Raw genomic sequence first — 72089 nt, 5'->3', positions numbered from 1 at the left:
CTGTGGGAGGGTGGCAGCAAGGGGGAGGGGGTTTGCACGGTGGTAACTAGGGTGGGACAGCAAGGGGAGTGGGTGGGAGGAGTGGGGCAACAAGGGGAGGGTGGTCTGCAGGGGAGGGGTCTGTGGGAGGTGGCAGCAAGGGGAGGGGTTTGCGGGTGGCATGTAGGTTGGGACAGCAAGGGGAGGGGGTGGCTGGGGTGGGGCAGCAAAGGGAGGTTGGTCTGCAGGGGGAGGCGAGGGGGAGGGGGTCTGTGTGAGGGTGACAGCAAGGGGGAGGGGGGTCCGTGGGAGGGTGGCAGCAAGGGGGAGGGGGTTTGCAGGGTGGCAGGTGGGGTGGGGCAGCAAGGGGAGGAGGGTGGCAGAAGGTGGGCAGCAAGGGGAGGGAGGGTCTGCAGGGGTGGGGCAGAAAGGGGAGGGGAAGAGAAAAAAAACGGGGGAAGGGAAAAAAACCGGGAAAGCAACAAAAAAAAGTGGTGGAGCAAAAATAAAACAAGGGGAGCTAAAAAGTAACCAGGGAGCAAAAACAAACCGGAGGAGCAAAAAAAAAAAAAAAAACCGGGGGAAGCAATTTAAAGGGAGCGAAGGTACTTACAACGACATTGTCTATCTTCAAGGTCCCCGAATCTGAAATGTTCATTTTATTTTCCAAATCACGCCTATGCATGGAGCGCCACCAATCAGCGTCACGGTCAACTTTGATAGATGCGGCGTTGGAGGTAGAAGATGTTGTCGTCAAAGGGTAGAATATGTCGTCAATCCACATCTGCCTCGCCCTCGCATAGTGTAGGAACCCGTATGATGGTAGTGGTTCCTCTATCTTGCACTATGTGCAAGTTTCTCACGCTTAGCCTATAAGATAACATGGTTAGTTTGAAAACACATCTAATTGTACTAAAAGTAAATATGCAAACTCTAATATAGCTTAAAGCATAATACTTACCACCATCTCCGCATAGTATTTTGGGCAACAAATGCCTCCCAATCTTCTCGTTTTATATGTGTCCAAATCTCAACAGGCATGCTATCCGGTTGTCGTGAATCTTCATCTCCCCCGTCCTTTTCAATTTTCCTTCTCTTTTCATTCCGCTTTCTCTTTTTGGTGATCAATCCACTAACTAGTTTGCTTTTGAAAGTTCTAAATCTTTCAGCGACCGCGGATAGGAACAACACCTTTTTAGCTTCATTAAGAGTAATACGAAACAAATTCTATAGAAACAAGAAATAAACAAGTAGTTAATTTCCATATACATATACATCAATGAAAACATGTGGCTAAATACAAAAACAAAGTACATGGAATGTGAAAAGCAAAAATCGGCTCGAAATGACGTTTACTTACCCAATATGGGTTTCATCTTCCCAAAATGGGTTTATAAGTATATGAATGGCTTTTAGTTGACTCTAATGGTTGTATATGTTGTTATAAGAGCTAAATATGTCCTAACATGTTGCCAAATGCGTGAAACTAAGTACATGGAACATGAAAAGCATAAATCGGCCTATATTGGCTTTCATTTACCCAAAATGGGTTTCAAAGCATGTGAATTGACTTTTCTTGACTCTAATGGTTTTATATGTCGTAGTTATAGTTATATATATCCTAACATCTGGCAAAATACAAAAAAATAAAGTACATGGAACATGAAAAGCAAAAATCGACCCAAAATGATGTTTACTTAACCAAAATGGGTTTCTAAGTATATGAATGGCTTTTAATTGACTTTAATGGTTGTATATGCTGTTATAAGAGATAAATATGTCCTAACATTTTGCTAAATGTGTGAAACTAAGTACATGGAACATGGAAAGTATAAGTCGGCCCCAAAATGACCTTTACTTATCCAAAATGGGTTTCATCTTCTCATGATGGGTTTATAAGCATATGAATGGCTTTTAGTTGACTCTAATGGTTGTATATGTTGTTATAAGAGTTAAATATGTCCTAACATGATACTAAATGCGTGAAATTAAGTGCATGGAACATGAAAAGCATAAATCAGCCTGATATGACCTTACTTATCCAAAATGGGTTTCTAAGTATATGGATGACATATATGGTTAAATATATTCTTATTACAACTATTCATGACCTACCATCGCCTAAATTCCAAAAAAAAAAGTATTTATGTTAAAAAGTAAACTTACACAAGTGTCTTCCTATAATGATTTCTTCATTGCCTCGGGCACATCTTTCCACTTAACCAAAATGTTGAGTTTACGCATACGAACCCCAATATGCTGCCTATACTTTGCATGTCACTGACCTAAAGGCTGACCCAAATCATCATACTCGAGGGTCATTTGGGTCGTAACATTCAAACCCTTAGTAGCACCCCTTCCTTTCCGCTTCTTTATTGCAACACTCCTTGGAGTTTTGGTTGAGACTTGCAATTCTTTCCCGGCATTTTTGGGTGGCACAATGAGCGATGAGACAGGTGGATAATCTTCCCGGGCATTGTTGTCAATAGGGGGGAGCATTATCGCCTTGGTCCTCAAGGAGCTAAATTTTGCGCATTTCCTCATCATGCGCTATGTCTTCCGGTTCACCTTTATCCTCCTTCTCCACATCATACTCATCTTCATCCAATGACTTATCATATTCATCATCATTTTCTTCCTCCACAATCACATTATCTTGGACCATGTTTGAAAATCCGGAAATATTTAAAATAAGGCATTAGAAACGCGCAACATCAAACAAAAACATCAAAAAAAATTAGAAACGCGCAAGATTTAACAAGAACATGAAAGAAATTAGAAACACGCATACTCAAACAAAAAAAAAATTAATGAATTTAGACATTTACATGCCACTGCCCCCTCCCTGCACTGGCATTTCCCCCTCCCCCTGCACTGCCACCCCTCGCCCTGCATTAAGCCCCCTCCTTCCACTGCCACTTCCCCTCCTAATGCACTACCACTCCCCCCCTGCACTGCCTCCCCTTCACTGCCTCCCTGCACTGATTGCACCCGCTCCCTCAACTGTCAACACTCCCCCACCCCCTCACTGCACTGCCTACACTCCCCACTCCCTACTCCCTACTCCCCACTGCCCTGCCACTACTAGAGGTGGGCACGGGCTGTGCCAGGACGACCCACGTGCCAAGCCCGCGTGCCTCGTGCCACAATGTGCCGTGCCAAAACGGGCCCAGAAATGCTCGTGTCGTGTCGGGCTCGTGCCAAGTTGTAAAATCTAAGGCCCATGCACGACCCGGCCCACGTGCCGTGCCATCGTGCCTTGTACAAATTTTAAATATTATGAAATTTTAACCAAAATAAGCGTGCCAACTCGCGAGCCGGCCCGTCGTGCTCGTGCCGGGTTCGTGCCAAACTTTTATAATGTTGTTCATGCGTTGCCCACGGCCCACCACTCGTGCCAGCGTGTCGTGTCGTGCTCATAGCGGGCTCGTGCTGGGCCAGGCTCAAATCGTGTCGTGCCGGCCCGGCCCATGCCCAGCTCTAGCCACTACACACCCTCCCTACCCTCCCTACCCTACACTACACTCCCTCACACTCACTGCCCTGCACACACTCACTACACACACACCCTCCCTGCACTGCACTGCACTCCCCACACTCACTGCCCTGCACACACTCACTGCACACACCCTCCCTGCACTGCACTCCCCACACTCACTGCCCTGCACACACCCTCCCTGCACTGCACTCCCCACACTCACTGTACACACCCCTTCACACTTCCCACACTCACAGCACATACTCACTGTCCAAATCCTTCACCCACCTACCACTCCCCACACTGCCCACTACACTCACTCCCCAAACCTGCTAGTCCCCATGCCCTCTCACATCCACTCCCCACCCCCTCACTGCCCTCCCTTCCTTGCCATAGCCACTGCCCTGCACGCCACTACCACTGCCCACCCCCTTGCACAGTCCCCCTCCCCCGCGAAAATCTAGAAATAGGCCATAAACGACATTCATCTAATACCCAAATCAGTTTCTTCCATCATGCGACCTAACTTTAAGTGACTCTAATGGTGATACATATACTAATAAGAACTATACATGACAAAACATGTGGCTAAAGCAATAAATTAAAGAAATTGAGCTTGAAAAGCCGAAATCAGCCCAAAATGACATTCACTTACCCAAACTGGGTTTCAAAACATGTGAAGCGAGTTTAGTTGATTGTAATACATATATATATACATATATATATACATATATATATATATATATATACTAATAAGAACTATACATGACAAAACATCCGGCTAAAAGCGATAAATTAATGAAATTGAGCTTGAAAAGTCGAAATCGGCCCAAAATGACATTCACTTACCCAAATTGGGTTTCAAAACATGTGAAGCGAGTTTAGTTAATTGTAATACATATATACCAATAAGAACTAAACATGACATTGCATGCGACTAAGAGTGAGAAAATAAGTCAAATGACCTTGAACAGCCAAAATCCGGAATTTGAAATTGAGAAGTCGAGCCTTTTGCCACCTTCTTATGAAGTTTCAACCATTATCCCTTCCCCATGGTCTGCACGCATGTAAGTTGTCGCTAACTCCACATCAGCGACATCGACATTGGGAATGGTGAAAGGCGGGGTGTCTTCAAACGCATCATACTCCTCCTCATCCTCAACATCACCAACTGCAAGTATACTTCTTTTTTCCGAGACAACAATTGACCACTTGTTATCAAAAGGGGCAGTTACATAGAATACTTGCTTAACTTGTGATGCAAGCACAAATGGCTCTTTACTATCACGCAACAGACCCAAGTCTACAAGAGTGAATCCACAAGGGTCATCTTTTCTTATGTACCGTCGGTTATAATCAACCCACTTAAATCAAAATAGGCAGACCGTGAAACCAGAGTAGTCAAGCTCCCAAATATCTTGAACCCTCCCATAGTATAACAATGTAGCATCAATAGGAGACTTGTCTGTGTAGATGATGCCTCTACTGAAACGCCACTATTCTGCAAAGATCTCGATTTTTGATATTGATGATCTGTCCAAAACTTATATCCATTAACATCATAACCCTCATAGGAGTGCACAGCTTCTTGAGGACCAAATGCTAGCCACTTAAGAGTTTCTGAAAGAATGGAATCTACTTTACGCATTAATCGGTTATGGAACCAATCAATAAATGGCTTATTATGCAACTGCGTCAATGCTCTAGTCCCTTTACCTGGAGATGATGCAACTCCTCCATATGCTCATCCAAGTATGGATGGACCTATATCGTATGTTGCAATACATAAAAGTGTGTTTGTATGCACATTTCAACAGGAGGTACAATCATTTTGGAGCCAAGTGTGCCTTTACCCTCGAGTCTGCCCTCGAGTCGAGATGTAGGAAGTGCCATAGTGTAACAGCCTGAATTTCCCGACCAGCTTATAAAGGATTAAGCACAGCGAAAGAGACTCTAGTCGAGGTAACTCGGACTATTACCATCACACTCACTGAACTATATCGGAGAGTGTGGAACTCAATTCCCAACTCTATTCAAATAAATTAACTATTATAACTACGCTCTGATTCTCAGACTCTATTCCCATAAATTTCTACAGAAAATCCGGCAGAGTTTCCTTTGAAAATAGGACAACGCTAAAGCGAAAAATGATTTAAACCTGTTTGCAAATTTAATTTATAAAATATTTCCAAATCCCAAAGCTCAACATTCTCAACGCTTTTGCGGAGCAACAATCAATAGAGAATCAGGAGCACTAACGACTCTTAAATGGAAAGATATATTATAAATAATAAACGACTAACTATTACAAAGTCAAACGTCCTCACTTCGATAGCAACTATAATACTGCTCCAGCTTGTATTAGCTTCAACTTGCAAAAATGTTAACCTTCGGCTTCAACCTGAAACATTTAGGAAAACTGCCACCCACCAAGTGACAGGCCACAGAAATGACAAAACAACATATACACATCAGCAAAGCTGAGTACTAACCCGTAAACAAGAGTAACACATGCTTTGGTGGTTTTTACTTGAAAACGACTCTCACACAATCAACATAAGTTCAACAATCACACCAATCATGCATACTTAGCAGCAAAATTCTTGTTGAACATACATATTACATTTCCAAATTCCACGTTCCATAATACATCATCAATCACATAGTAACAAACACAATAAGGTGACTCTCAACAATGACATGTTTCTATATTCTCATTTAATCAACCTTTCAACTCAGTTACTATATTTTCACAAAATCAGATCGTTTGGCATGAACGCGAGTGGAGAGGGGTACCACGCAGTACCAGCTGTCTCCAAACTATGAGGGTCGTCACCCAGCCTTTTATTGTTATGCTTGCAAGACTTACCCGGACATGTCCTATAACGCCAGGAATTCGCCCTTCGGAAGGCAACAGTAGGGACTCTACCCGCCCTAACTCGGGTTGCCTGTTCATGCCTCACTTTCATATTTATAAAATAAGATATTTAATGATTCATACTTGAATCCTCAATACTCATAACATAACACCATATTCGACCTTATCTGGTCTTAACTCATATCTGAATCATTTCCTCATTATCATACCAAATCATATTTTCAGAAACATAGTATTTTCGAAAAACTCCAATAACTGAACCAAAAGAATACTTTTATAATAATCCAATAGCAATTCACAACTAACTCATAGAGATGCATCTATAATCATGGGCATTACTATAAACGATATATGATATCTAATATTCATATAACGCACACAGGAGCATTTAAATATATATTGCTGAACATAAAGTTTACATCCACTCTATAACAATTATGCGAAACCTCCAAGCATGATGACTTGATTTCCCATATCATCTTGAATTATATACGTCTACATAGCCATCCTCCAACAACCGCCTCAAAATAACATCGATAATCAATAACCAAACTTAGACTAATCTGAACTAGAAAACATAATCATAACTAATTCCCGATTTAGAAATTATCAACCTTCAACATCCCAATTCCATAATCATAACTCTAAATTATATAACTAAACCAACTAAACATAACTCACAACCTTACCTAAATCAAGAACATAATTTGGCTACCAACAAATATATTGAGAATATGAAGCTAGCTCGACTCATAAATAAACCTCAATAGACTGGTTTCTATCTTGCACTCAAATCCTTACCAATCGAATAAAAATTTCAATATTATAACCTCCTTCATAATTCCGAATAATACTCCATTCCAAAATCATCCTCCAATAATCAAGATTATTAAAGTAATTAGCAACTTGTATCCAGCCTAGTGATTTCCCTCGTAGATAACCATAATCATTTAACATATAACTCTTATAAAGACATATTTTAAATCGACACATATATGCTTTGCAATTCCAATTACCAACATAAACACAACTGGTAGTAATTAATCATGTCAACAAATATCCACAACAATATTACTAAGTCTCTGAGTTAGAATTAACTAGCGAGAGTTAACCAAAAACACACGACTCAAGTTTCATCGATCATAGGTTGATTATAAGTAACAAAATATAATCCAAGTTATACCATTAGCTGAGTTCTTATTAACATAAACAGTAATAAAACCAAGTACAGATCATACTCATGGTCATACATAGCGAGTTTATCTCATTAAAACGATTCCATTATCTAAGTGGGACTTCTTCAAAGTAATTCTTAACTTACTTTGATTTATGTAGTTAAACACACCCACTAATACACTTTAGTGAATCACTAGTCAAATAAGCCGACTTTATTATCTTATTCCATTTATAGTTATCAAACTAAAATACTTTATTAACCACATCTTCAATAATCGAATCCATAGTTATAAAACTAACTCAAGTACTCTTCACATTACTAATAAAGACTAATTAATTCTCTTTCTAACTTAAGATGAGAAAACTAATTAAACACATGAGCATCATACACTTCTTAATTACTATTCTTTTAACTTATACTTCAACCATAAACTTGGATTACTACTACATTTATTAGTAATTTTCTATCAACATTAAACTAAAGATACTTGAACTACTTCTTACTAACTCATAGCATTCCAATCCCGTCCTTCATCAAATTAACTACCTTTATTGATCTAATTCCAAATGTGTAACTTACTCAACAAAAACAATCCCAATTTGTTATCCACAACAACTTATATTTACTAATCTTCCGCAAAACTAACATTACGTCAATCTAATTTATCAACCAAGTTTGAGTGCATATCCAATATGCATTTCCCACTAACAATTCACAACAATACCATTGTACTTTATTTATAAAATCAATCAATATAAACACAATCCAATTTTAATATATAAATTCAGAAATGATGATAATTCAACAGCATCAATATCACACAACTAGTAATCACAATCCACAGTCAATAGTTCATAAATCAATTCTTAATTTATATTTAAATTCGAAAGAACATAACAAAAATCCAAAACAGAGCATAAAGGAGGTTTAGTACCTCTATCAACCACCATCTATGGAGACAAAGCGCCGGGAATTAAATAAGAAGCAGCGGCAACAACCGCACAGAGGAGAGAGAAGGTCGCGGAACAGGGCCACATCAGCCGCGAGAGGAGACAGTAGCAGCAGCGGCGGCGACGGCACCTTGCTCGCGGTAGTAGCACGAACAGAGGAGAGAGACGCGAGCAGGGACACGCAGCTCCGGTGAAAGAGGCGGCGAAGAGCATCAATAACAACAACGACGAAACAGAGGAGGGGATCGAATTGCAAGAACAATGAGAAAGAAGGGTTCGTTGCGGTGTTCGTCGAGCTCCATTGAGCTTAGCGACGCCGGTGAGGCGGGAAGGTGAACGAGCGAGGGTGAGGGGGGGTCGGGGTTTCACCGAGAGAGGAGAGAAAGTGTGAGGTTTTGGGTTTGGGGTTTATGATTCATTAAACCGACAAAAGGAAATATGATAAGGGTTTGGTTTCTAATCGGTAAACGGCAAGGATAAGACCAAAACAAAATAAATAAAACCGACTTATTTTGTCAAATACCACTCTACTAATTGCACAAACCTAAAATAATAATAATAATAATAATAATAATAATAATAATAATAATAATAATAATAATAATAATAATAATAATAATAATAATAATAATAATAATATATTACAACACGACAAAAATATTTCATATTCCAACTCAAATAAAATAAAAGTTTTCGGAATCTAATTAACTTAATAAATATAATTAATATTTAATAAACGCGCTTAAAAAAGGGCTATTACAAATAGGATCAACATTGGTTAAGGACTCGCCCAGAAAATTACCGACCCCTTCACTCACATTCCCCTGAATAATACTTCCTCTGGTTGCGCTGGATTCCTTACTTTATCTTTCAAAAAGCTCATATGTCTCTCAAAGGGATAACACCACCTCAAAAACACCGGACCACATAGCTTAATCTCTCGAACTATATGTACAACCAAATGGACCATAATGTCGAAGAAACCAGGTGGGAAATACATCTCAAACTTGCACAAAGTCTCTATCACGCCAGCGTGGAGAGCATCAAGCTTCGACGATTATGACGTTTTGCTATATATAGTATTGAAAAAAGAACACAACTCTGTTATGGTATATCTCACGTGTCCCGGCAACATCCCTCGAATTGCAATCGGTAAGAATACTTGCATCATTACATGACAATCGTGAGACTTCATACTCGATAGCTTCAACTCACCGTCTAAGGTAACAAATATTTTCATGTTCGATGAGTACCCTGATGGAGCCTTAATGTTGCACAAAGACTCGCAAAAAGGTCGTTTCTCAGCTCGAGATAGAGTGTAGCAAGCCGGAGGCAAATAGTTCCTATCATCATTAATCAGCTTTTTCTTTCCTTTTCCTTCAATTCTTGTAGCCGGCCCTTCTTCAATTTCCTCTTTTCTTTCCCTTTCCTTTTCCTTTGCCAGACACTTTCTCTTTTTTCTTTCTTTTCTTAGCGTCCCTCTTTTGAGCCCATAGCTCTGGTCGAAGCCCCTCACTTTCCAGGTACAATTGCACTCCTATGCTATCCTTTGTCTTATGTGGAATATTCATAAGTGTCCCAAAAATGGCGTCACATACATTTTTCTCTATGTGCATGACGTCCAAACAATGTCTAACTCTAGACCCCTCCAATATGGAAGTTTTCACATAATAGACTCCTTTTTCCAAAGTCCCTTATCACCATCACCCGCTCCTTTGTCGAATATCGTTTCAATTCGCTTGACCTGATCAAAAACCTCAATACCAGTCAACGGCCTACGAGGAACCCCTTCCTCAACTATTCCATCAAATGCCTTCTTCTTATTACAATAAGGATGGCCGCGTCAAAGGAACCTTCAGGTCCGCATATAAACTTCTTTGTGACAAGTAGAAATGTATTTAGATTTTGTGTCGTCGATGCAAATCGGGCATGCTTTCTTCCCTTTGTTCTTATACCCGGATAAGTTCCCATAAGTAGGAAAGTCATTTAGAGTGTATAAAAGCATGGCACACAATGTGAATACTGTTGTAGCCTGAAAATCAACGGCTACCCTTATGACACGTGGCACTATTTCAGACCTACATGTGGCATTCGCTTACGCAAAGAAAAGTACAAAGACCTGCAGGTTCTTTGGGCTAAAGTACACTTCTCTGAAGAAAAGGTAACTGAAAATCTCCCTTGTGGCCCTAAGATTGTACTTAGGCCCAGTAAAATAAAGCCTAATTCAGCTAAAAGGTAAAATGTGTTGGCCAATCAGCACTTGCCACGTGTCCTGATATTATTGCTCAGCCAATTAGATGCTCCCAAATTAGGGTGACATCAAGGTACAGCAGTCATTTCAAACAGTATAAATAGTCCTTGAAATTAGGGGAAAGGTACGTTTTTAGAGCATAGTACTGTTATTCTGCCATAAATTCTCTCTCTTTCTCTCTACTTTCTCTCTCTAAAAGTTCCTTCACATCCTTGATATCTGACTTAAGCATCGGAGGGGGAAATACCACCCAAACCTCCAAGGTGGGTCCCTTTTTGCAGGTTGCTGGTCAGAAGTTTGCACCGGGATCCGAGCCAATCATTGTTGCACAAGTCTCCAAATGAAGAATCCGAAGTTGGGAGTTGTTGTATTAGTTTACTAGTTTCATACTACATAACATTTGGCGTCGTCTGTGGGGAGACGCAACAATGACGGATTGTCATTCATCGAATGTTGCAAGGAACAGAAGTTTTAGAGTTCAAGTGGAAGACACAGTGGATGACGAGAGGCCACCCCGTGGATGGGACAGAGGCCATGCTACCGTCCATCTAGAGGGTAGGACTGTGACTCCAGTCATCCAGGAAAACCTTGATCGTCCAGTGACAGCTGGTCACTTAGAGAATGTCTTAAATGATTTCCAGGCCAGAATGGCCGCTGTTATGGAAGAGCAGATTAAGAACAATATGTTGTTCTTTTAGATAAGTCCAGAGGAGAGGCAGCAGAGCCACTCAAAGGAAGGTCCTAAGAGGGTCGTCCAGGGACTAGCCGGCCACCTCGGCCAGAGTTGACCAGGCCGCTTTCCAAGGGAAAGCAGCCAGCTGTTAGTGACTCCAGGAGGAAGATGGACTGGAGGCTGGTAGTCCGTCCAGGAGACAATATTCCCCCTACTGGCCACAAAATGGAAACTGATGCTAGGGAGTATCTGGAAGCCAAGAGGGCGGCAGCCCAGCAGCGTTCAGCCTCTGGTTCCACTCCTTATATGAAGGATCCGTCATTGAGGCTCCCGTCCAGAATAGTAGGATGAAGCCATGGACCTTCAGCTTTCCAGCCAAGGCAAGAGAGAACAGTTTTGCAGCCAATGGTGTATAGGCGTCAAGCCTTAGCTAACACATCTTCTAATCCGATACTAAAGGAGTACCGCCGGGAGCACATACCCATTGAGGGTCAGGTTGGGGCACTCCAGATCAATTGACCAACTCCTTTCTCGGTCAGAATTATGGAGTCCCCTCCTTTCCCAAAGGTTAAGCTCCCGACCATTGAGCCTCTCGATGGAACAACAGATCCAGACGATCATCTATCAGCCTATAAGCATCAGATGTATGTCCAAGGGTTGGACGATGCTACTTGGTGTAAGAATTTCCCAGCTACGTTGAAGGGAGTAGCTCAGAAATGGTTTAACATTTGCTGCCTAACTCAGTGAACAATTTCATTGAGCTCAGTATCCTGTTCACTAGTCACTTTGTGGCTAATCGTCAAGAACAAAAAACAAGCATGCACTTGGGTAAGGTGATTCAGGGTCCTAAAGAGGACTGAGAGGTTATGTGAAGAGATTCAACCTAGAAGCGTTGCAGATCTAGGATCTGAATGCTGGAGTGGCGTTTGACGCCTTCATCAGAGGTTTAAGACCAGGAAGCTTTAAGTTTGATTTGGTCATGAAGAAAATCACCACATTGACGGAAGCTTTGAAGGAAGCTGAAGCATTCATTCATGCCACGGAGGTTTGTGCTGAGGCAAAACAGCCGGAGGAAAAGAAGGTAGAAGAGGCTATTCAGCCAAAAAAGAATCCGCCCAAAAAAGCTGAAACTTGGGCAATGACTTCTCTGACCACCTCATCCAAGAGGAGTAGGCGGTCTGAGCCGGCAGCCTCAGTTGAACCTATAGAGTTGAACAAAGATCAGTATTCCATTCTGATGAAAATTAAAGATCAGCATGAGCTAAAGGCGCCGGCTGAAATGAAGACGTCCTACCGTAATAGAGACAAAAGCAAGTATTGTCATTTCCACAAGGATTGTGGACATGAAACCAATGAATGCAAGCACTTGAAAAGAGCATTAGAAGATTTGGCCCGAAAGGGTAAGATGAACAATTATCTACCTTCGTCAGGAAGGAAATTCCAGAAAAGAGATAACCGTCAAGGAAGAAAGGTGGATGGTGATAGCACGGATGATGGTTGTAATGGTCATTTCAGGAGGATTTGCGGCCGGAGGTCCAACAAATCGCGGCCACAAAAACTATTTAAGGGAACTCAGTCACGTTATGCTCACTAACCAGGCTGAGTTTGATCCTTTCCCTAAAATAGTAGTCAGCGAGTTGGACCGAGGAAAGATAAGAACACCGCATGACGACCCCCTAGTAGTGAAAATGAAGATTGCCAACCTCAGGGTTAGGCGAATTCTGATTGATACCGGAAGCTCTACTGATATAATCAGTGCTGATTGTTTGTCTCGGTTGAAGTTTGATAAAAATGACTTGGTGCCTGTAAATCACCCTATAATCGGTTTCGGCGGAGGGATCATCCATCCCATGGGGACCGTCACTCTACCCGTCAGGGTTGGGGAGAAAGATGTTGCCCGGACGCTTTTTGTGAAATTTTTGGTTGTACGTGACTTGACTGCTTATAATGTCATTCTCGGACGACCTACCTTAAATCACATCAAGGCTGTTATTGTGACCCACTTAATGCTAATGAAGTTTGAGTGTGATGGGGGAAGATTGGATCTCTCTATGGAGATCAGCAAGCTGCTAGAGAATGTTACCTTACCACTCTCAAACCATCATCATGGAAAGAAAAGGCAGAACATCGAAAGGTCCGGGAGGATGACTCGGCCGAGAAGGTAAAGGGTCAGATTGTTGAGCTAAAGCAAGAGGCAGAGAAGGTTCAAGTGCTACCTCTTCCTGAGAGCAAGCCGTCAATGCTCTTGCCCAGCAAGAAGAGAAAGTGCTTGGCTATTAAAGAAGAAAAGAATTCATCTGAGTAGGTTATGGCAATAATGAGTCTGGGACTAGAACGTCCGGAGCCGGTAGAAAGTCCGGTAGAAATTTGTTTAAGACCAGATCGTCCAGAAAGGACATTGAAGATTGGGTCCATCCTGATTTCTGAGATCAAGGACGCCTTGATCAAGCTGTTAAGAGAATTTGAAGATGTCTTCGCCTATACCGTAGAGGAAATGCCTGGGATAGATCCTGAGGTGGCGATGCATAGGCTAAATATTGAGCCGAGGCAGAAGCCCATCCGGCAGGAGAAGAGGCATCTTGGGCCGGCCAGGAATCAGGCCGTTGACCAAGAGGTTCAAAAGCTGCTCAAATCTAAGTTTATACGTGAAACTTATTATCCAGATTGGGTAGCAAATGTTGTGATGGTTCCGAAGCCGAATGGCACATGGAGGATGTGCGTTGATTACACGGATTTGAACAAGGCTTGTCCTAAGGAAAGCTTTCCGTTGCCCAAAATTGATCGACTGGTTGATTCTACAGCAGGTCATGCTTGAGTTTCATGGACGCTTACTCAGGCTTCCACCAGATTCCTATGTGGCCAGACGACCAAGATAAAACCTCCTTCCTCACAGAGAAAGGGCTGTATGGGTGGCTCCGGATGCCCTTTGGCCTGAGAAATGCGCCGGCCACCTTTCAAAGGCTTATCAACACTGTGTTTCAGCCGCAACTTGGGAGAAATATGGAAGCTTGTATAGACGATATGATCGTCAAGAGTCGAGAAGAAAAGGATCACTTTGAGGAAGTATAAGTTAAAGCTCAATCCGCAGAAATGCGTATTCGGCGTAGTAGCTGGAAACTTTCTGGGGTTTTTGGTCGATCAGCGAGGGATTGAGGCTAAAACTGACTCTCTGCTGGTGGTCAGTCAAGTGAACGGCGATTTTGAGTGTAAAGAGGCGTCCATGAGTAAGTATATGAACTTGATCAAAGAGGAGATCAAGTCTTTGAAGCGGTTCGTCCTGGATCAAGTGCCTAGATCTGAAAATCATCAGGCTGATGCTCTTTCTAAGCTAGCCAGTTCGGCTGAAGGGAATGTCCCTAGAACGGTCTTCTGGGAGGTCAAGGCGGCCAAGAGCATTGAGGCCGAGGAAGTTCTGATTCTCAGTCGGGAAGATGAGTAGATGAGCCCCATCATTGAGTTCAAGAAGACTGGCCGGTTGCCTCTTGATCCCTTAGAAGCTAAGTACGTGAAAGCTAGAGACAAGTGGTTCGAGTTATGGAATGAGACTCTATACAAAAAATCCTTCAACCAGCCTCTTCTTAAGTATATCAGCAGAAAGGAAGGATTGGACGTTTTAAAAGAACTGCATGAAGGAGCTTGTGCTTCCCACATTGGAGGGAGAGCGTAAGGAGAAAAGGCTCTGAGGACTGGCTACCTTTGGCCGACCTTGAAAGAGGACGCCTTGCTCTATGCCAAGAAATGTGATAGTTGCCAAAAGCATGGCAACATCTATCAGAAGCCGTCCAATTACTTAACTCCAATCCTCTTCCCTCTTCCCTTTGCTAAATGGGGAATGGATATTCTTGTCCCTTTTCCTATTGCTGCCAGCCAGAAAAAGTTTATAATAGTAGCCGTTGACTACTTTACAAAATGGGCGGAAGCCGAAGCATTTAGAGGCATTACCACCAATGACGTCAAAGGGTTCATCTGGAAGAACCTCATCACAAGGTTTGGTATGCCCCAGTCGATCGTCTTTGACAATGGACCGCAGTTCGAAACACCCAAGCTTCGCCAATGGTTGGCCGATCAAGGAATCAAAGCTCACTTTGCTGCAGTGGCTCATCCACAGGCCATTGGGCAAGTCGAGGCTTTTAACAAGATCTTGTTGGCCGGGATCAAAAAGAAGTTAGATAATGCAAGAGGACTTTGGGTAGAAGAATTGCAGCTGGTCTTTGGTCAATAAGGACAACGGCCAAGAACTCCACGGGAGAAACTCCATTCATGCTGGTATATGGCTCTGAGGTCGTCCTTCCTTTAGAGATTGAAGAACCAACTCTGAGGGTGATGATGTACTCAGAAGATGCTAATTAGGCAGCTCTTCGGACGGCTTTGGACTTAGTTCCCGAAGTCAGGGGCAATGCATTGCTGAGAATGCAGCTATACAATTTGAGAATGGCAAGGGAGTTTAACAAAAGAGTTGCAAGGTGTCCATTGAAGTTGGAGACCTCGTCTTGAGGAAAATGGAAGCAGTCGGCCGAGCCAAAGAGCTAGGAAAGCTCACCCCTAATTGGGAAGGACCCTACAAAATAATCGAAGTAGTTCAGAATGACACCTTTCGTCTGGAAGGCATGGACGGACGTTCTATTCCTAGGACGTGGAATTCTGATACTTTGAAGAAATACTTTGTTTAGGGAATCTTGACAAATTGTAATCTTCTCTTAATGCATTACAATGAAAAAAGTAGAATGTATACATGTACCTTGACTATCCGTCAAGCAAAATTCATATAATACAGCTCTACTTCTATATGACTCTCTATTTGATTTATTTGCTTAAGTTATATACTATCGTCCAAAGCTAACTAATATAACAGAGCAGCAAGACAACGCGCCTTTCATTAGGAGATTGGGTGAACATGTTATCATCCTAAAATGGATAATTACATAAAATTGGCCGTTTGTTTACTTAAAGAGTTAAACATCTCCTAAACAAGGTCGGCTGGAATTAGGACGCCTTAGTAAAGGTATCCTACCTTCCGTCCAAAAGCCAAAAAACTTAGAAATAACAACCTTAGTAAAGGAACAAGTTATTTCATAATTTAACAAAGATGGACGGGTTGCAATCACCCGCATGAAAACGTCTAAGTTATTTAAAAATTATGACCTTTTCTCCTTCTTGAACAAAGAAAGGTTGTCAAAAACCTCCTCATACAAGAAGGGGGGCATATAGGGGCATAAATTAAAGATGACTAAGTCTTTGTCCAATGACGAATGATTATTCAGATTCAGGCCGAGCTAGTTATTAACTTAGCAGTTTTTAAACTTACAAGTTTTTGCACGTCCTGACTACTACTCGTCCAGAAAAGAGCTATTGGTTCAGACGAAGTAGGTTATGACGAATTGCTTTCATACTTGTGCATTAAAGCCTAGGCAATTGATAAATGCCTTAATACACTCGGCCAAAGGAGCTGGGGGATCGTCTGAAGTATGTTAAGACGAATTGCTTTTGTACTTGGCATAAATATTCAATCATGAAACAAGGCGTCTTATGCATTAAAGTACAAAGCATTAGAGATTGAAAATGATAACTTTTCATAGATAGAAGAAAGGATTACAAGCTAATCTAAAAACTAAATTACAACCTAATCTAAAGCAAAAGTCAAAAGACAAAAATTACAAGTGGCCTGCGGCCAAAATTGAAATGAGGAAACTAAGCGTCAGGAGGGCGTGTTTTCTCTTGTCCTGGGCCTCAACATCATCTTCTTCTTCTTCGTCTTCTGAAGACTCTTGGAAGACGGGGGTCCTCCCCTTTGATGTTGGCTCATGCAGGCTTTCTTGAAATTCCAGCCGGCGAGCATACTGGAGATATCCCCTCCTCGGCCATCATTCCAAAGGCCTGCACGGCCCATCCTTGAAGTTCGATAATTGTATTCATGGCCTCCTTGGCCGCATCACGTGGCCGTGACTCGGCTCTTAAGGCTTGGTTTTTTACCTTAAGGACGAGATTTTCTTTGAAAAACTCCGCGGCCATCAGCATGGCCGAGTTTCTCTCGTCCTTGAAAGAGCGTTCCGAAGCAGCCTTCTCGTCCAACAGCTCGTCAGCGAAGGAGGTAGGTTTTGTTTTGGGACTCCAGCTCAGCTGACCGCATTTCCCAAGCCAGCTTGGATTGCTAGTGCAGCACTTCTTGCTCGGCCATAGAATACTGAGCATGGTCCGCAGCCTTGGTTACATCTTGGACGAGCTGCTTGTTTTCTTTTCTAAGCGCCCTCGCCCAGTCCTCAGTTATCATGCTGCGAGCAAAGAGCTTAAAAAAGGAAAAAGAAGACGATGTGTTAGGACGATTGTACAAACATAAAAATCTAACAAGTGGAAAAGACAAGCGTCCAGAGAGAAAGAAAGGTGTACCTCGGCAGCAAGTTGAGACATGTAGCCTACATATCCTGATGATGCTCCCCTCAACCCCTTGATGTAAGGTTCAAGGAAGCATTTGAAAAGCTCCAGCTTGAGCTTCTCGCGGTCAGCCGATGACATCTTCCCAAAGGCAGCGGAAGATTCATCGTCTGAAAGGATGGGAGAGCCGTCAGGGGATGGTCCCTTCCCTTTATCTGAAAGATTAGACTCGTCAATATTTCTGATTGGAATAACCACGGCCTGTTTGTTGGACGGACTCATCGGACGCCCGCCAACCCGCAATGTTCTAACTATATTTGAGTAATAAGACTCACCAGAAGAACGGGAGGCCGTCCTATAAGCCTCCGGCATCTGCCCTACCAGTTTGGCAACTGGCCCAGTAAAGCAGACCCGTCCAAAGCCGTGTCCGGCTGAGAGGGTTTAACCTCGGATCCGTCCACTGGAGCAACCGTCTCAGGCTGCTCAGATTGATCGATAGGGCCGGTGTAGGTAACCAAAGCCCTCTCCTCGACGGCTAGAGGAGCATCCTCGGCCGGGATGACAATCTCGACTTTGGGAATCGCGTCGAGAAGGTTCTTCTTCTTGGCGTGAAGCCTTTGGATTTTTTGGGTGGAGGAGCGTCGCCAATTGCGGCTGGCCTCTTCTTAGACACCGTTTTTTCGGCCAATGCTTTGGACGTTGGGGCATTTTTCTAAAAACCCAAATGATAAAGGAATTAGAAGAAGCTGGAGCTCGTCCTGAAGTTATCTCAAAATGCTCTGTTTCTCAAAGAAACAAGGCGTCCAAAATAAAATTAGGACGACCTGCTCTTCGAGGAAGTAAGGCGTCCAAAAATATCAGGACGATTGCTCTTCGGAAGCAAGGCGTCCAAAAATTATCAGGACGACCTGTTCTTCGAGGAACCAAGGCGTCCAAAAATTAATTAGGACGACCTGCTCTTTGAGGAAGCAAGGCATCCAAAAATTATCAGGACGATCAGCTCCTCGAGGAGGCAAGGCGTCCAAAAATTATCAGGACGATCTGCTCTTCGAGGAAGCAAGGCGTCCAGAACAAAGTCAGGACGATTTGCTTTTCGAAGAAGCAAGACATCCAATATAAAATTAGGACGATCTGCTCCTTGAAGAAGCAAGACGTCCAGAATGGAGTTAGGACGACCTGCTTCAGGGAGAAGGAGTTCGTCCAGCCATCAACGAAGGACGCTCTGCCCTTTGAAGAAGGAAAACGTCTAGGAAAATTTATGACGCTTTGCTCTATTAAGAGTGAACTCGTCCAGAGTCAGCACTGGACGTTTCAAAAAAAAAAAAAAAAGAAGAAAAAAGTTGTACCAGCGTGTCTGCTCTTTTTTCAGCACCGGTCTTGCTGAACTCCTTCCAGAGGGAGTCTGTGAACTTGGACGCACTCATGTCTCCCTTCCAAGACTTTCTTAGTTTCGCCTTGGCCGAATCTGCATAAGAAGAGAAAGCATGGTGAAATTCTCAAACTTAGGACGAAGGGGTTTACTTAGAGTTTTTGAAGGGCATACCTCTATCCGCGGTCAGCCTCAAACCGGCCGCGACCAAGAAATCGTCGCTGTAAAACATCTCCTTGAAAGGGATCCAAGCGGACGGACCCTTAAAGGAGATGTCATTGATGGAATACTCTGAGATCTTAAAATATTCCATCAATTCCTCAGCCGAGCTGTTCTCCAGCTACAGAAAGGACGTTGTTCGTCCAGTGTTGGTAGTGCTCCGGCTAGTAAAGTGATACCGTCTGGCTACCGCCTCGTTTGGAACTTGGACGAACAAGAACTCAGCCTTCCAAGCATGCATCTTGGACGTCTTGTCCCAAGACGTCATGTAGCCTTGCCGATTGCAAACGCTAACCCAAGCCCCATTAACAGTTTTGGAGACCTTGGAGACATAGTGCATTTGTGAGAAAGCCGTCATAGACGGGTCAACGCCTTTAAAATCACAGACGGCTATAAAAGATAGAATGTTTTGCCATGAATTTGGGGCAAGTTGATTGAGTCTTATGTTGTATTAATAAAGAAGTCGAGTGATAAAGGGATGAAGAGGAAAACGCAATCCGGCATCTAAGGCCAGACGATAGACAGCGAAATGGCCAGCAGGAGCACTAAGTATAGTGTCCTCCCGGCCAGAAAGAACACACCGATACCCCGGCATGGGTATGGCCGAAGAAAGGAGGTCAACATGGCGACCTACTCGTCCTAGCCAACCACTTTCGGCCAGGATGTATCTAAGGTCAGACAAGGGGCCAAGGCGCCGCCTTATCTCAGAAGAGGTGGTGGATGGCTCGTCTAAGTCGCTACCGGCGGCCGAAGAGGTTTCGGCCTCATTCAACTCATCTGAGGCCGCCCTTGCATTTGACGGGTTAGGCTCTGGAGAGCCTTGAACTTTAGATTCCTCTTGGACGAGGTCAGGAGATGGGCTTGGGTTGGCAGGACGAGCGCTCCGGACTTCTCGCTCTCCATCAGCGGGAATTCGTCCAGTTGATGCCTCCTTTTCTGAGCCAGAGGCCGGCATGTTAACCCCTCTTCTGATACGAGCCGTCTGCATGACGCACGCCAGATTACCCTACACAGGTAAAGACTGGGTCGTCTGACTATGCAGTCTATGGCTAAAGAAAAAGAATCCATGTCCGGACGAGATAGGTCCAACTCTAGAAGATGTCGAGGAAGTCAGGCCCTCTGTTCTAGGGTTAGCACCACCCCTTGAGTGGCCGGGATTGTTCGATGAAGAGGACGAATCCATTTTCTTAAAATATGCTTGAAAATATAAAGGAAATGAATGAAGAAATACCTGTAGATGAAAGCTCGGGCGAATGTCAAAGACGAGTTGAAATCTTGGACGATCGGAGTAGCAGTTTGCAAGAGCTTAGACGGGAGTAAATTCTCTCTCTAAAACGCTCAGTAAAAATTGCAGAGTCTCTCTCTCTAGAAAATTTCTCAGCAATGTTAAAATGATTCCAGAAACGACAAGGTCACATATTTATAGAGGGGTGAAAATGACCCCCTCATCCGGTAAAAGTAACCGTTGCCCTTCGGGGTTGACCTGTGGAGACCGGCAAAATGGCGCCTCTTTTTTGAAAAAAGAAGATGGCAGTTCCGGGTCGGTTAAAAGAGGAAGATCAACCGTCTTGGCGCCCTATAGGTAACTCCCTCTTTTAAGGGGCAAATGTTGTAGCCTAAAAGTCAACGGCTACCCTTATGACACGTGGCACTATTTCATCCCTACATGTGGCATTCGCTTATGCAAAGAAAAGTACAAAGGCCTGCAGGTTCTTTGGGCTAAAGTACACTTCTCTGAAGAAAAGGTGTACTGAAAATCTCCCTTGTGGCCCTGAAATTGTACTTAGGCCTAGTAAAGTAAACCCTGATTCAGCTAAAAGGTAAAATGTGTTGGCCAATCAGCACTTGCCACGTGTCCTGATATTATTGCTCAGCCAATTAGATGCTCCCAAATTAGGGTGACATCAAGGTACAGCAGTCATTTCAAACAGTATAAATAGTCTTGAAATCAGGGGAAAGGTACGTTTTTCAGAGCATAGTACTGTTATTCTGCCATAAATTCTCTCTCTTTCTCTCTACTTTCTCTCTCTAAAAGTTCCTTCACATCCCTGATATCTGACTTAAGCATCGGAGGGGGAAATACCACCCAAACCTCCAGGGTGGGTCCCTTTTTGCAGGTTGCTAGTCAGAAGTTTGCACCGGGATCCGAGCCAATCATTGTTGCACAAGTCTCCAAATTAAGAATCCGAAGTTGGGAGTTGTTGTATTAGTTTACTAGTTTCATACTACGTAACAAATAACTCATTAGCATGTGCATCATACACAGAAACTCCTTCATCCCACATTTTTCTCAAATCATCAACAAGTGGTTGGAGGTAGACATCTATGTCATTTCCATGCTATTTCGGCCCTGAAATAAGAATCGACAACATGATGTACTTGCGTTTCATGCACAACCAAGGAGGAAAGTTGTATATAACTAGAAGAACCAGCCATGTACTATGTTGAGAACTAAGAGTGCAAAATCTGTTCATCCCATCCGTACATAGGCCAAGCCTTAAATTTCTATCCTCGGCACCAAAGGTCTTATGCAGACGATTGATACCTTTCCACTCAAGAGCATCAACCGGATGTTTAAGAAAACCGTCCTTTTTCATTCGTTATGCATGCCACCTCAAGTTCTTAGCTTTTTTTTTTATTGAAAACATGCGCTTGAATCGTGGTATAATCAGAAGATACCACATCACCTTTGCTGGAGGCCCTTTCTTATCACCAACCCCTGCGCGCCTGCAATGCGACTTCCCACATCGAGGACACTCTTCCATATTCTCATATTCATTTCGATATAGCACACAATAGTTTGGACAAGCATGTATCCTCTGGTACTCCAACCCGAAGGGACACATCAGTTTCTTAGCATAGTAGTTCGAGATGGGTAGTTCATGGTCGTCCGACAACATATCATAAATGCTTGCAACAAGGAAGTGAAAGTTGAGTCACTTATACCGGCTTTCGTCTTGATATTAAAGAGTGTTATCACGGCCGTCAGCTTGGTGCACCTCGTACAACCGAGATACAAAGGTTTCCGAGACGCCTCGGCCATGCACTCAAAAATACGAGGCCATTTCCCAGCATGATCATCCACCCCCTCCATCATCTCCTCGATATGGTCCCCATCCTCATCATCATCCTCTACTTCAATATTCTCATATTTGTCCTCAAGGTTCTTATCATTCTCAATGACATCAAACTCACCTCTTTCATGCACATCGTTAACAACGGCATTCCCACCATCATATATACCCTCCTCACCGCCAGCAGTTGTGGTCCGCAAGGTCGACGGCGGTCTCGGTGGCCGGCGGTGTGGTGTGGTGGTGCTTAGGCAAACCATAATAGGGAGAAATCAATTGCGCAGGTAGTTGGCGGTGTAGTTGACGGTGAAAGTCGTGGCCACCAGTGGTGCAGTGGACAGTGTTTCAATGCCGGTCGCAGGTGGTGGCGGTGAGGTGTAGTGGTGGGTGGTCGGTATTCTTCAGCTAAGTGTGAAGGAGTAGTGTGCGTGGCTAGCTGCTGCTGGCACGCGGGTTTGCAAAGAAAATTAATTTTGAAAATGTTGCTAGGACGCGGGTTTTTTTTGGGGTCTTACTAACTTGAAAATCTGATGTGGTCCAAAAACCGCATCAGATTAATAAAAAAACGGCAGCGGTTTATTAATCTGATGCGGTTTTTTTAGGACCGCATCAGATTTTGTTTGCCAAATTTTCCTCCCATTTTTTGGTTGATTTTCGGATGCGGTTTTACAAAACCCGCACAAGATACTAAGTGACATATAAGGTTTTTTCCACTAGTGATTATATTGATTTTTCCCCTGTCATCCTCAAAGTTGTTTTAGGCTTGCAGACTGACTACGTCTTGCTTAAGCTTGTTTTCGTATAATATATATATATATATATATAATATATATATATATATAATATATATATATATATATATATATATATTATATATATATATATACATATATATATATACATATATATATATATTATATACATATACATATATATTATACATATATATACATATATATATATATACATATATATATATATATACATATACATATATATATATACATATATATACATAATATATATATACATATATATATATATATATATATACATATATATTAATATATATACATAATATACATATATATATATACATATATATACATATATATATATATATATATATATATATATATATATATATATATATTTTGTGATATTTCTTTTTTAAATTTCCATTTTTGGATCTGCATTATATAGTGAGCTGTATTTTTAAATAGTTATTGTCTAGTAATTTTTCCTTTTTCATTATATAGTGAGTGGTATATAGTGGGTGAATCTGAATTTTAATACTTGATTTAGTTTTTTAAAATTTTTCATTTTTTAAATTTTGTTTTGGATATGAATTTTTATCAACAATTCTAGTATTTTTGGTGGATGAAGCTAATCCATAATTGATTTTTGGATTGTGCTTTGTGTACAGTGCATGTTTTACTTTTTTATATCATAATTTACTCAACTAATTTGGTGGATAGGGGAAATCTGGATCAGTAACTGGTCTTCTTTTCGGTTCCCACCAGATCAATTAATGGTTAATTGCTATGGTTTCTAATCGCATCAGTTGAATTTCTTCAACCACTTGACCCGAACTGATCTGTTGATTTTTGGATTAGTCAAGTCCAATTTATCTGGATCAGTTGGAATTTTTTCCACTAGTACATATCGATAGAATCCAAAGGCTTGAATGTGCTAGGAGGTATTCAAATGTTCCTATAACAGCGTTATCATGCACCCCATGCTCAAATGGCCAGAATTATTGTATTGTATCTTGATAATTGGAAACAAAAAAATCAGCCAAATTCAATTAAGGTAGTTATATTGGTGCTCTCTAAAGCGATCACCTAATTGAAGGCAAAGGTGCGTAATACCATAACTCTTATCACCATAAGAATTGAGTTTGAAATTTGTGATAGCTTGCCAAAATTTAGAATATGCACAGTATTGCAAAGGGTTACTATTATTCCTCACTACAGGTGCTTCCCACGCAAACTGTTAATTGATCAAATGTGATCAATTATCATCAAGGAAAAAATGAGCAGAAACAAAGATTAACAAGAAGAAAGAGAGAGAACACATTACACTCAATGTGAGAGAATGTGAAGACTTGAATTAATTGAGTACCAAATCATTACATGAGAGTATTTATATGTAATGAGTAATTCAAGAAGTTTGCCAACAAGGCATAACAGAAACTGTAACTAATCAATAAGTCATAACAGATGTTGTAACTAACTAATCAATTAGTTGTATTAATGAGCTACTTAGGAAGCTGAGCTGGCAGCTGAGGTCCTATCTCCAATACCCCCCCCCCACCCCACCCCCTCAAGCTAGGCAGGGAAGAAGTTGCAGAGTGAAGCATGCCTAACTTGGAAAGAAGTTGTTGAAACTAAGCAGAAGGGAGGACTTTAGTAAATACATCAGCCAATTGATGTTGAGTAGGCATGTATTTGGCATCAAGAAGACCTTCAATAGTCTTGTCACGTGTAAAGTGACAATCTATTTCAATGTGTTTGGTTCTTTCGTGGAATACTGGGTTATGTTCTATGTGGAGAGCACTTTGATTATCACAATAAAGGCTTACAGGTTTAATATTCACAATACCCATCTCTTCAAGCAATCAAACAAGCCAGTGAACTTCAGAAGCAGCATTGGACATAGCTCTATATTCAGCCTCAGATGAAGATTTTGACACTGTGGATTGTTTCTTACTCTTCCAACTAATGGGGGAAGAACCAAGAAGTAAAACATAGCCTAAAATGGACCTCCTGGAATTGGGACAAGCCCCCCAGTCACTATCAGTATAGGCTTGTAGAGAAAGAGAATCAGTGGCCTTCATCAAAATACCTTGGCCTAAAGTGGAGGCAACATATTTGAGTACATGAACTAAAGCATTGTAGTGTGGAACCCTGGGAGAGTGCATGAACTAGCTTAAGGTTTGCACAGTGTAGCTAAGATCAGGCCTGGTGTTTGTCAAAAAGTTCAGATTGCCCACCACACTTCTATAATACTCAGGGTCATGGAAGAGAGCTCCTTCATCAGCTAATAATTTAAGATTGAGAGGCAGAGGAGTAGCCACTGCTTTAGAAGAAGAGATGCCAGCAAATTCTAGAAGTTCCTTTGTAAACTTATGTTGAGTAAGAGAGATGCCATCAGCAGAATAACCTACTTCAATTCCCAGGAAGAAATGAAGCATGCCCAGGTCCTTGATGCTGAATACTCTGTCAAGATGATGTTTAAGTGACTGAATAAATGTAGGATCAGTTCCTGTGATGATAATATCATTAACATAAACAGCTGCAATTGTCATTTTGGTGCATGACTTTTTGATGAATAGAGAGTAGTCATGTTTAGACTGAATGAAACCTCGATGTGTAAGTTCACAAACAAGTTTTGCAAACCGTTGTCTTGAAGCTTGCTTCAAGCCATATAAAGACTTTTTTAGTTTGCAAACATGATTAAGAGGATTAGGAACACCTTCTGGCATTTTCATGTACACCTCCTCATGAAGGTCCCCATGCAAAAAAGCATTATTTACATCAAGCTGGAAGATATCCCAATGTTGTGAAGCAGCAATGGCAATAAGGCTTTTGATAGTAGCCATTTTCACAACAGGAGAGAAAGTCTCTTGGTAGTCAATACCAAATTTTTGAGTGAAATCCTTTGCTACAAGTCTAGCATTGTATCTTTCCAAGGTTCCATCTGATTTCAACTTAACTTTGTAAACCCATTGGCAGCCTATGGGCTTTTGCCATAAGGGAGAGGTACAACATCCCAGGTATTGTTATGAACAAGAGCTTGTAACTCTTTATCCCTGGCAGTAACTCAATTAGGATCTCCAGAAGCAGCCTTGTAAGTAGTAGGTTCTTGGAAAGTTAAAGAAGATATGAGAGTTTTATGAGAAGAAGGAAGGGTGTCAAACTGGACTAAATTACACCAGTGATGTGTAAGGGCAGTTGTGTGTTTGTGGGGAAGAGAAAAATGGAAATTAGTAAGATGAGAGGGGAGTTTAGTTGATCTAGAAGATCTTCTGAGAGGAGGAGGAGATGAGTGGGAAGGGGTTGGAGAGGTAGTAGAAGGAATAGGTGTAGGAGAAGATGGAGGTGAGGGAATAGAAGGAGTGGTGGGCTGAAGATCACAGGAGAAAATATCAGGGAAATCATAATGAGATAATGGTGAAGGTGGAGTAGAAGTGGGGATAAAGAAAGGAAGTGGAGAGGTGTGAGAAGTTGAGAGATGAAAGGGAAAGTGCTTTTCATGGAAGACAACATCTCTACTAACTTGGATTTTCATGGTGTGAAGATTAAGTAATTTATAGGCCTTTTGATGTGGAGGGTAGCCTAGAAATACACAAGGTTGTGCTCTAGGATCAAACTTAGAACGGTTTTGTTTGAGGGTGGATGCATAACAAAGGCATCCAAAAGCTTTGAGATGATCAAGGTTTGGTGATTGACCATATAACTTAGAGTAAGGAGAAACATTTATTAAAGATTGCAGAGGCAATCTGTTGATGATATGAGCAGCAGCAAGTATGAATTCATTCCAGTAAGAATGTGGTAATTTGGCTTGGAAAAACAAAGACCTGGCAGTTTCAAGCAGATGTCTGTGTTTTCTCTCCACAACACCATTTTGTTGTGGAGTGTCAGCACAACTCTTTTGGAACACAATACCTTTTGAGTTGTAGAAATTCGGTATAGCATCCTCAGTGAGTTATTTGGCATTATCAGATCTTACAGCAACAATAGGGAAATTAAATTGAGTAACAGCATATTGAACAAAATCTTGTAGAACATGAACCGCATCAGATTTATTTTTAAGAAAATGAATCTATGTACATCTGGTGAAGTCATCTACAATTGTAAGAAACAACTTACAACCTGTATGAGTAAATGTTCTGTAAGGACCCCATATGTCTACATGTATCAACTCAAATGGATTACATGTTTTTATTGAACTGTGTGGAAAGGGCAGTCTAGTTTGTTTGGTTGCTGGACATAGTTGACAAATACAATCAGAAATGTGTGTAAGATCAAGTTCAGGTTTTAACAAGCTCAATTGCTTGAAAGGAAGGTGACCTAACCTTAGATGCCATAATTTGGCTAGGTCATTAGGAGTAGAAACTACACTAGCATGTGTAGTAGGAGACAAAACAACATGGAACTTGATGAATCAGTACTGTAAAGTCCTTGCTTCAATCTACCAAGAACTTGTGGATGGGTCAGCTGAGGCCCCTGAATCAGGCAAGATGAGCATTAATCTTGATTTCACAATCCATATTCAAACATAACTTGTGAAGAGAAACAAGATTAAACTGAAAACCAGGAACATGAAGCACATCTTTCAAGATAATGTGGTCATTCAATTGAACACTGCCTATGTGAGAAATTGAGACTTTATTGCCATCTGGAATTGTAATACTAGCAGCAGCATCTAGTATAGGAGTATAGGAAAGAAAAGAAGACAGATCATGGCAAATATGATTTGTAGCACCACTATCAAGAATCCATTCAACATTAAAACTGGATAAAAGACAAATTTTGTCTGCTATGAAGGCATTAGCATGTTTAGGAGTGTTATTGAGTTGCTCAGTGCTAGTGGTATGTTTGTCAAGAAGAGATATCAACTACTTATACTAATCAGCAATGATGGTGGGATTAATCTCATCGGACTGCTTGTGATTATCATAATATTCATAAGAATCATCAGCATCATCATAATTTTGCATCATATTTTCAACCTCTTTTTCTTTGTTCCATGAAGAGGGAAAACCATGAAGCTTATAACATCTGTCAACTTCATGACCATATGTTTTACAGTAGTCACAAAACCAAGGAGAAGGTTTCTTGTTCCCAGGTGGGAACTTCTGGCTGTTGTTTGATCCACCAGAAGAAGATCCACTAGATTGAGATTTGTAATGATGAAAATCAGAAGATTTTCCAAGCCTATCATTATATCTCCTTCTATCAAAAGCAAGAGCAAGTGGCTCTTGTGGCACAAAATGACTAACTTCTTTTTGTTTTTCTTCTTGCATACAAATTCTATATGTTGTAGTGATGGTTGGCAGGGGTCGGGGTCCATCATAAGAACATTAGTCTTTACCCTAGCAAAATCATCATTCAACTTCATCAAGAAATTTATAAGTCTCTTACTCTGCTGAGACTGTAACAACTTTTCAGACAAAGTACATGTACAATTTGTACAAGTACATATAAGGTAATGGATCAATGTTATCCATCTCATCCCATATAGCCTTGATTTTAGTGAAGAAAACATAAATAGGTTCATTCTTTTCTTGATGTAACTCAGATAAAGATTGTTCCAAAGTAAACTGTTGTGTGGCTGAAGTATGACCATACCTTTCTTCTAAATCCTTCCAAAGATCTTTAGCAGTTTTACAAAACCACACACTTTTTGCAACATTTTTCTCCAAAGAAAACAACAGCCAACCTAGCACTAGATCATTGCATCTCTGCCAGGCTTTATAATCAACATCAGTAGGTGCAGGACATTTCAAAGACCCATCTACAAAGCCTAACTTATTTCGAGAAGATAAGCCTAACATTATAGACCTCTTCCAATCATTGTAACTATTTCCATCAAACAAAACATGAACTAATTTTGTGTTACTACTATCAGCAGGATGAATGTAGTAAACACTACCAAGAACAGTGCTAGGATCAACCTTAACATTAGCATTAGCTTCAGTACTAGCCATGATTGAATAATTTTCACCAACTTTTTCAAGACAGAAATCAACTAAATATAACTTCCAGATGAAGTTTAGACAATTTCAGAAATCTCAATTCAACAATTCAAGAAAAAAACTCATCAATGATCACTGGAAAAATAGAAGAAATCAAAGAAGTTTACCAGAAAAGATAATGCGTGGAATTTTATTCAGAGAGAAAGAATCTCAGCTCTGATACCATGTTAATTGATCAAATGTGATTAATTATCATCAAGGAAATGATGAGCAGAAACAAAGATTAACAAGAAGAGAGAGAAAGAGAACACATTACACTCAATGTGAGAGAATGTGAAGACTTGAATTAATTGAGTACCAAATCATTACATGAGAGTATTTATATGTAATGAGTAATTCAAGAAGGTTGCCAACAAGGCATAACAGAAACTGTAACTAATCAATAAGTCATAACAGAATCTGTAACAAACTAATCAATTAGTTGAATTAATGAGCTGCTTAGGAAGCTGAGCTGGCAGCTGAGGTCTTATCTCCAATACAAACACCTTCCTAATCACATCATAACTCATATGTCGCTGATTATTGTTGAGACGAAAAGAAATCCTCGACGTCCGATTAGTCGACCTCTCTAATGTCGTTAAGAACTCATAGGTATAACTCATATAACTGACTTTGTAAGAAACTCCTCCATTCGTCCTTTACGGAACAACTTTCTCATCACATCATTCATTCATAAATCCACTAAAGTACGAAAATTAATGAATTTATTACATAGCACATCCCACTCTAGCTTAATGAAGTTTGCCCAAATCTTATTTTTTTCAAAGCACTCACAAGTTAAACACCCATATAATCAATCTTTACTGGAGGTGGGGAAGATGTGATTGCCTCCGAACTCTTAATCTTCTTCTTTCCCATATTCCAAGGAGCCGAAGTGGAACGTTTTTTAGCTCTCACCATGTCAAAAATACTTACTATGATCAACTAACAAGTGCAAACCAACTCATAGCAATACCAACCAATAACCCCACACGAAACACACTAGTACACAAGAACAATGGGGCACCTATAACCTTAATTCAAATCGCCCAACTATTACTATCAATACTATCGAAACCAATTGCATAATAAATCATGCACTCAGCAACATCCAATCAATTTTATACATGAATCAAGTAACCAAGAGCAAGGAAAATTCAAAAAGACCCAAAGAGAAGAGGAGAATTTGATACTTAGATATAAACTAAAGAATTAATTGGCAAAAGGTTTGGGTTGCCTCTCGAGTAGCGCATTTGTTTTACATTATTTATGTGCATATTGACTTCCTTGTTCACCAGCGTCATCCATAAGCATATTAAAGAATTTAATGCCCAATAAGCTTTATATTCAAGCTTTACTAAAAGGTGACACGGCTTGCCAAACATAATTCTATATGGTGACATTCCAATAGGTGTCTTATTTGCAGTGTAATATACCCATAAGGCATTATCCAAGTGCAAACTTCAATCGTTTCCTATTTGGATTCACTATTTTCTCAGGAAATGACTTCACCTCTCTATTGGAACTTCTGCTTGCCCATTAGTTTGTTGGTAATTGGATGTTCAAATACCTTTTGATTAGAGGTGATCAAGATTAGCCCGGCCTGATTTTGGGCGGGTTTTGGGCACGATTTTTCGGTTCGCGGCCGGACCTAGCATGGCCCTGGCCAATTTTTTGGGCAAAAAATTCGAACTACGAGCAATATTGATTTGGAAAAATATGCCAGATTTCGGCCCGGCCCGAAATACTGGGCTTTGGCGCAAATTTTTTGTCCCGAAACGAGCCAATTTTTTTGCCAAAGTTCGACCCGGCCATGATCATCTCTACTTTTAAAGAACAAAGTACTTTTTCATCAAGTCACCCAATTGTAGGAGTGTTTGCAATGATCACTTATCAAGGCTCGGGAACTCTAAACCTAGAAAATATCATATGAGACTTAATGAAATTTGCGACCATTTTAGAATCGTCAATATTAGGTGGGTTTCCCTTCCACCCAGTTTGAAATATACTCAACAACAAGGAGTATATATAAATAAGCATGATAATTAGGAAACAGTCTCATAAAATCAATCCCCCACACCATATATTTCACAATATAATAAATGGGCTTTGGGTATTTCATTTCTTTTAGAAATATTACCTATTCTCTTGCAATTATCACATGATTTACAATATCCATACATCTTGAAACAAACTAGGCCAAAAAAACATAATTTAGTACCTTCCTTGCCGATATTTTTGCACCAAAGTGGCCTCCACGTGCATGAGAATGACAAAAGGTAAGAATACAAATTAACTCACTTTTAGGAATGAATCTACAGATAGCTTGATCTGAATAATGCTTCTATAAAATTGATCATCTTAATTCTTAAGCATAGTAATTTGCATCACTACGAAGCTTGTCCTTTTGGGGCTTTGAGAAACCTAGAGAAAACTCGTTAGAGACAAGAAAGTTCATAATATTAGGACACCATGGTCATATATCCATAATAGCAAACAAAGTCTCGTCAGGAAATCCTTCAACTTGATGGATTTCAGATTGATTTTATGTTTTGCATTGTTGTTGTTTTGAAGTCAATTGTAAAGGGTACTTGTAAGTGTACAGAGCAAAGATTTGCTTGATTGTGCATTTTTAGCCACTTTACCCCAAATTCCTTGTGTTCGTGTTTGCGGAAGTCTAAGAGAAAACAATTTAACTAGTGGTAGCATCCGTTATAGTTGAATTTAGTTTTTTGATGGTTGGTGTTGACTGTTGTGTTGAGTTTTTTTTTTTTTGGGATGAATAGGAGTTTTATTGAGTCAAGCTTGTTCATGAACAATTCAAGTTTGACTCGATATCCTAACAAAGCCTAAGCTAGTCTTGGCTCGGCTACGAAACTTGTGAACAAGCTTAGAAGTTCATTAAATAAGGAATTCATGCAAAAAGTTAAGTGTCTCATATCGATTTGAAGGGTAAACAATAGCTTTTTTTTGTCAATAAATGCACTTACGACGTTTCCGCCATGGTCATTGGTCAAAACAAATCTAATTTGCCGAGCTTGTGGGAAAACAATGACCTGGACGTTTCCGAACTTCCGAGCATTTATTGGCCAAATTTTTTTTCCTGTGTTGCTCGTAGTGGTGTGCATGGCTTCGGTGGTGGTTGGAGGAATGGAGATAGTGGTTGTGCAAAAGGAAAAAAAAAGTTTTAAGTTGAAAATATTTGGTGAGACTCAAGATTTAAATAATTTTGGAACGATATTTAACAATCCACATAAAATCCTACTACTCATACTCAATCCCGATTTGAGTTATTAACACCCCAAGTGATGGGAGTGGTTGATTGGTGATTGATAGGGATCAGGATGGTAAATTAATTTGCTTAGGTACTGCAACTATGTGTCCTCTTTGCCTTCTCTCCCTTTATCAAGAAGTGCACAAATGGCTAGGTTGCACCTAGAGAGGAGCGGAGAAAATATCTACTAAACAATATCCCAAACAAGACAGAGAAATTGACGAATATAGTCTCAAATATTCTCTGCAAACAAATCTAGTTTATGGAGTTACTGTACAAAGATTAGATAAAAACCACACTGCAAATCGGATCAAGAATATCAAGCAATCCATCCAAGAAGAAACTAATAATAATTACAACATTCACATTAAGCACTTAATTGCTTTGAGATACAACAAATACAAGGACACACAACGGGCTCTGTGAATAATAAATATTATCAAAACAAATCAAATTTGCTTTTCCACAAAAAAGAAAGAGACATGCTAGGAACTATTTCTTTTGTGTAGTAACCCCAACAACAACGTTACTGACCTGAAAAAAGTAAAAAAAAAAAAAAAATGCCAAATCAAATCTTGCTCAAGAATATCTACAGATATATATTAGTTCATGAGAGGAAGCATAAGATATTACCAATTTACCACTTCCGTCAAAAGACATAGGATTCTCCACGACCACAGTTTGACTTTGGGAATGCGGGATGGACTGCTTCACACGAAAAAGAATGCCATTTGTGATCAAAACAGAAAATACAGGCAAAATAAATGCAGTAGATTTTTTATATACAGTAGTGGAAGCCATAGTAAGGACACTTCTTCAAGAAAAGTGATTTAACCTGTAGGACGGTTATAGTCCAATATACTATAGAAACATAGACTGTTCTTAGTTCTAGCACTTACTGTGGAAGACGCTGATGACGTAGCTATACCATTTTGTCTATGCGTAGGACTTGCTACACTTCCATTTGCAGTCTGAAGAACACATTACTCAAAAGAATTTAGTAAAAGGTGTTTCTAATCTGATTACCAAAAGAAAAAAAAAGAAGCAACAACCTCTTGATATAAAATTAAATTTAGGTTTTTCACTGGTGATAAAGTGATCCACACTAAAGAGACTTCAGCCAGATCGACATCAGTCTGATACAATGTTGGAACCAAAATTAATTTCCCAATCATGCGGAATTTCGTATTCTAACTCCATGATCAATGACCAAAAAGAAGTCACATTAATTGGATTTTCGCATTCCTTGGTAAACTGAATTTTGAAGTCTATCATATCAAAAGTTGCTTCTCTAGCTTAGGCTTCTTCTAGTTTGTTATTTTATCATATAGCATAACCCTACAAATCGGTACCCTTCCCACTTCACAACAGAAACAGGACCACTGTATCAGTGGGCCATATATTACCCTTAACATGTAACGGCCAGAAAGTAGATATACATACCAATTTCGTTAGATAATTTTTGCTTGAAGTCTGTTTAGTGGGGCGTAAAACATTTTACTACAAAACTATTTTCCTTTATTTTCAATTTTACATTGTTTGGTTTGCAAAGGAGTATAAAACTATTTTCTCTTGGAGTAAAATTGCTCTCTCAATGATGGAAAACCATTTTCCCTTCAAAATAAAGGGAAAACTATTCTCCTTATCTCTTTGGAGTAAAATTACTCTTCCAATGATGGAAAATTATTTTTCCTTCAAAATAAAGGAAAAACTATTTTCCTTATCTCTCTTGTACACTCCTCTTATTACCTCCTTACTTCACCTTTCATTTTATATTTTGAGTTTAAACAATGGTACAATAAATTCCAGTAATTGTCCCTCTTTACATTCAAGACGCTGATGGACTCCATGCGACTCTTACAAGTGGATCTTGAATTTGAAATCTTTTGGACAACCGCTAGCATGTTTGGCTCAGTAAAGTGACGGAAACACGATAGAATTGAGGGTCTGGGAATTGGGTAATATTTTAATCAATTCCATTTGTTTCCAAAAAGTGTTTGATTAGCAAGTTTACTCCATAAAAAAATAAGAAATGAAAGGGACTCAAAGACACAACCATGATCTCTCTCTCTCTCTTCTGTATTACCATTTGCAATGTTTTTGGCTGTCTTCACATGCACTCATGGTACATTCAATATATGGTCAGATAGTGTTCTCTCCCTCAACTCTGGTATTGTTGTTGGATTGCGATAAATTTGGTAAAATATGGCTCTCTTTCTCTCTCTCTGTGTCTGAATTTGGTGTATCGATGATGGTGGTGACATGGTACGCAATGCATGGTGGTGGCCTGGTGGGTAACGGCAGTGGCATGAAAAAAGTGGTATCTTCAATCATAATTAGCTCCCTAAAATTGGTCAATATTAGCTTTCTCCCTCTGGAATCGATTCACGTATGATGATGGGGTGCGATATAATGGTGATCCTGGTACTGTAGTGAAGGAGGTAGTCGCAGAATCAGGCAGATTTTGCATGGTTTTCCCCTGGTTCCCCCATTTAGCATCTTATATATCCACTCGGGGGACAAGTAACAGATCAAGGTGAGTCAAATACATTCAAGAAACATCAATGGAGAAAATGGAACCCAGTCAAACATCAGGAAATGGAGATAGTATTTCCATTCCATTACCAGCAGCATGAATTCTTCCAACCAAATAAGCTCAAAGTGTCAAGATTGTCAGCTATAGTCCAACCCCCCACCTCAAGAAAGGACATTTGATTTCCCTTTCAGTGAAACCAGCCATTAGATATGTGGGAAGATGAGAAGCACAAAACACCAGACAAAAAGAACCTCTTGAAAACAAGCACCATTAGAGAAACAATGAACTTACTCCCACGTTTGTAATATAGTGACAAACAGCACATTTGACTGATGGTGCTCCATAAGGATACATTAGTGTCATCTGGCAGCTTCCACAACGCACTGTTGCAACTTGGTTTGATACTACTCATGAAAACAATATAGAAGTATATGGAGTAGATTAGCAAAAGACATTTCAATAGCAAAGTAATAATACTATCTTAGAAGACAAGGTACACATCAAAATTCCATGAAGCGTCTTTACTAAACAAAATAGGGTCAAAATTATCAGTAGAACAAATCTAAATTCAAATATAAACTTGAAAAGACATACCCCGAATCTGATGAGCTTTAAAAAATCCCACATAATTATCATGAAAAGAATTAAAAAAACCAACGTTAGAGCATGTGCAATGGTATGGTTTAATTGGTCTTAGAGTAGGAACACCAAGCTTTAAATGGTTTTACCATTGTGAAAACATGGTCTAGCTACAGACTAGTGCAGACCAACGACGCCATATGACACATTGTCTGCAAATCAGCGGGTGCCATGTGTCATGGAGAGTTGTGCAACTTCATTATTAAAAAATTGATTTATACTGTAAAACAACAAAGTTAAAGGGTGAAAGAACGAAAACAAGAAGTGCATCCCTCCGTTTTACTGACACAACAATACACTGGAGCCACGTGACTAATTTGCTGCAAGCATTTGCTAAATTTTCCTTCTCCACAGCGGCGGATCTTGACCAACTATTTAGCAGGGGCTGAGTTGATAAATTATAAATATACTATTATTAATGACTACAAAGAGCTTGTAGCTAATGTAATAAATCAAAATCTCAAAGGTTGAATTTTTAAGAAATTGTTTTCATTTATTTGTTTGACCATTATGAAATGTTCAAGAAAGTATAGTTCATTAGCAACTAAATAAATTACTCCGGTAAATAAAAAATTACCAAAGTGCTTTCTCAAGTCACACAAAAAGAAATAAACTTATATTTTATGACTGTTAGTAATGAGTTTGGGGAAATAAAAAGTTCTATTATAGTTAAATAAATTAGAAAGTTTTTTAGAGAAGAAGAATAAAAGACAGTACAATCAATGGAAAAGATTTTCCTAATCAAACAAAGTGGCTTTACAGTATCTCACATTCAGCTGATTCCATAAACTACATCCTCCATCAAACAAGAATTTCATAAAGTCATTTTCCAGCCCATTTGACATCGGGAAAAAAGAAATTTTCTAATACTTCATTTGTTTCTTTTTAAGTGTAACACTTTGACTTTTGCACTACTTTGACTTTTGCACTATTCATACATCTCACTTTGATCGTATTTTTTTTTGTACTAATATATAAAAACAAAAATCATGATACAATATGTTGTTAAATTTGTTTCAATGAATATTTCCATAATATCAACTTTTTATAATTTGTACAAATGCATAATTAAGAATATTAATGGTCTAAGTTTTGTGTTGTCAAGCGTGAAAGTCAAACTATTGCACTTATTTAGAAACACATGAAGTATATAGTTTTTCCTTCATCATAAGGAACATAAAATACCAAGATCATGATGCATCAATTTTTTAATAGCCACCCACCTCTTGTAGCCATGTAGGTGGGTAAAATACCACAAACTTGTTCAAAATGCTCAAATGTCTACAATGAAAATACATCCAAATCTTTAAGTCACTTCACCTTCTATTATATTGTGATACTTCTACAGGTACAATGTGCAAAAAGTACACACATGGCTTATGTCCAGATTCCAGACCACGTTTGAGGTGGTATTTGACCTTTGACTGCGATACAATTTTGTTCTCTCTTTCCTTCCCTCCCTCGCTCCTTCCCTCCCTCACTCCCTCCCTCCTTCCTGCTCCCTCCCTGCTAAAAATTCACTTAGCTTAGTGACCAGAACAGAGAGATTATGGACAGAAAATGAGAGATTAAGGGAAGAAGAACAAGAATTAGGAAGAAAACAAGCACGATATGAATAAATTAATGCTAAACATGGTGATTGATCACCAATTACAGCCTTGCCAATCTTTCTCTCTCCCTGATTTGCCTTGTTTATATAGGTTCTACTAACAAACAAATTATCTTATTCTACAAGCTACCAACAACTAAACCATAAGTCAACTTATTAAAGTCCCCCTACCCCTCATTTTGAAACATAGCACTCTCCCTCTAGCAATGGCTATTTCATCATTTTCCACAGTTCAGAAATATAGCAGACATCAATAGGTTCAAAAGAAACCAAAATTTCTTTCCCCAAATTAAAAAGCGCTATGCACAAATAGCTAATATCATAACTATGATTGCTGATCTATTTGAGCCACCTCCCACCCAAACAGCTTTCACCAAATTCAGAGATTTGAGATTGACTTTCACCATAACTAGAGAGATGCCATTGTCTGTCACCATCCTTGATTGTCTTCACCTTCAATTGCAATTTGCAATAACAGTGCTACATCACATTCAAAAGAAAAACGGGAAAATAAAAAGAGGGCCACCTCCCACTCTACAAGTTGAAGAGGAAGAGAAAAGAAAAAGAAAAAGCGTTCACATAGACTTAAGAGATAAGAATGAGTCCAAATATAAAAAAGAAAGAAGGAAAAAGAGATGATTGAAGAGAGAGGGATGGAGACAGAGATCGAACAGAAGAGAGTAAAACATACAAATATTATAAAATTGGCATAAAAACGATAGACCGACGACAACCACCGGATGCTATGGTGCCGGAAATCCCTGTAAATATAGCGCAAGCGATCTCACCAATGAGGGATTTTCCATCCAAAGAGCTCTATATTGATAGTTCAATATAAAGTTCACATGTGGAAACCACAACCAATTGATCAATCAAAAATCGACTGTCAACATGATTAATTTCTTTAGGGGAGAAAAACAATTGGACAGGTAGTGGAATGTAAAAGTCTAAGAATAAAACCAATGCATCCATGATTTGTGTATTTCAATTTAGAAGAGTGACAAGATTCTTACCTAAGCACTTCAACAATAACTCTTCAGGGATACATTTTGTAAGGTCTAAAACAAAATGACATCCAACCCATTTTCCAAGGGAGTACTGTTATACACAAATATAATTAATAATGGACATATGTTGTGTGAAAAAAATAAGAACATAGCATAAAGTGTTTCCTTTTTGCAGAATGATCTTTCGTACTGGCTGGCACACACAAAATATCGATTCATTTACTTGAAAATTGAAATAATGACAATAAGAAACCCTCTTTATGTGCATTTTGGCCAACCTTTCAGTCACCAATTAATCTCTTATCCATCACAACCCCTCCTCTTTAACAATTCCGATACTTCTCTAGCTCCTTTTTATCTCTCTCCCCACCTTCAAATTTTATTATTCATATTGCACATCCAAGCATAGTTTTAAAAAGCCCGCCTAGGACCAGGCAACCCAAGGCGCACAAAAAATCGCAACCTGAACCTCAGGCGAGGTGAGACGAGCCAAGGCGCCAAAAGGCGCACGCCTTTTGAAAGCAGGGAACAAAAACTCGGCCGTTCCGTTCTGGAACGGCCGCTTTGTAACGGATTTCAGAGAGGCCGTTCCGTTAAATACCGTTCTAGAACGGTGATTTGGAATTCACACCAAACTCGGCGCGATAGCGTTACGTAACGGTGTAACGGCGTTCCAGAACCGTTACAATCACGTAACGTTCGTTATTTGAAGAAGACCAGTTCTTTTGGTGGAGGAAGAAGAAGAGCCAACGCAAGATCTATAGATCTGAGTTAAAATTTGAAAATAAAACATGTTTTTTTATTTAAATTAAAGCTTACCGAGGATGTAGAACTCAAATTCGAGTAAAACCCCTCCTTTAATTTCATTAGGTTACTGCGAATCGAACCCTAAATTGCAAACCCTAATTTCGAAAAAACCCTAATATGCATTGGGATGCAACGCTGCTTCTCCAATCATGGCAGAGAAGGTCGACGAGTCATCTTCGGCTGCTTCGAGCACTGTAGCTGCCGGTGGTTGGCTTGTTTGCAGGTTAGTGCTTGCTGGTTTTCTTTCTCTCATACCGATCATCTTCTTCTTTTCTCTCTTCTCTTTTTCTTTTTTATTTTGTGACTGCCAGTCACGTGATAATTGCAACTCATAAAGTATCTCTTTCTCTCTCTTCTTTTCATCCCTTTTTATTTTTTCTTTCCCTTTTAGTTTTTATTCCTTCACGTGGAATCACCTAATTTTCATCTTTTTTTATTTTTTTAATTACACTCTTACACAGAAGTATGTTCAAATATCATCATAGTACCTCAAATATTGTATTTATAAGAGTTCTGGACATAATATGATATAGAAAGTAAAATAGAAGAAAAACAAAGTTTAAATGCCACTTGTGTGATTTTTTAAAAAAAATTCACGCCGCGACGGCCGCGAAACGTTCTATTTTCCCGTTACAAGCCGTTCCCGCGATAACGCGACCGTTCCCGCGAACGCGACCGCGCCCGCGTTTTTTTTCCTTGTTTGAAAGGCGCGAGGCGCACAAGGCACACGCTTTCTGCAGTGAGGCGCGCATGACCCCAAGTGATTTTTTTTTTTTTTTTTTTTTTGTCTGCTGTTTTCGAATGTTATAGCTTAGAACTTAGAAAACCTAGAACTCGACAAAGAAGCTGAGAGAAAAGAAAAGCCCTAGAACTCCACAGCAGCGTGCGTTCTTCATCACCGATCGACGTCACCGGTGGTCGCCGCCTCGCCGGTAAGTTTCTCTTTTTCGTCTTCTTTTTTTTCGTCTTCTCTATTTCTTTTTTCTTCTTTTTTTCTGATTTCCTTTTTGTTTCTTCTCTGATTTTCTTCTATCTTCTTTCTCCTTTCTTCTGTATTTTCTTTTCTGATTTCTTCACTCATCTTTTTTCTTCTTCTTTGTTCCCTGTCTTCTCTGATTTTTTATTTTTATTGAGGCAGTACTGCAGTACTAAATTAGTAATATAGAAAGTAGGAATTCACTCAATTTAGTATTATATAAACTCATTTTTGTCATTGTCCCATACAATTTAGTTTTCAAAAACCATTTGAATTGTAGATTGTTGGTTGTTCATTGAGAATCTTTGATGGAGTCGGGTTGGGCTTCTACGGGATCATCGGACACTACGGATCCGGCTAGGAAATATAGAAAACCGGATCCTAAAAATAAGAACAATTGGACTTGTAGTTTTTGTGAAAAGGTAACCAAAGGAGGGGCTTATCGTTTGAAGCAACATTTGGTAGGAGGTTTTAGGAATGTGATTAAGTGTCCTATTTGTCCCGAACATGTGAGTGAGGAAGTGAAATCATTTATGCTTCAAAAGGCACAAAGCAAGATGATGCATAAATGTATCCAAACATTCCTCGTTATGATGTTAATGATGATGATGAGGAGGCGGAAGAGGTGGATTGTGAAGTTTTGAACTCCAAAGGTAGCTCGGGAAAAAAAGTGGCACATCAAATGTTAAAAGGCCAAGACAAAGGGGTCCTTTAGACACATATGTTCCTTCTACTCCCCAAGATATTTTGAAAGGAAGAAAAGAGAAGAAAGGTATCTTAGGGGCTTGTGACAAGCAATCGAGGGACAAAGCTTCTAGGGATATTGCTAAATGGTTTTATGATGCGGGAATTCCTTTTCATGCGGCCACTAATGAGAGTTTTGGTAAAATGATGCAATCCATTGGACAATATGGTCTCGATTTCAAGCCACCTTCTATGCATGAGCTACGAGTTCAACTTCTTAAGAAGGAAGTTGTAAAAGTTGAAAAGAAAATGGAGGAGCATAAGAAAGAGTGGGCAACAAAAGATTGCTCCATTTTATCCGATGGATGGCGTGATTCGGTTGCCCTTATGTGAACTTTCTTCTGAACTCTCCAAAAGGATCCATGTTCATAAAATCAATGGATGTTTCTGAAATAGTGAAAGATGCCAACTTATTGTTTAAAATGCTTGATGGGAGAAAAATGTGATCCAAGTGCTGACAGACAATGCTTCTACCTATGTGAAGGCGCGTAAGAAATAAATATCTCTTTAATTTATTTAATATAACTTTACTCTTTCTAATATTCATAAATTATTATCTTATAAATCCATAGATATCTGATAAAATTTGTAGGAAAGATGCTTGAGGCTACAAGACCACATCTTTTTTGGACTCCATGTGCGGCGCATTGTCTTGATCTAATGTTAGAGGATATTAGAAAATTTTCAAAGGTCAAGATCGCACTAAAAAGGTGCATGTTCGTATAGCCATATTACACTTGTGAACATGATGAGGAGGTTCACAAATGGTCGAAATTTGCATAGGCCGACAATTACAAGGTTTGTAACCTCGTTCATAACTCTAACACAATTTCATGAGTAAAGACACAACTTGAGAAAGATGGTTACTTCTTAAAAATGGAATGATTCCAAATGGCCAAAGGACGCAGGAGGAAAAAAAGTTGCATCATTTGTTTTGCAAGACACCTTTTGGAGACATTTTGTTTACGCTCTTAAGTTGGCGGGGCCTCTTGTCAAGGTACTTAGAGTGGTTGATGGAGAAAGAAAACCACCTATGGGTTACATTTATGAAGTTACGGATAGAGCTAAGGAGGCCATTTCTAAGAGTTTCTCAATGAAAGAAGAAAACTACAAGAGAGCTTTTGAGTACATTGTTGCAAGGTGGGATTGTCAAATTCATCGACCTTTGCATGCGGCCGGTTATTTCCTCAATCCAGAGTTCTTTTATGATAATCCTGATGAGATTGATTATGAAGAAGTTATGAATGGGTTGTTTGGTTGCATTACAACGTTGACTCCGGATGTAGTAACTCAAGACAAGATCATTGGAGAGTTGGATATTTACAAGGATGCAACCGGTCTCTTTGCCTAACTTGCAGCCGTTAGGCAAAGAAAGACAAAAGCACCTCGTAAATATTTATTTAAAATAAGTAAATTTTAATTTTCAGTATCTTTGATATCTTAAATATTAATGTTTACATTTAAATCTAATAGCGGAGTGGTGGTCTATCTTTGGATCTTCTGCGCCAAACCTCTAAGAAATTTGCTATAAAGGTTCTTAGCCTCACTTGTAGTGCTAGTGGTTGTGCGAGAAGAGAAATTGGGGTGGTTTTCAACCTGTAAGTATCTTATTTTTATTTTTTTTTCTTTAATAAAGGGTATGTCTAATAGCATACTAATGAGTTTTTAATTTAGCTTCATAAGGTCGATTGAATGACATGGTATTTGTGAAATACAATCGTGCTTTGCAATGCCAATATGATAGGAAAGACACCGTGGATCCAATTCTTTTAGAGGAGATTGATGATAGCAATGAGTGGCTACTTGAAAGAATGGATGATAACTCTTCTGATGAAGATAATGACTTTGTGTTTGAGGGTGATGACTTGACATGGCGTAGCTCGAGCTTCGGGTGCTCATGAGCCTAGTTACGTCACCATAGCATCAAGGCTAGCAAAGGATGGTCCGGGATCCTCATCTAAACCTGATAAAAGGAAAGGTCTTGCTAGTAGTTCCACTCCTAGAGATGCTCATAGAGTCACGGACGATGATGAGGATGAAGATGACTTTGGAGGAGATAGAGACTATGAAGAAGATGAGGATGATGATCATTATGACTTGGATGATGATGATTATTTGGATTTCTAGTTGTTCTAGCCCCACTATCTTGAAAACTTTGTTTGCTTTTCTTTCTACTTAGTACTTTGACTTTGACTTGTTTCGGTACTTCAGTGATGAATTGTGCTTTCTTATATCCTTTTATGGATCTTTAATATAATATCTATGTTGTTTTCAAGTATTGAAATGCTTCTATATTAGATTTCTTATCATTTTGGTATCAAAGGTGCGCCTCGCCTACGGGATGCGTGCGCCTTCACCTTGTGCCTTGCACCTCGGTGCGCTTTGCGCCTTTTAGAACTAAGCATCCAAGTGGGTAACCCCTTTTATCTTTCCTTAATCTTCCTAATGAAGCCTAGTAGGAAGAACGATTTGGAACGAAGAGACTAGCAGTATATTAGCACAATTATATTTTCAAGGAAACAATTAGCTTTACGGTGAAACAATTCTTTCCAAAAAGGTATTTCTCCAATCCATTCTGTAACTAGAAACGCTCATGTTAACAGGCTGCTTCCAGACTAAGGGTCTCATGTCAACCAGCAAAAGAAGTGCCATGTACAACAGAAGAGCGGATGGACTGAGATTAACCATCCGTACTCCTATATCAACATTAGGAAAATAAACTGCTGTTCTAGACACTAATTTACACTAAATGCAAGGCTAACCTTCAGTTGCATGAGGTGGATTACACATTTTATGAATCAACAAGACAATGCAATTACAACATTAGAAGATACTGATTCCTTTTTAAACATATATCAAATTTTTAAAAGAGGTTGAATTTTTTTTTCCTTACTCCTGATGCATAATGGGGGTAGATTCCACGTTTTATAAAAGAATAGCACCATCCAATTACAACCAGTAGACGATACTGAATCTTAATTAACAGCACATATTTCAAATTTTGAACATGCCTTATACCCCCTGCTTAACACTACACATAGTGATCATGAGCTTTTAACTATATACATAAATCATTAAAAGCAATGATACTCGGAGCTCATATAGGACCTAGCATCTAAATTTCAGCACGTTATCTTGAAATTTCAGAGAGATCTTTCATTTCCAAATAGCACATTCATGAGGGAACCATCCAAATTTCGTACATGTTATAATATTTAGTACCTGGAGGAGGATTCGAACTCGTCAAATTCACAGTGTGACAGCACAAGCACCTCACACTTGCTGCCCCTCGAGAGTACATGAGTAAGGTATGACAGCACCCGCATATGATCTGGTCCATTTCCAATCCTGCAGTGAAAGAATCCGTTAGAACATGCATGTGAACAAGACAAACTAATTTAAGAACCAAGGTCATATAAACCATTATATAAAAAACTCCAATTCCTCTAAAATATTGCATAGCAGAATAGCCAAGAAGGATAAACACCAAACCATAGATACCATTGCGGCAGCCTCATTATCAAAATCTTACATTGTGTTTACCAATTTCTTTCGCAATCAAAATGAACTAATGGCAGATATACTTTTCATTTGACAAAACTTTTGTTGTAATTTACAAATATTTAGTATTTTTGTAGGAGAATGAAGAGAAGAGCAGAAATAATAGGACAACATCTTTATCATGGTTCACCTGAGCTATGCCAATAGCCCCACTAAAATAGAATTCCCCATTTTATAATCGCCACTAACCAGCTAGTTGCTAGGAAGGACGAAATAGTAAACCCTTACTCAATAAATTCTAACTCCACATGATAGCCTTTACATTAATAGGTCAAAACCAGCTTGATTGATGGACGTTATAATGCCTCACTCTACATCATAAAAAGACAGAAGTTTACAGCTATCAAGTATCAACTAATGGAAATTGGCTCAGATGCTAATACATGACTCCATCTATAAGAAAGCCTAAATAAAGTTGATTGAAGTTGATTTGGACACTATAGTTGAGCAAACAGAGCTTAAATCAAAGAGAACAAAAGACTAGAAAGCTAGGTCAAATCCTATGCATCACATATTAGTGTACCAATTATATCCTTGTATATATGGTTGATCTATGAAAATAATTGGACAGAAACTGAACATGTGTCTTCATTATTCCTGATTCATGTTATGCAAAGGCTTACAAGGTTGTTAGATTGACATTCCTTCTTTCTTCCATCTCAATTATTCAGCATCTTCTCCTATCCTGTCTATCAGTCTCATCCTAACCTTTCCTTCATTTGCAATCTTCTTCCTCAACCACTTGTTCATTTTCCATAGACTAGTCAATGATTAGCATAACTTGACAATATTGGCAGCTACAAAGACGGAGTAGCAGAATGGAAATTGGCTAAACATAATAGAAGAAGAATCAACAAGAGAAGATAGTAGCAACTTAAACTTCTTCTAATCAGTGGAAGTAATATCTGAATTGTACTAGCTAAATCATATATACTGGTATCTGAGCTAGGCTTTTGGTGGAAGAGGATACCACTTGGGCCTACAGGGACATTGTCATTCTTGAAAATAAGAATGATATCAAGTCAAGATGTAATCGAAGCTTAAATAAAACGCAAGGAAAATGGACAAACTCAATGTTGAGACCTTCTTAGGAAATCAGGTTTTAGTCAACTGTCTATAAATACAGAAAATACGGAGATGCTGAATTTCAGCTTAGGTACTCCATAAACTGGGAAATTATCTTAGGCTGGGATTCATTATGATATTTGATAATGTTCACTGATTTTACAACTTGATAGAAATGCATTTCAGTCAAAGAATGTGTTAACCGACTCAAGCTGCTTCTGCTGTCGTGCATTGTTTAAAGAAGTAAGATGGTTTTCATGGAAAATAAAGATACCCAGATAGAAACACCATTCACAAGCTCCATTTAAAGACAGCATACCACATGAAAACATATAGTCCCAAATCAATCCCCAAACATACCGCAAATTGAGGCAGTTGTGCTTTTAAGTCGTGTCTGGAAAAAAAAAAGCATTTGGACTCATTACACTTGCTATTGTCACAAATAGGCTCAACACACTTGGGATTTGTTACATTTGGGATCAATACACTACCCCCCACCCCCCTCCCACATACATATACGAAAGAATGAATATGATAAACTTAAGCAATGGACACCAAATATGAGAAAACCAAGAAATAAAATAAATACATTTTCAAGAAGTGGATACCTGGAGATTGAACAGGGGTAACTGTATTACAGACGGCACAACGAACATTAGGTGCTCCTCTCGGGTATAGAAGAATCGTTCTACATCCGTTGCACACTAGCTGGCTCTGCATATTAGCTGCTGCATTCATGGTCACAACCCAAGTAATCAAAAGAAAAAATCTCATACAAACAATTAACCACAAAACACAATCCTCCCAGAGATCACACTAAACAAAATGCTACATCACAATTAACAACACTCATTCAACAAAATCATCAAGTATATCAACACAAGATCGATACCTCTTTAGTATTTAAAAATTAAGTGATGTTTAACTCACAGCCTCAATTCAACCCTTTTTGTAATCGATGCGACAACAAGAAAGCCTAATCATTCAAAACTGGAAATTAGCAACTTGTAATTGAATTCCTACCAAATTAATTCAACTAATTCCAAAACGAACCAAATACTTTCACAAATTAATACATATGAATGAAATGATTTGATATAGAGTACCATACAATTTTTTGCGAAATTGCGGAATCGAATTCTTTGCACCTTTGATAAATCTCCTTGACAATCAATTTGCATTAAAATTTGGATCCCTTTTTTGGAACTTCTTGGAAATCCCAAGATTTCCAAGAAGTGAGAACAAAAAGGAGAAGAGGATGACGCAAAAGGTTGTCGAAGGAAACTGTAAAATTAATGAGAGATCGAAATTTATAGAAAGAAATTTCAAATCAAAGATGTTGAATTCGTTTCGTTTGAGACAACCGAGGATTTTGTCGATGGAGGAAAAGCAAAGGATTTAGGAACTTTCCGGATAACAGTTGGAGCTCATACGGATTCGTTACGTCATTGTCGAAATCCTAAAAGTTGAAAGAAAAATTGACCGAAATAGTCTCTCTCGATTATAGGCGTTTCACGGATTCTTATAAAAAAAATTCAAATGGACCCAATAGGGTAATACCGGATTGGTAATTGGTAATTGATATTAAATTTATATAGTGAACTTATATATAATATAGTAGATTTTATTAACGGAAAACATCAAGTGAAATTATATGCAATATGGTTGATGGTTTAATTAAAATGTTTCAACATACAGGAAGATCTAAGTTGCGTAATATTAATATATATATCATGACACGTGTTCCATATAGAATGATTTAAATTATGCATGATATAGTGAGTGTTTTTACGATATAGTGAGTTTATGTTTGATATAGTGTGTGTTTGAATGATATATTGAGTTTATGCATGATATAGTGTGTATCTGAATGATATAGTGAGTTTTTGTATGATATAATGTGTGTTCGATTCGAATGATATAGTGAGTATGTCTGAATAATATAGTGGGTTTTTGCATAATATAATGTGGGTTTGAATGATATAGTAGATTTTTGCATAACATAGTGAATTTTCCGCATCAAATAGTGGATTATTCAGTAACGTCTTTTGGCCTGGTGCACACTGATGTTAACGTGAACCGGGTCCACACAAGTCAGATTGTAAATTTTTATACCAATTAAGCATTGTTTTTTAGCACTCCTAATTGTGATTTAATATTTAAAAATTGGCCCCAACAGATCAATGACCTATTAACACATATAAAAAAATTCTTATATTCTTTACCCCAACTCTCATTTTCTCTCTCCCTTGGTGGGTCGTCCACCCCTTCCCCAATCCCCACCCCCATCCCCACCCCCATTCCCACTCCCACTCTACCCATAAAATTGCCTCTCTCATCCCAAAATTGTCATCCCCTTCGAGACCCCCTCTCCTACCACCCCCTCCCTAATCCCAAAGCTGCCATCGAGAAAGAGGATGAACAAGAAAATCGATTTAAGAAATCAAAAAAAATAAGATGTTAAATAGGTAACTAGTCAAATTGGACTAATTTTTTAAAAGATGATTCATAGTTGGAACTGTTTAGAATTAATTCTTAGTTAAGATTGAAAATGGGTGAAACGCTCATAGTTGAGACTATTTCTTTCAATTTTTCCAAATTAAAAAAGTATTTTATGAAATACCCTTGTATTTATTAAAATAGTAAGTTGTACCCATTATATTTTTATTTTTTACAAAGTACCCTTCAACTTTTTAATTTTTTTTATATGGTGCCCCTATTATTTCTTTTTCATCATGGACCCGAATGTGAAGACGTAATGGGGACACATTTCCGTTATTATTTAAAACCGCATGAACTTCTGTCATCCAACTTCAAGCGTTTACATACTAAACCTTACATCTCCTAACAAAATTATGAAGACACCATATTTAAAGAAGCTAACATTCAACTTAACATTAATTTAACGGATGGGTATCATAGAAAACTTAATAAGTTTAATAGTACTATATAGACACAAAAAAACACAAGGGACAATACAACATAAATTTTTTAAAAATATAGGGGTACCCACATAGAAATCCCCAATCAAAAAAGAGTTTGTTTTTTTTTTTTTTACGAAATTGTGCCCCATTGATCACCTAGATATGTTAACATTCGGTGGCATTTTCATAATACACATAAATTAATATTCTATCGCGTTGCTAAAAAAAATTATTTTTTGAAATGGGGAATACACCGCCAAAAAATATGGTAGTATATTTGATTAGTTGATAGTATAAGATTTTTGAGTTTCTTATGAAATAAAATAAAATATATTACAATTCAATTTTTTTATTAATTTGAAATGAACATAAGCATATGAATTAAAATCTTAGAATGACATAAACTCGACAAGGAAGAAAAGAAATGGCTAGAGGAAGGACTCTTCGACTCGACCTGGAAAACTTTGAAGTAAAAGCCTTAGCCTCTTCAATTGTTATGATACTAACTAAGGGGTTGTTGGTGATGCTGACTTTCACAACAGGAGGAACTAGAAGGCTATTATCTTCAACCATGTCTCGCAGGGAGTTCTTTAGGGTCCAACACTCATATGTTAGATGCCCGTTAATTACCATGGTGGAATTTGTCATAAGAGTTTGGATTCCACATTTTAGATTTCTTTTCAGGAGCATGATATGGAGTAGGTCCTAATAGAAGTACGGCTCCTCTTGCATTAAGCCTATTGAAGGCCTCTTAAGGTGACATGCCTAGGGGACATAAAGTTTTTTGGGCCTTCGTGTTTATAACCCCTTTTTTCAATATTCAAGGCATTGATCTCATTATTCTTGGAGCTGGAAGGGTTGTTATTCTTCTTCTTAGTTAAGTTATTGGTAGTAACTCTTCCTCAATTATTAGACCAACCTTGTAGAGCTTGGAGAAAGATTATATAGGCTAAAATTCCATATGATCATATATCGTACTTGGAGTATAAGTTACAGATCGCTAGTCAGACGTAAACTAATTTAGATAGCCTAATAGTCATTTGGGCGGCCTTTTCCCTCTAATGTATGAGGAAGCTGACAAAGTCTTCGTCGTGGTTTTGCTTAGTTAATTATAGTTTGCGAACGCCAATTGAAAGTTGAGCATTGTAGCGAAACTGTTTGTGGAACTCTTCTTAAATATAATCCCAGCCATTCAGCTTTGTCTTGCTCAATGATATGAACCATTTGGATGGATGCACATTCAAAATTAAGGGAAAAGGCATAAGTCAATAGGTGATGTTGGAATATCACCAAACTCTTCTTCACTTCTTTCTTCCTCTTCATGAGTTTTTATTCAGTGTTTTGATGAGCTCTTTGTCTTCTTTCACAATACATGAATAAATATTGTAACATTCTCAAATTTCTCTCTTTTTGAAGAATATTTTTTAAAATAAAACACCTGAGAAGTTTGAGAGTATTACCACCACGTGATAACGTTAAAGGCTAAAACTACTAACCACTAATTTAACAATGCAGCGAAAATAATAGAAATAACTTAACATTTTTGTTGCTACTATGACAAAGAAAATTATAAAAATAACAACTACTAAACTAAACTGTGTATTATTATTTCTCACTAGCTCCCCCACGCGAAGTATGCATCCAACTTATAAATTCTGCTCACCAAAAGGGTCATCACAGGGACAAAGCCATAAAACAAACAAAATGCATGTCAGTAAAATACTGAGTATATGTATATGCGGAAATTTTCAAAATATTTCTATAAACCTTCCTTGGATACTTGTAACACTTGTATAATATAAAGTATATAACTTTAATAAAACTCCTTTTCCTTGCCTAAATACTTTTTCTAAAGTGTGCATGCCCCCAAGTTTAGTATTCCTTAATGAGTCTATCACGAGGGGAACTACCTTGTCCATATGACTTATACAAAAAATACATGTGTAAATAATGTAATGGCTACTGTTCTTGTTGATAAATAACAAGCCGTTGACTCTTTATAATTGTAATCATAAAGATCATATATATATATATATTATATATATATATATATATATATATATATATATATATATATAGAATCGGGTTCATATGAGAACCACCCTTATGGTGAGAACTACCTTATGGTGAGAACCACCTAATCAACCATTAGAACCCTCCTATATATATATACCTATATAGGGTTGGGTTCTAGTGAGAACCCTCTTATGGTGAGAACCGTGAGAACCACTTAAAATGAGCAAAAACTTCCTAAAATGAGAAAAAGTAACAAATGAGCAGAAACATAAAATGAGTAGAAAACATTAAGTTATCAAAAACGTAAAATGTACAAAAATGTAAAAGAAGAAAAACGTAAAATGAGCATAAAAAAGTTCAATGAGAAAAAAAAGTAAAATGAGCAAAACGTAAAATCAGCAAAAACATTGATAAATGAGCACAAAATTGTTAAATGAGCAAACCATAAAATAAGTGAAACAAAAAATGAGCAAAAATGTTATGAAATGATCAAAATCTTCATAAAATGAGGAAAAACGAACGGTTTTCACGGTTCTCACCCAGTTTCGTAAAATGAGGAAAAACTTCCCTTTAGAAGACTATATATATATATATATATATATATATATATATATATATATATATATATATAAATATATATATAATTCTTTAGAAATAATCCTCCGTTGAAAGAATAGTAATACTTATAGACTAGCCATAAATAAAACCTTGCTACAGAAACCAATCTTGAAACTTCTTACGATATGACTATTGTTTATTGATAATTTGGTAATGAGTAACCATTTTCTTAACAAAATAAACCACTCTTATTAAATAACTTTTGTAGCTATGACAAGCAGCACACACAACATCAAGAAGAATTAATTAGTTTTGATTGATAAAATATTAACTTTAGAATTAGTCACTAGTAGAAAAAAGCCTACTTGCTGCGGTTAAAAAGTGCCCTATTGCTGCGGAATAGGGCGCGCAGCAATTGAGGGCGCAGCAATAGGTATTAATAATATTGCTGCGGTTTTGAACCGCAGCAATATTACGTAATATTGCTGCGGTTATATCTACCAAACCGCAGCAATATTTGGAATTGTGGTGATATAAGGTGGCCGAAAAAGTAATATTGCTGCGGTTTTGGGCCAGAAACCGCAGCAATATTACTTTTTTTATTATAAAAAATAAATATTGCTGCGGTTTTTAAGGAAAACCGCAGCAATATACTCCATCAGGTCAAAAAATTTTTTTTTTTTTTTCATTTTGCCATTAAATTCGAAATTGAACAAAATTCAGAAAAATAGCCAAAATTTATAAACTTTCATCAAAATCTAGCTACAAAACGAAAAAAAATTGAAGACAAACATAACATTACATCAGAAAAACTTAACATTAATTCTAACACATAAACAAAAAATAAAAAGACAAACTTATATTACATCAGACTAAAAGGAAAAAAAACAGATCTGAAAAAATTAAAAAAAACGAAAAAATAAAGAAATACAATTGAAAAACGAAAAAAAAATCTGTAAAACAAACAAAATAAATAAAAAAACGAGAAAAGATAAAAAAATAAAATGAAAGGAGACGAGTCTTCAATCTTCGAACTCGATCTTGGAGTCTTCTATCTTCACGCCTCGATCTTCGTAGGAATCTGGGCGCGCGACAAAACGAACAGACGAAGCCTTAATAAAGACCACGTTAGTAATGAGGCCTTAATACTACTAAGAATCCTAGACGAAGCCGTAAAGTCAGCATATGAAAATCCAACATACGCGTACTTAGCATACATTACCCACTAAACATGTTTTTTTTTTTTTTAGGGGAAAAGCATAAGCTAGATTAATCAAGGGACAAATTGTCCATGAGAATATAAGGAGCCACTTCAGATGGATAGTGGTTCTCCCAAATCTGTTCTACACCAAAAGGAACTAGCTTAGCTAAATGATGAGCGACAAAGTTGCCATCTCGTTTTACATGAGACCAGACCAAAGAATGAAAACAAGTGCTAGTGGAAAAAATATTCGACAAAACAATGTCTAAATCTGAAAGGAAAAGTGATGTCTTACGGAGCCGGTTGATAACTGTCTGACAATCAGATTCCACCACCACATGTTGCAAGCCGAAACGTTTCCCCAAGCGTACCCCCATCTCAATAGCCTTTGCTTCTGCTATTTCCGGCGACCAAAATGCACGCACACGCCGCGAGGCCACGAAACGAACTGCACCAAGATGATCTCGGGCTATGACACCGAGTCCTACCCAGCCCTCAACTGCTAGTGCTGCATCCACGTTTATTTTCCAGCAGGTCTCAGGCGGAGGCTGCCAAGTGCGAGGGCTCGGAGTAACAGCCCCCCCACAATGATAAATGCCTGCAGTATACTTCCCATATTCTTCTGCTAATCTCAGCGCCCTCTCCAGCAACAGATGGTTTGGAGTGGTTTTTCCATTGAAGATTTTATCATTCCGTTCCGCCCATATACACCACATAAGAAAAGCACCCTTGATCAGCATCTTTTTATCCAGCGATTTCCATTTCTCTACTACATCACACATAGTAGCGCAACCATCATCATCTCGCATTATAGAGCAACCACTCTCATCCCATACTTCAGCGAAACGTGAGCATTGGAAAATAGCATGACGGTCCATTTCATTCTCTCCACAACCCCAGGGGCAGGTCATTGTATCAATGAGGTGACGTTTAAACAACAAAGCTCGCGTCGGAAGAATATTAGTGCACATTTTCCATAAGAAATGACGGACCTTGGGGCTTACATCAAGGCTCCATAACTCAACCCAAGCATTGTGAAAACTATCCAGGTTACACCCTTTCCCGAGCATATAGGCCGTTTTCACAGAATAAATGCCGTCCTTAGAGAGAGCCCATGTCAACACATCATGCGAGGGAGTTGGACATAACGGAATTGCAAGAATGCACTTTTTGTCTCGATCATTAAAAACCTCCTCAATAATATCAAGTCTCCATTTCGTACTAGAAGGATCAATTAGTTGATTAACCGTCAAAAGGTCAGGTTGACGCGGGAAACTAATATATTTGCCCTGCTCATCTCCAACCCATGGAGCCTCCCAAATATTAATATCAACACCATTCCCAACTCTCCATATCAATCCTTCCTTGACTAAGGCTTTTGAACTCCAGATACTGCACCACGAATAACTGCAAGAATAACCAAGTGAAGCATCAAGGAAATCGCATGATGGAAAATATTTTACCTTCATGACTCATCCCAAAAGAGAATGAGGGACAGTACGAAGTTGCCAAGCCTGCCTGCCAAGTAGTGCATCATTAAAGACCGCAAGATCTTTGAAACCCATGCCGCCAAGACATTTCAATGTACACATCGCTTCCCAGTTTTTCCAGTGAATTTTCCGTTTCGCATCAGAACTCCCCCACCAAAATCGCGCCATAGCTGCTTGTATTTTCTGGATAATCACTGCAGGAAATTTATAAACTCCCATAAGATAGGTTGGAATCGCTTGAATGACTGCTTTCAATAACACTTCCTTTCCAGCTCTGGATAATAATTTCTCCTTCCACCCTTGGAGTTTCTTCCAAATTCTATCAAGCAGAGAATCAAAGATCACTTTCTTCGATCTACCTGCAATAGAAGGGATACCAAGATATTTCTCATGCTTATCAACCTGTTGCATTCGCAGAATTCCCATAAGAGAAGCTTTTTGCTCAGCAGTTACACCTTTACTGAAGGAGACCTCCAACTTTTCATAATTAATTTTCTGCCCGGATGCCAATTCATATTTGTTGAGAATATCAACTATTTCTGTGCATTCCTGACGGGCGGCTCTTGTAAAGAGTAAACTATCATCTGCAAAAAGAAGATGGGAAATTTCCGGCCCACTACGACTAGCCTTAGCACCATGTATCTGCTTCATCTGAACTTTCCTCTGAATCATCTTAGAAAAAACATCTGCTACCAGAATAAAGAGGTAAGGAGAGAGAGGGTCACCTTGACGAAGACCTTTAGTGGGAACAATATGACCACAGACACCCCCATTAATGATAAGGGAGTAAGAAACCGAAGAGACACAGCACATGATTAAGTTCACCCATCTACCATCAAACCCCATAGTAAGAAACATTTTTCGAAGAAATCCCCATTCAACTCGGTCATAGGCTTTGCTCATGTCTAACTTCATTGCTATAGTGCCCTTCCGGCTACGGTTTCGGTGCTTCATTGAATGAAACATTTCCAGAGCAATGAGTGCATTATCAGTAATCAAACGTCCTGGCACAAAAGCACTTTGATTTTCAGTGACAATGGACGGGAGAAACTCTTTCAATCTCAGAACAAGGGCCTTATATATCAACTTGTACAAAACATTACAGAGGGCAATAGGTCTGAATTCCGAAGCCTGCTTCGGATCCTTAACTTTCGGTATTAGAGCTATATTCGTGCAATTCAGGTCAGCAGGAAAAGAATTCCCATGTAGAATATTGCAAACAAAAGCCGAAACATCATCCCCAATAATGTGCCAAAAGCGCTGGTAAAAAATCGCATGCATTCCATCAGGACCAGGAGCCTTGCACGGATGCATCTGGGCTAGAGAAGCATAAATTTCTTCCTTATTGTAAGGTCGCAACAAAGCATGATTACAGTCATCAAAAATAACAGGATCAATATACTGCAAAACATTCTGTAAATTAAATTCAGAAGGGTTACAAGAGTGAAAAATATTACTAAAATAATTAGTAAAAATGCTCTCAATCTCCTCATCTTCCGAACACCAGACACCGTCCACATTTTGAAGCCCTTTCACATAATTACGTTTCTTTCTCTGGGAAGCTTTGTGATGAAAATATTGTGTATTCTTGTCCCCATCTTTGACTTCCGCAACTCTAGACCTCAAATACCAGTAGGCTTCATGTTTCTCATGTAAATCATCCAATTTTTTCTCAAGCGCTGCACATTCCTTACAGCTAGCCTCCGTAACATTCTGTTGCTGAGCCACACTAAGAGCTTTTTCTAACTTCTTAATTTGGTTACCAAGATGACGGTAGTGTGTTGCACTCCAGGCTGCTAGCTTATGACCCACTCGAGCAATTCGCCTATCAACCATCTCACCTGCAGACTCTTCCCACGCCATTTTAACCTCAGCTTCACAACCGGAATCCAGCAACCAACATGTTTCGAAACGGAATCCACGATTTTTCCGCCGGGTTGGAACTCTCGGATTAGGCCTCATAGCAATCGGAGAGTGATCAGACTTGTATCGAAAAAGATGTTCGACACCCATGGTAGGGAATAGGTTCGACCAAGCTGCATTTCCCACAAATCTATCTAGCCTTTCCCGAATCCGAGTGGTCACAGACAGACCACGTTCCCAAGTATACCATGAACCTGTGTAGCCCAAATCACGAAGATAACAGTCATCCAGCACCCCTCTAAAAGCATCCATCTCACGACGATGTCTATCTACTCCCCCAGATTTCTCCTCAAAACTAAGAATCTCGTTAAAATCTCCACCAATCAGCAGCGGTAAAGAAGTGTCACCACAGAGATGCCTAATAAGATCCCATGTTTTATATATTTCTCCTCCTCCCTTGGCTACCCATAAATCTCCCACACCTACATCTCCACAAATGTGATGGCTCGGGAAAGAAACTAATGAAAAATCCACCTCCTCCTTCCAATACAAACACAGACCCCCCGCTCTTCCATGACTCGACACCCCAAAAGCATTTTTGTAACCCAGCTTCTCCTTTATAGCTTCCGCAATATTTTTAGAAATCATAGTTTCAGATAAAAAGATAATGTCAGGACCATAGGCAGTACTCCACCTCCGGAGTTGACGAACTGACCGAGGGTTGCCCATCCCCCGGCAGTTCCAACATAGAGAACTCATAATGAGAGGCGGGGTTGGTGCTCGCCAACCTCCGCCGAAAAAATGGAAGCCAAATCATGCTCAGAGCTCAGCTTAGATCGCTTCGTAGCTCCTGAACCACTATCATCCTCCATAGCATCAAAATCATACATTCTTTTGTTAACAGCAGTTTGTTCATCAGTGTCCATGTTAACAAATTCTCCTTTGTCAATTAATTCTCGATTAATTTTCTTCCATTTATTTGCGCGAGCTTTTTTTGTAGTTAATTTTTTAGCAGCAATAACATTAGAGTGGGAAACTACCGGTGTGGAATTAATAGCAGAAAAAATAAAGGAATTAATGGTAGCGGGGACAGTTGACTCGGTTGAGTCAAACACATTAATAGTACCTTTATTAGGGAGTGATGAGTCAGGGGAACCATCCACATGATTTTGCTGCAGCAAAGGGACCTCTCCCAGTTGACTTTGCTTTTCAATTACCAAGGCTGTTTCCTCGTCCAATGCATGGGAAGCAACTCCTACTTCAACTATTTGTTGCTGCTGCTTATCAGAGGAGACATAGCTCTCCTTTTCACCATTATCATCCACAAACAGTATCTTTTTTACAGCACTAAACCGCCTCTCCTCCTCCAATTCTTTCGACCGTCCTTTTCTAGGAGTCGCCTTCAACCCCAAGCTCCACCCCAACCCTTCTTGTTTGTCCTCCTCAGCCACCACCTGACAGTCTCTCTCCGAATGCCCCATTATTCCACAAGCAAAACAAAAGAAAGGAAGACGCTCGTAAGCGAAATCCACCCGAAACTCTTTCCCATTCTTATCCTTTAGCCTCCTAAAACGCCTCAATGGCTTAGTAACATCCAACATGACTCGCGCGCGTCGATATCGACCAATCCCTAAAACATCCTCCTCAAGCTCCAAGATATCCCCGATGTTACCCACCACAACACGTATAACATCATCGTTTCGGTAATTAAAAGGTAAATTTTTTATGCGAACCCAAAAAGGCGACATCGTGATCTGGATATTATCTGGTTGTTCCTCTCCATCAGCCTCCTTCAGAAGTAGAAGCATGTTGTCAAAACACCATGGTCTTCCGTCCATAACCTTTTTTAGATCCTTCCAATGAAAGAATTGGAATGCAAAAAGATTAGGGCTTAAAACCCTAATAGCAACCCCATGAGACAAACCCCAAACATTTGTGATCGTACGTTTGAAGGCTTCAATATCGTATGTTTGCTCGGTCAAGATTCGTCCAAGCAGAAGGAGCGAAATCTTCTTAGCATCGGAAATAGGGTTTAAGACTTCAAGATCCAAAACCGTTTCTTCTTCATCATCTAAACGTAGCCTAGAACAGATTCTTGTGATATCCTCAGCCATGGCTAAGGATTAAGGCCGCCGCAACGGAGGCGCACCGTCACGGTGAGTAAGCAGCTATCGGCGGAAATCGCTGTAGAGAGGAAACCCTTTTTTCCAAGGGAGTTTACTTATTTTATTTTACCCACTTAACATGTTTATTTATATTAACATTAACGTATATGTACACATATAACAGAAGTTGAAAAATGCTCTCGATTGAGGAGGTGAGGGCAAAAACGCTCTCGAGTGAGGAAAATGACCTTCTCCAAAGGTCGAACAAAAAATTCAAGCGAGTGGAATCTCCAAGAGATAGCCTAGATGTATCCATGGTACCGAATACTATGGAAGAGGAAAACAATCTGAATAAGACTATTTCGTATAGTCAAGCAACAAGAGGGTTTGGAGGTTTGAGAAACCCTTTGTTTGAAGGGGATGCTACAGAAGTGGAGCACATCTCGGATGATGAGCAAGACTCTAAAGAGGATATGGGGGATTCATCATGCCCTATCATCAAGTTAACGAAAGAAGAAAAAAGGAGAATCAGAGTCCCTTGGAAGAACTCTTTGATTATCAAGTTATTTGATAAGAAACTGGGTTACGAAGTTTTGATGCGGAGATTGAGGGAGAAATGGACTTTGAAGGGGGAGATAACGTTAACTGATGTTGGGCATGCCTATTATGTGGTTCGCTTCAGTAACATGGAAGATTATGATTTTGTCTTAACTCAAGGCCCCTGGATGATAGGGGAGAGCTATCTTACGATTCGCAAATGGGTGCCAAATTTCATTGCAGATGAGGCTCCCATTAAAACTCTCACTGCGTGGGTGAGAATTCCTCATCTGTCTGTTGAGTATTTTGACAAGCAGATTCTGCATAAGATTGGTTCCAAGATAGGCAAGGTGATTAAAATTGATAGAAATACAGCTTCGATGGATAGAGGTCAATATGTGAGGTTTTGCATCGAAGTGGATCTATCCAAACCTTTGTTGTCAAAGTTTAAATTGAACAAGAGGACGTGGATTATTCAGTACGAAGGTTTGAAGATGATATGTTTTAGCTGTGGCCACTTGGGGCATAAAGAAGACAATTGTCCTTAGTTCCAGAACAAGGACAGCATGGGAGAAGAAGGAAGAAAAGATCTTCGCGAGCCCAAAGAAGTGGCCTCAGCTGATCAACAAGATACGTATGGTGCATGGATGTTGGTCCAGAAACCAGGTAGGAGAGTCACCCCTAAGGTTAAAACCACGGGAAATAACCAGGGAGTTCAAAAGGGTCAGGAGGATCAGACTCATGGTAAGGCGAATATTCTCCATGGAAGTGGATCATCCACAGGTGCTAAGGGGGTAAAGCGTGTAAGCGGATCGAGGTTTGAGATGCTTCCAGTGGAAGATGAAGTTCACATGGAAACGGAAGAGTTGAATCCGAAAGTTAGCCCTGACCCGGAATCACGTAAAGATAAAAGAAAGATGGAATTTGTGCATGAAACGGGTAGGGTTAACATCCAGGCAGTGGGTCCGGATCAAGGGCCATGCAATAGTAGGGGCCAATCAGCTACTGTGAGGGAAATAGTTAATAAAATCGCCAAAATGGTGGAGGAATCAGTTAGGGATAAGATTATGGAGGTTAATGAGGTGTAGATGGATAAATTTAAGGAAACGGTTGCGATCAAGGAAGATTTAACAATAATAAAAGATTCTCTCATCCCGAGATTGCGGCCAAAAATAGCGTTTAAGGGAGATAGGGCCCCACTCTCCTCGAATAGTAAACTTGCTACTCTTCGAGGCCCAAAAATTCGAAAAGGGAGTGTTAAGAAAAATTCGAAACATTCCTCGAGTGGGAAAGAAAATATTGGTAACTACCCTACTGTGAACTTAGCGGCTCTAAGTCAGTCTGAGGTGCAGGCGCAAGAAACTCCTCGGAATTTCCATCATGATTCCAATTACCCAGGTCTCCAAGATACCCCCACCTCTGGAATTCTTCGTCGAGAGTCCGATGGAGGGACCGTCTCAGATCGAGGTCCATTCGACGGCCAACAGGGCCAAATTGGAAATAAATGCATATCTTCCTCCGGAGAATGCGACCCCTTTTCTCATGATGGAGGCTGGAATTCCCTTTGTGACGGACGGACCCATGAGGGCATTGAGGGCATTGTTTCTGACAGCGTTACCCATGGTGCCGCTTCTTGAGTATGATAGGTACCCTCTTTTCCCAGTGTTTAATATGTCGATAAAAATATTAGTTTGGAATGTTCAAGGAGTGGGCAATAAGGTGCCGGTTATCAGGGAGTTAGTAAGGATTAATAAACCTTCTGTTGTAGTTCTGGTGGAGACGCATATGAGTGGTGATCAAGCTCAGAAAATTTGTGATAAGATTGGGTTCTCGGGGCAGCAGCGGGTAGAAGCGCAGGGGTTTTCTGGAGGGATTTGGCTATTTTGGGACATTAGTTTGGTGTCTGTTACCTCTTATGGTTCTCATTCTCAACATCTTACTGTGGAAATTAGTAAGGTTGGGGAGGACCCGTGGTTATTCTCAGCAGTGTATGCTAGTCCTGATAGCACCCTAAGAAAAGAGTTATGGAGAGAACTGGAGAAGATTAAAGAGGATTACGCAGGCCCATGGTTGTTGGCAGGAGATTTTAACAAAACAATGACTATGAGTGAACGAAATGGAGTTGAAAGCTCTGAGATGGTACGACGTTGTCGTAGTTTCTCTAACTGGGTGAATAATAATGAGTTGATTGATTTGGATTGTTCAGGACCAAGTCATACATGGTTTCGTGGAAATTCGAGTGAAACATTTAAATCAGCCCGGTTAGACAGGGGTCTAGTGAATGAAGAATGGAGATTGCGGTTCAATGAAGGTGCGGTACGCAATTTACCAAAAGCTGCATCGGATCATTGTCCGATAATTATAAGTACTAATGGGTTTGCACCCATTCCTGGGACGTTGAAACCGTTTTGCTTTCAAGCAGCGTGGATGAAGCATGCTAAGTTTCACGAGTTTGTATTTAAGAACTGGAAGAAAATGGCTTTGATTGTTCCTTTCTTGCGTGAGTTTGCGGCGAAACTTCAGAAATGGAATAAAGAGGAATACTATAATATCTCCCGAAAAAAATCTGAGTTATGGGCAAGGTTAGAAGGGGTTCAATCTATTCTTGCTTCGGGGCGCCAATCCCATTTAATAAAGTTAGAAGCAAAGTTGCGAAGGGAGATGGATGAAGTTTTAAATGAAGAGGAATTGCTTTGGTTTCAAAAGTCTCGCTTGGAGGCGATTAGAGATGGAGATCGGAATACGAGATATTTTCACCTATCCACTTTAATTCGGCGAAGGCGAAATAGAATTGAAACTTTAAAAGATGAATCAGATAACTGAATTCAAGAAGATACTCAGGTGAAAGCTTTGGTATTTAAGTATTGGAGTGAGCTATTCCAAGAAGAACAAGGGGCCATGCATGGGAGTCGCTTACTTTTGGGGTGTTTCCCTGACATTTCCTCAGAAGATAGAGCCCAAATCTCTCGCCCATTTACCTCGTGCGAGGTGCTAGCAGCCTTGAAGGACATGCAACCTTTCAAGGCACCGGGTCCGGACGAATTCCAACCGATATTTTTTCAACGATATTGGGAAGTGGTGCAATCAAATATCACTCAGCTTGTGAAAAATGTTCTAGAAGGGAAGGAGTTTCCAGATGGTTTAAATGATGCTTTTCTTGTGTTGATTCCGAAGGTGGGGGTTCCTCAAAAAAGCTAATCAGTTTCGTCCGATTGGACTGTGTAACATTGTGTATAAGTTGGTCACGAAAGTGATTGTTAACAGATTAAAGCCTATCCTGCCCACGTTAATCTCGCCGACTCAATGTAGTTTTGTCCCAAAACGACAAATCACGGACAATATCATTATTGTTCAGGAGATGATTCACTCGATGCGATATAAACAGGGTAGGATTGGATACATGGCTATTAAGATTGACTTTGAAAAGGCGTATGATCGGTTGAGGTGGTCCTTCCTTCGTGAGTCTCTTTTAGAACTATCTCTACCTCAACAAATGGTAGACGTTGTAATGACGTGTCTTACATCAGCTAAACTTCGTATTTTGTGGAATGGGGAGCCCTTGGACGCTTTTCAACCTACGAGAGGTATACGTCAAGGGAATCCATTATCACCCTACTTATACGTCATATGCATGGAGCGACTTTCCCATTTAATTGAAAGAGAAGTGCAGCTTGGGTCGTGGAAACCTTCGAGAGCAAGTCGAAATGGGCCGCAAATATCTAACCTTGCTTTTGCTGATGACCTTACTTTATTTGGAGAAGCTTCGGTTGCTCAGGCCGAAATTATGATGAAGTGCTTGAATCAATTCTGTGAAGCCTCAGGAAGTAAAGTTAGCATTGCAAAGTCGAGGATTTTCTTCTCGAAGAACACTAACTATGAAGTTAGAGAAGCAGTGGGTGCGGCTTTGGGAATGGAAGAAACTGACGACCAAGGAAGTACCTAGGAGTGTCGATAATTAATGGCCGTAGCTCCAAAAGAGGATACCAGTACCTTGTGGACAAGGTTAATGGTAAGTTAGCAGGTTGGAAAATGCGGACTCTATCAATGGCTGGAAGAGCCACTTTGGTTCAATCGACGTTGAATTCGATTCCGTTTCATACAATGCAGACCACGAAATTGCCGCGGTCTACATGCGATGATCTGGATCGTAAGTCGCAAAATTTTTTATGGGGCTCCCAGAAAGGGGAAAGGAAAGTGCATATGGTGTCGTGGAATCAGATTTCGAGACCAAAACAAGAGGGAGGTTTAGGTATTCGACAAATGAGACAATCAATACCGCTTTTCTAGCCAAACTTGGGTGGAGACTTTTGGCGGAACCGTCGGCTTTATGGTCACGTGTTCTTCGTGCTAAATATTGTGAGGGCCGATGTGATCTTGACATGTTTAAGGAGAAACAAAATGCATCCAATGCTTGGCGAGGCATCATGAGTAGCGTGGATATTGTCAGAAAAGGTGTTAATATGGCAGTGGGAAATGGACATAAGACTTTCTTTTGGCATCATAGGTGGGTTCTCAATAAACCTTTGATTGAGGTGGCGCGAACAGAACCCCCGGTGCAGTTACAAGATGTCACGATTCGCGAAATGTAGGATATCAACACGGGGTGGAAATGGGAGATATTTGCGAATTTTCTACATAAAGAGGAATTAGGCAAAATTGCAGCTCATGAGCTCATCGAAGACGAGGAGGTAGTGGATGAGATTTTCTGGAACGGAGCTCCATCTGAGGGCTTTACTCTGTCTCCTGCTTTAAAATTAATTCGCAATGAATCGGAGCCCGATATTGATGAAGTGCGAGGTTGGAAAAATATGTGGGGGTGAATGTGCCGCAACGCATCAGATTTTTTATATGGTTGGCGAGTCAAGACCGTCTCATGACAAATGGCAACAGATTTATCCGAAGAATGACGGAAGATCCTCGCTGTTTCATGTGTGGAGAGGTGGAGGAGAATTCACTCCATCTGCTACGTGACTGCCCTGCTGCTCAACATATGTGGAGGCAGCTTGGGGTTGATACAGATGACTTAGCTTGGAGACTCCCTTTGAAGGATTGGTTACTAGGGAATATAGAGAAACGAAACCTGCGAAATGATGAGGAATGGCCGCAGATGTTTAGTGTGACGTGTTGGTGGTTATGGAGGTGGAGGAATGAACGTTGCTTTAATAATGAGCCGCGTATACCCATGGACCAGGTGAGCTTTATTTTTGCTCGAGTGAAGGAAGTAAGGGAAGCTTGTTCACGGGAGCAATATCATGTAGGTGGTAATTTGTTCCAGAAGAGAGGAAGTGTATGTGAGATGGCGGTATCCAAGTCTGGGGTGGGTTCGTTTGAACACAGATGGGGCTTCGAAAGGGAACCCGGGAAAAGCGGGAGCAGGGGGAGTAATACGTGGTCATCGGGGTGAATTATTCGAATGCTTTGCTGAGAATTGTGGAGAATGCTCGCGCACAAGAGCGGAATTAATTGCGGTTATGAGAGGCCTCATTGTGGCTTGGAATGGTGGTCATAGGAAGATTATCTAGTCGGTAGATTCAGAAGTAGTGGTTCGGTTGTTAGAAGGGGATCCTCCCACTAACTCTCCTTATATTCATATTGTTCGAAAATGCATTGCTCTCATTAGAAACCGAGATTGGGTGGTTCAAGTGGAGCATTGTTATCGTGAGGCTAACCGAGCAGCGGATTGGCTTGCGAATTATGGTGTCCAACTGGAGGTGAAGTTCGAGTTACTTATGGCGGTCCCTAAGGATCTTCAAACCGTTTTATTGGAGGATCTGGGGGGAGTTTCGTGGCCTCGTATGGTGCCTGTCCAGTGCTCTTCGAATGTAGAGAGTTAGCTGTGTGGTTGGGTCTAATAATGTTGGAGCTAGCGCCTGGGTTTGAGTTAGCTCTGATTTGGTTTTAGTTTTTTGTAGTTATTTTGAGTCTAGTTCCTAGTCTTCGTTTTGTTTTGTTGTTTTTTCTTTCTAGGAATTTTTGGTTTTCTTTGTATTGGGCTTAGTCCCTCTTTCCACACCAAAAAAAAATATTAACATTAACGTACCAATTTGATTCTAAACGTTATTCAATCTTCTACACGATATAAATAACTCATAAAGTTCATATAAAACATGATTTCTTATCCAAAAGAATAACCTGATACTACGAATGCAGAACAATATTTAAAATCTATATATACACGCACCTTGAAAGTTAATAACTACTAGGGAAGAAGAGAAAGGGTAGGCTAAGAGAAAAAGAGAGTTGAAAGTTAAGAAAAGAGATTTATTTCTCAAATTTGGTGTGAAGAATATGATGGGTGAAGACCCTTATTTATACTAGTTGGATATGTAGAGTCGAAGTAGGACTAGGAAACTAAAAGATGAATCTAGGGAAAAAGATAAAATAATCTAGCTAAGATCCAACTAATATTTACGATCATCCAACTATGATTAGGAAAAAATATAAAATTATCCTACAAAACATAATTCTAGAAGTTTAAATAATTTAAAAGATAAGAAATAATAAAACACAAAAGTTGATAAGCATGAACATTCTCACTGACGTGATATTGTACCCGACGTAAAAAAATATTTTTTATTTTTTCTGTAAAGTCTTATCTCTTTATTTTCTTTTTGTAAATCTTTTTTTTGATTTTCTTTTAAGTTATCTTCAACTACTAAATTAACTACTTGGATTATAATTTGTAAACTTAGACCCAATATTTAATTTGGACTAGAGTCTATTTGAAAAACCCACAATATATTATAAAAGCCTATTGAAAAACCTTTATAATTAATAATAAACCTTTTTAATAAATAAAACCCTTTTAAAAATTATATTTAATAACTTACTAAAAATACGAAGTATTACAAACTATCCCTATCAAAAGAAATTTTGTCCTCGAAACTTAAAGCAAGTAAGCAAATATAAAGCATGTACCATACCACAAACTTTCTATAAAATAAGTTGGCTCACATAATAAGTCATAAAATATGTGAAAAATAGGTCAAACAAATAGGATTATAAGTCAACGCGTGAAACTCTATCACATTCTACCCCCCTTAAAAGGAGTTACGGCCCCGTAACTTTACTACTGACCTCTGTAAACAATTTTGGATATTTCTTTTGCATCTCAGCCTCTGCTTCCCATGTTGCTTCTTCAGACTTCTGATTGGACCAGATCACCTTAACAATTTTAACATCCTTATTCCGGGTACTTCTAACCTTACTGTATACGATCTTAATAGGCCTTTCTTCATAAGACAAGTTCTCATCAATTTGAATTATTTCAGGTTGCAACACATGCGCTTTATCTGGGGTATACCGTCTCAACTGAGATATATGGAACACATTATGAACACGGCTTAGTTCAGTAGGTAGCGCTAGTCTATAGGCCACTTTTCCAACTCTATCCAATATCTCATATGGTCATATAAACTTAAAGTTGAGCTTTCCTTTCTCTCCAAACCTTATCACACCCTTTATTAGTGAGACTTTCAAAAGCACTTTTTCACCCACTTCGTATTCTTCTTCCCTACGCTTTAGATCAGCGCAACTTTTTTGACGATATTGGGTTGCCTTAATCTTTCCTTGGATCATCTTAACATGTTGCACGGTCTCTTCAATCATCTAAGGCCCAAGTATAACTGTTTCACTTATAATGTTCCAACATAATGGGATTCTACATACCATACAGAGCCTCGAATGGTGTCATGCCTATACTTGAATGATAACTGTTGTTGTAGGAGAAATCTATCAGATCTAGATGCTCTTCCCATGAACCCTGATATTCTATGACACAAGCTCTTAACATATCTTCTAAGGTTTATATGGTCCTTTCAGTCTGATCATCAGTGGCTATGGGAAAAGTAGTACTCATCAATAAATTCGAACCAAGGGCTTGTTGTAGCTTCTGCCAAAAGTTAGACAATAATTTAGAATCTCGATCAGACACAATATCTTTCGGTACTCCATGTAGTCTCAATACATGCTTGATGTAGGCCTTAGCTGATTGGTTCTTCAACCATGTTGCCTTCATAGGTATGCATACTTGGTCAATCTATCGACAATTACCCATATCATATCATTCCCAGATTTACCCTTAGGTAAAGCAACATTGAAATCCATCGAAATAGAATCCCACTTCCATCCTGACACGTTTAAAGGTTGGACTTTCGCTTGGGGTCTTTTATGTTCACTCTTCACCTTTTGACGTGTTAAGCATTTGGAAACATGTCCAACTTGATACGACCATCAGAAATTCTTCTTTAAATTCTTATACAACTTATGACCCCATGGGTGCATCAAATATGGAGAATTATGGCCTTCTTCCATGATTTTTAATTTCAAATCTTCGCAAGCTTCAGGTATACACCACCTTCCTTCCATTCTTAAACTTTCATTTTCATGAATTTCGAAGTCAGCATGACCCTCCCTCACTTTCTTTTTTTTTATCTTTTACGTCTTTTAATCTTTCAATTGAGCTTCCCTAATTTCATCAAACATATAGGGTTGAATGGTCAATGCACTAAACATTTTCTCTACTTCATATTGTATAACTTCAAGATTCATCTCCTGAAAGTCTAAAGACATTTAATCTACTACCACCATAATGCTTAAGGTATGACTTGTCTTCCTACTCAAGGCATCTGCCACTATATTGGCTTTCCCTTCATGGTATTGGATATCCAAATTAAATCATAGTCTTTTATGAATTCTAACCATCTCCTTTGCCTCATATTGGATGTGGTTAGGCTTTCTTTTAGGATGATGAAGGCTTTCTCACATTCTAGGTTCCAAATAAACTTGGACTCTTTCTTCATAAGGTTGGTCATGGGTCGGGCTATTTTGGAGAAATCCTTAACAAAATGTCTGTAGTATCCTACCAGACCTAGAAAACTTCTTATATCAGTCACATTCTTTGGAGTAGGCCATTCACTAACGACTTCTATCTTTGCTGGATCAACAACAACACCCTCCTTAGAAATGACGTAGCCCAGAAATGCCACTTTTTCCAACCAAAACTCACACTTCGAAAACTTTGCTTACAATTGCTTCTGTTGCAGGGTTGACGAAATTATTCGGAGGTGTTTCTCATGCTCTTCTTTATTCTTAGAGTAAAATAATATATCATTTATAAATATTACCACAAATTGGTCTATGTATGACTTGAAAATTCGGTGCATGAGATCCATAAATACATCAAAAAGGCATTATAGTAAACTTATAATGACCATAATGCGTCCTAAAATCGGTTTTAGCAATGTCCTTATCAGCAATTCTTAACTGATGATACCCTGACCTTGATTCAATCTTAGAGAATATTCCAACTCCTTTCAGCTAGTCAAAAAAATCATCTCTCCTTGGGAGAGGATACTTATTCTTGATGGTCACTTGGTTTAACTCACGGTAGTCGACGCACAACCTTAGACTACCATTCTTCTTCTTTACAAATAAGACATGCGCACTCCATGGGGATACACTAGGCCTTATGTATCCCTTTTCTAATAACTCTTCTAGTTAGGTATTAAGCTCATTCATTTCAATTGGAGCCATATGATATGGTGCTTTAAATATTGGGCCAGTTTCAGGCACTAAGTATATGGTGAACTCCACCTCCCTTATTGGAGGCATTTTAGGGATTTCTTCTGGAAAGACATCCTGAAATTCCTTAACTACATGAATATTCTCCATCTTTTCTCCTTCTACTCCCAACTTTTGTATACTACACAAATATAATGGATACCCTTTCCTCATACAGTTCTTGAGTTGCATACCATAAATCATTCTTGGACTGGGCTTCTGACTGATTTTTCTGTAGGTTACTTTGACTCCTTTTGGGCCTTTCGAGATCACTTTTTGGGCTCTGTAGTCTATTTTGGCTTTGAATTTTCCAAACTAATCCATTCCCATAACAACATCTTGGTCATCTAATTTGAATTCAATTTAGTCTGAAGGAAATTCTACCCTACTATACTTACTAAAACATCTCTATAATTTAGAAACATTAATGACATCTCCAGAAGGTATGACTATATCCATGCTTATAAGTTCGGGTTTTCCCAACTTAAGTTTTTCCACTAAGGTTTTAGACATAAAAGAGTGAGAAGCTCCTGAATCAAATAAAATCTTAACTGGAATAGAGGAGATGAGGAAAGTACCAGTAACTACGCTTATAGTCATTTCAGCCTCATGATTGCTCATAACAAACACTCGACCTTAATTATTTGTCTTAGCCTGATTGTCGCCTCCATTCCCATTCTTAGGAGGAACACGATTATTGGTCACTGATTGCTGTCGAAGTCCTTTGCTCCCATTACCTCCCCAATTCTAGGTTGGCTTAGGATTTGCTGACGTCAAGTATTTCTAGAAGCAATCATACTCTCTATGGCCTAACTTGTTATAGATCCTACAAGTTACCAGATTTCCTTCACAGTCCTTCCCTCGGTGGTTTCTTGGACATCTTTTGCAGTAGTAGACTCTCTTAGACTTTCCATCTTCAGACTGACTACGATTGTTGTTATTCCCATTGCTTTTATCATTTTTTCCTTGCTTGAGTCCCCCATTAGTCTTTTGACGCTCATCTCGACCTTGAAATCCATTACTAGACCCTTTCCTTTTATCTCTAGGATTCACCTCTAGCTCTCTTCCTTTGATCCCGAATAGATGGGCATGTCTCCCATACACTTCATCTACGCTATCAAAGTTAGCCCCTCCCAATTTCCCTTGAATGGACAAGATCAACCCTTACTCAAATCGTTGAGCCTTCAAAACTGCAGCTGAAACCATTTCAGGTGCAAACATCATTAACTCTATGAACTTAGAGTAGTATTCATTGATAGTCATGGTCCCCATCCTCTGGTTGGTAAACTCTAGGCACTTCTTTATCCTTTAATGAGGTGGGTAAAACTTGGTTCTCAAGGCTTCCTTAAATTGCTCCCATCCAAAATCTTCTTGAGTCGCCAAAGAATCCTTCATCTGAGACTACCATCAATCAACTTCCTCTCTTAGGTAGTATGTAGCATTGTTGATATTTAACTCATCATTACACTTAACATTGGTAAACAGTTTATCAAACTCCCTAATCCAGTTCTCAAGACCGGCTGGGTCCTCTTTTCCATCATAGACAGGTGGATTCCTAGAGGCTACTTTATTCAACACATTGCTAGTAGGTCAGATTCTTTTTGATGATTCAGCTGAGAAGTCATAGCCTTAGCCACATTCTTAATCAGAGAGGTAAACTCCTTAAGAGTTGCTAGAGTTTTAGATCTACTTTCAGGTCTGCTGGCTATTTCTTCCTGGGTAAGAAACAAATAGGTACTACTTATATTAAGTTATCCTACTAAATTTGTAAATCATACAATAATCATGATTCATAATATGATTGACAAATAGCACATAACATAAAAACAAACAAACTAGAATTTCATTTTAATAATCCTTGAAAAGGAATGCTAACATTTATAAGGAGTAGTAGTCTAATTAGAGAATTAGTAATTACTGAAGCTACTAAAAACTACCAATAATGACAACAATAAAGAAGGCTTTATAATACTTTCATAAGCTCCATTCAAGTTCCATTTACATAACGTTTAAAATTTAACAACTTCTAGCCAAAAATCTTCACTATCAAAATACTCACTATTCCAAAAAAAGCTAAGACAGAGACACATAATACCACATAACCCTTCCCCGGGATGAACCTTGTTCTTTCCCATCCTCAGCTTCATCTTTTCTAATTCACCAATAAGCCTCTTATTCTCATTCTTGATCAAATTAACCTCGATTGCTAGTTATTTTATCTCAAATATAAGTTGATTTGCCACATCCCTTTGCCAATCTAGAATCACTAGTAGAATAAATGCTTATTATTGCGGTTATTAAATGGCCTATTGCAGAGGTTTTGGTCGCACGACAATTAAGAGGGCAGCAATAGGTAATTAACATAATGCTGCGGTTTTTAACCGCGACAATAATTGAACATATTGTTGCGGTTTTTGGGAAAAACCGCAGCAATATTAGCATTTTATATCAGAATAATACGGCATATTGCTGCGGTTTCTGAAGAAAACCGCAACAATATGCTGTATTTGATAATAAAAAAAATACACATATTGTTGCAGTTTCTTACGAAAACTGCAGCAATAGAGGCTAGGCAAGGATTTTTTTTTATTTCTCGAAATGTTAGTTTTTTGTAGTTATAGTACCATAATATGTTGCATAACTACAACAATATACTGTTACAAACACCCAATACACATTAAATTAATATGTTCAATAAACATAATAATCTTACAATAATTACCAAAAATATAACACATAATTGAAAAAAAAACAGATATACTTAAAACCCAAAAATACAAGAACTTGAAAAAAATTGAAAAATAACGAAGGATTAAGAGATCTGAAAAACAAAACAAAACTAAGAAATCTATGAAATCTCTAACAAAAACAAAAATTTGAGAAATCAACGGCGCCCGAGTTTCTCTCTCCTCTTTGTGCGACAGATTTGGATCTCGGCAACTGCCTGAGTTTCTCTCTCCTCTCTGCGCGACGGATTTTAACTAATACATGCGGATTTCGAACCGCAACCGGGTTTCAATGAAAATCATTTTGAACCACAATCGATTTCAACGAATACAGGTGGATTTCGACGAGGGCAAAACTGGTGGTTGGCGAGCAGAGCAAGGTGTTTGAGAGAGGCGAAACCGCGAAGAGGAAGGAGCCGATTCTAGAGGTTCGACTTTAATGGCGTCGGAGGAAGGAGTTTGAGCGTGAGAGAGGGAGGAAGGAAGAATGAGAGCGGCGTTAATGGCACTGGAGGAGGAGTTTGAGCGTGAGAGAGGGAGGGAGGAGTTTGAGCATGAGAGAGGGAGGAAGGAAGAATGAGCGCGCGAGAGGGATGAGGAGGTGTGAGAGAGGAAGGAAGTGAGAGACAATGAAGGAAACCCTAGCTGAGTTATTTTAATTTGAGAAATGGCGCTCATCTTTCTCTCACCTTATAAAGAAACCCTAATTAGATTATTTTATTAATTTAAGCCTCTATTGCTGCGGTTTCTCCTACAAACCGCAGCAATATGTTTAAATATTATTAAAAAAAATAATATTTTAATATATTGCTGCGGTTTCGAGCCGAAACCGCAGCAATAGATTTGGTCAAATAGTCAACCACATTTGAAATTTATTTCTGTTGAGACATATTGCTGCGGTTTTGGCTAGAAATCGCAGCAATATATCTATTTTATACTACCTTCGTCCTTTATTAGTTTACCCACTTTGACTTATAACACTATTAATCGTTATTACTTTGACCAGCATTTATACTTTATATGTAAGGAAAATATAATCATGTGTAATATTATTTCATTCGTCTCAATATGTAGTTTTGGAATATTAAATTTTTATAATTTTTACAAATACACAATCAGAGATATTATTACTCAAAATTTTACATCGATAAATGTGAAAAGTCAAAAGGGGTAAACTAATAAAGGACGGAGGGAGTATTTTACATTTTTTTTCACATGGTTTATGGTTGTGTATGGGTAAAACCGCAGCAATACCACCGCAACAATAAGCAATTATTCTACTAGTGAATTTCTTTATCAATCCATCTAAAAAATTCACACCCCCTTGCATTGGTGTCTCGGTCCCAATATTTACAACCCAGAAACTCCTTCCACGATTATCATGAGTTCAAGACTTCAATTTTGCAACTGGAAAACAGCAATCGGAAAATATTTCTTCACAGTTCACAGACAAGGAGATTTCCCTTGACATACAAGAAAAAAATTAACAACCTTTGTTGTAGCCTAAAGATCAACGACTCTAAAAAGGACACGTGGCTTCATATAGCTTCTACATGTGTCCGTTCACTGCTGCAGAAAGTACAGGGTCCAATAAGATATATGGCAGAAAGTAATCTTCTAAAAAAAGAGTTGTACTAGCCTACCTTTTTGGACCAAATTGTACTTAGGCCCAGCATATGTGAAAAGCATTAGTATAAAATGGATGATGTGTACTCTCTAATCAATGCATGCCAC

At 39.1% G+C, this 72089-nt stretch overlaps 5 protein-coding genes across 16 annotated transcripts; 2 read left to right on the top strand and 3 right to left on the bottom strand.

Moving 5' to 3' along the window:
- Window positions 1–28586: 28586 nt before the first annotated feature.
- On the bottom strand, window positions 28587–29129 carry LOC104901275 (uncharacterized). The gene has a single exon (XM_010688827.1). The coding sequence runs from the start codon at window positions 29127–29129 to the stop codon at window positions 28587–28589; it is 543 nt and encodes a 180-aa protein (XP_010687129.1).
- Window positions 29130–32712: 3583 nt separating this feature from the next.
- LOC104901262 (protein LSD1) lies at window positions 32713–46871 on the bottom strand. 12 transcript variants are annotated; one of them, XM_048635308.2, is made up of 8 exons: window positions 46481–46871; window positions 46267–46350; window positions 45983–46102; window positions 43971–44096; window positions 35258–35370; window positions 33330–33401; window positions 33064–33138; window positions 32713–32964 (listed from the first exon to the last, which is right to left on the bottom strand). In XM_048635308.2, the coding sequence occupies exons 3-8, from the start codon at window positions 46092–46094 to the stop codon at window positions 32923–32925; spliced, it is 540 nt and encodes a 179-aa protein (XP_048491265.1). In that variant the 5' UTR covers window positions 46095–46102; window positions 46267–46350; window positions 46481–46871; the 3' UTR covers window positions 32713–32922. The 12 variants fall into 12 exon arrangements, with proteins under 12 accessions (XP_048491265.1, XP_048491266.1, XP_048491263.1 ...); XM_048635309.2 differs by having other exon boundaries at window positions 45983–46099; XM_048635306.2 differs by having other exon boundaries at window positions 46486–46871.
- Window positions 46872–57725: 10854 nt separating this feature from the next.
- On the top strand, window positions 57726–58616 carry LOC104901276 (uncharacterized). Its single transcript, XM_010688828.1, has one exon. The coding sequence runs from the start codon at window positions 57726–57728 to the stop codon at window positions 58614–58616; it is 891 nt and encodes a 296-aa protein (XP_010687130.1).
- An 895-nt stretch (window positions 58617–59511) lies between these two features.
- Window positions 59512–60891, top strand: LOC104901277 (uncharacterized). The gene has a single exon (XM_010688829.1). It carries the CDS (start codon window positions 59512–59514, stop codon window positions 60889–60891), a length of 1380 nt encoding a protein of 459 aa, XP_010687131.1.
- Window positions 60892–65118: 4227 nt separating this feature from the next.
- LOC109135750 (uncharacterized) lies at window positions 65119–66174 on the bottom strand. The gene is made up of 2 exons (XM_019251298.1): window positions 66098–66174; window positions 65119–65455 (listed from the first exon to the last, which is right to left on the bottom strand). The coding sequence occupies exons 1-2, from the start codon at window positions 66172–66174 to the stop codon at window positions 65119–65121; spliced, it is 414 nt and encodes a 137-aa protein (XP_019106843.1).
- Window positions 66175–72089: the final 5915 nt, after the last annotated feature.

This window comes from Beta vulgaris, chromosome 8 (genome assembly GCF_026745355.1).
Source record: "Beta vulgaris subsp. vulgaris cultivar EL10 chromosome 8, EL10.2, whole genome shotgun sequence".
Classification (NCBI taxonomy): Eukaryota; Viridiplantae; Streptophyta; class Magnoliopsida; order Caryophyllales; family Amaranthaceae; genus Beta; species Beta vulgaris.
Note: the sequence above shows the minus strand (reverse complement) of the source record. Positions and strands in the feature narration are given on the sequence as shown.

Coding starts and splice junctions, on each gene's coding strand:
- LOC104901275 (XM_010688827.1), bottom strand. CDS start 29,129: ATGGCTAGTACTGAAGCTAATGCTAATGTTAAGGTTGATCCTAGCACT.
- LOC104901262 (XM_048635301.2), bottom strand. CDS start 46,555: ATGCAAATTGATTGTCAAGGAGATTTATCAAAGGTGCAAAGAATTCGA. Junction 44,097..45,982: donor TACCCCTGTTCAATCTCCAG/GTATCCACTTCT, acceptor CTTTCACTGCAG/GATTGGAAATGGACCAGATC. Junction 35,371..43,970: donor GAGTTCGAATCCTCCTCCAG/GTACTAAATATT, acceptor TTTCATGAGTAG/TATCAAACCAAGTTGCAACA.
- LOC104901276 (XM_010688828.1), top strand. CDS start 57,726: ATGCTCTCGATTGAGGAGGTGAGGGCAAAAACGCTCTCGAGTGAGGAA.
- LOC104901277 (XM_010688829.1), top strand. CDS start 59,512: ATGGAGGGACCGTCTCAGATCGAGGTCCATTCGACGGCCAACAGGGCC.
- LOC109135750 (XM_019251298.1), bottom strand. CDS start 66,174: ATGGATTTCAATGTTGCTTTACCTAAGGGTAAATCTGGGAATGATATG. Junction 65,456..66,097: donor ATTGTCGATAGATTGACCAA/GTATGCATACCT, acceptor GATATTGGATAG/AGTTGGAAAAGTGGCCTATA.